This window comes from Gouania willdenowi, chromosome 3 (genome assembly GCF_900634775.1).
Source record: "Gouania willdenowi chromosome 3, fGouWil2.1, whole genome shotgun sequence".
Taxonomy (NCBI): Eukaryota; Metazoa; Chordata; class Actinopteri; order Blenniiformes; family Gobiesocidae; genus Gouania; species Gouania willdenowi.
The window spans coordinates 43,695,750-43,767,838 of record NC_041046.1 but is presented as its reverse complement, the minus strand read 5'-3'; the positions used below and the strand labels follow the sequence as shown (position 1 = coordinate 43,767,838).

Here is a 72,089-nt window from a genome sequence, read left to right as displayed (position 1 = left end):
GCCCCTGGGCCTTGAGTTTGACACATGTCACAGACCAAGACCTTTGATAGTTAGCTTCATGCTAACTCTTTGGCCTCAATGAGGCAGGTCATGTAGAAATATTACTACATCTATTATGTTCATGGAAATTAGATTTGTGCATTAAAAAGTGCTTCTGAAACTCAGGAAAACTTGTGTTGTAGTCGTTTCCTTTATTTCCCTGAGCTCTGACCACTGCTACCACTGCTCCGTTAAATCCCCGAGTCAGGGAAAAGGGCGAAAAGATCGTTAATGTGGAGGGACACCGGGAAAAAAGCCTTTGAAGTCTTCATTTACCACACACACACACACACACACACACACACACACACACTCCGCTGCACACTAGTCCTGCATGTTCTCACATTACTGCAACATTAATTCAATTTGTGAAGTTATTACACGGCACTGGTTTGGTTCTCCATCGGTGGCTCAGAGGCCTCGGGGCTTTGAGACGATGACGAGCAACTTTCTGAAGACTTTCAGCCCCCGCTTCACTCGTTTGATTCTCTGAGCCGTGTACGAGCAGCAGAAACTACATCTAAACTACCCCCCCCCCAACACCCCCCCCCTCCCCCCCCACATGTTCTCAAATTATGTGTTTACTCATCAAAGTCACTCATATCATCAAATGAAGTTCTTTAAGGCAACATTAGCCGTACACTTAGCTAGGTGTTTATATAGTTGGTTTAAACCAGGGATTCTCAACTGGTGGATCGGGACACAAAAGTGGGTCGCGGACCTGTACTGGGTGGGTCGCGGACAGCTGGTCAAAAATAAATTAATACTTAGTATCTGTCATGTTGGACTTGGCTTTTGTTTTGAAATAAACTTTTCTTTTGACAGGCATGCTGTGAAATGTATGTTACACAGGAAATTATATACTGTATATATTTATGTTTTTAAAAAGATGCATATATGCATGTGTTTTCAACAGCGATTTAATGATCGTGGTAAAATTTGGGTTCCAAGGTGAGACCAGTTGAGAACCACTGGTTTAAACCACGACTCAGCACTTCAGTGTTAGGTAGGCTTTAGTTTTTCAACAATACTCACGTAGACTGTGGGTTTCATGACTCAGCAATACATACCCAGGTTGTCAAGTTCTAACCAAGACTCAGCAACAATATCCTTATAGGCTGTAGAGTTTTATCCATGACTCAGCAACAATACTTAGTTTTTAGAGTTTTAAACACGGTAGATGGCTCACTGTAGTACTAAATTATTTATCTGTATTATATATATATATATATATATATATATATATATATATATATATATATATTTGTATTTAATTTACAGTCTCTTATTTAATCATGTACTTTTAATTTTTTGATTTTTTTCTATGTTTTAGTGTTTCTTCTTTCATTTGAAATATTCTGGAGCATCGATAAAATAAGCAATTTTCACCTGTGATAAACGTTTATCTGATTCTGATGACTCAGCAACAATGCCGGCGCGTATAAATCATGACATTTCAACAATACTCAAGTAGGTTGTAGTGAGCCAACCATAACTCCACAATAACACTAACATGTTAGTGTTCAAACCATGACTCAACAACTATATTAACAGTCTGCAGAGTTTTAACAATGACTCAGCAGAAATACTGGTACGAATAAACTTTTCATTAATTTCTGAAGTAGGCTGTGGGTTTAAAACAATGACTTAGCAGGAATACATGTATAGGATGTTGAGTTTTAATCATGACTCAGCAATAATGCTGGTGTGAATAAACCATGACTTTTCAAAAAAAAAATTTCAAGTAGGCTGTGGGTTTAAAATCATGACTCAGTAAAAAAATACATGTATAAGGATGTAGAGTTTTGACCATGACTCAGCATAGAAAACCAGCCAGGCACAAGTGTTGAAACCATGACCAAACAATATGTGCATAGGATATAGTGTGTCAACCACGAGTCAGCAACAGCGTGGATGTTGTTTTTAAAGCATGACTTGCAACATTATGTATTTATTGTTTAGACAGATTTAGACAAAATGTTAACCAAAGACAAAAACATTAGGTCATGGAAGATTCCATTACATTTTTGGAGGGTATTCAGATCAATAAACTGATTCTGGATCAAACTATACCATCACTCATTATTAGCAAAATATGAAAAACTCATATCACTTTAGGTATTTCATCAATCTTTATGAAATTTGAGTCAGTTTTGTCAAGTTGGTTCTCAATCATCTCACCAAGTTTGATGTAGATCAGATCAGGATTTTATTCAAACTTTGTGGTGTCCATATAATTGGATTTATCAACCGTTAACAATAGCTGTGGTGTTTAAACTGTATTTCTAGTGACACTGCAGAAGTTTTTGTTCTTTTACAGCTTTTAAAATTTAACATAAAATGGACATTAATGCTGTATTTTATGACATTTATACTGGACACTGTTCTTTTAAAGTGATAAAATCCTATTATTTGGAGGATAAATTAAGAAACTACTCATACAGATATAGGCAACCGGTGGCCCAGGGACCACCTGCGGCCCTCAGTCTAATCTTATGCGGCCCTCAAAGTAAACGCTGGGATAAACTTGATTCAATGCAATGTGTGCATATTGATGACAAGTGGAATTATACATTTTTAACTCTGTTACACAAGCAAAACAGAAATACACAAAAATTACTCCAAAAAGTGCAAAATGACAACATAAATATACAATATGACTACAAACAAATCTACGGTACATTTTACAGGAAAAATACACAAAAGGACAACAAAAATGAACAAAATGCAATAATGACAAGCAAGAAAACAACAAACATACACAGAAAAACACACAAGATTATTATAAAAACTCTTTGTTTTCTTTGTTTTAACGCTCAGATTTGGTCAATGTTTTTTCACACAAACTACTAGTTTCATGTAAGGCTGTCCTTACATAGTGACAGCTTTAGCAAATATGACAAAAAGTCACTTTAATAAGAGTTGCAGACTGCACCTTTAATGGTTGTTTATTTTAAACAGTAACATACAATAACCAATATAATGAAAACAATCTACGTTCAGTGTGAAAATGTTCTTATTAATAGTTATGTGTGAACTCTGTAACTCACGTTTGATTTTCTTCAGCCTTTGATTTTCTGCTGAAATGACTTTGATCTTTGATACGTTGTCCATGGAGGCTGAACCACAGCCTTTCTGCTCCACTTTGCTCTTCTTCTTTAACTGAGGAGGAATAAAGGCTAAATCAGCTCTAATTGGAGGAGATTAGGAGTGAGTCTCACAGCTGTAGAAAACATTAACCTTTAATCATAGAGTTCATCCCACTGCAGGCCACACTCAGCTTTTCAGAATAAAAGACAGAGAAATGCATTGAATTAGATTATGATTATAGAAGAGGAGAAATCTTAACAGTAGCCTAAACTGTTACCACAGAGTGAACGGTTTGACATTACATGAAGAAAACACACATTTGAAGCACTTTTTGAAGAGTTTTGTGTCTTAAATATAATCCATAAGGCAATGACATGATGTCATTGTTAACAAGGTTCTGATCAACTGGGCAAGGAAGGCATGACTGAATTGGATTGCGGGTCACACACCTCACGACTTCTGTCCAAGTTGCCGCATGAACTCAGAGCACAGTTCAAGCGCTACATAAACCCTCTTTGCACTCCGATACCAACCTTGGTGCACTTCTCCAATTGGCTTGAATATAAAAGTCGTGTTCAGGATGAGGACTATCCACCTTGCCATTCACGGCCCTCACGAGACGAACGCCAGAAGGCCTTCAAGCCCAAGTTGCAGAGGTCCAGTGTACGACCTACCACAGTTTTGCTCAGCTCTGATCCTGCTCCTAAATCACCTGAGTCTTCATTACAAGTTCGACCTCAGGTCAGCTTCAAACTTGAGAAACCTAAGAAGTATTGCCCCTTCTGCGATGACATCCAGCATTACTTCAATCAATGTTCAGAGTTTAAGAAGTTCTCCAGACAGAGAGTGTCATGGATCAAAACTGGGAAGCGCTGCTGGAGATGTGGTAGAAACCACCTCGCCGCCCAATGCTACCTCAAAGCTAAGTGTCAGCAGTGTAATCAGACTCACCTTGACATACTGCACGAAGTCAACACTCCTGCAACAAAGGCAGCACGTCCAGCCCCAGAGTCTGGACAACCAGCTACCTACTACCTCGATCCAGATCTCAGAAGTAGCTGTGTATTGCTGAAAATGGTCAAAGTTCTCCTCCATAATAGTAAACACAGACTAGAGACTTATGCCATTCTCGACGATGGCTCTGAGCGCACGATCTTGCTTCACAGTGCCGCTCAAGAGCTACATCTCAAGGGACAGAGTGAAGACTTGGCGCTCAGAACTATCCGTCAAGATGTGAAGACTATTTCAGGAAAGTCGGTGTCCTTCTCTATATCCTCATCTGCCCATCCCCAGAAGCGATTTCGCATCCATGAAGCCTTCACTGCGGTAGAGCTTGGTCTTTCCAAGCACTCTCATCCTGTCGAGGCCCTGCAGAAAACGTATCGTCATCTCAGGGGCCTCCCGCTGCATTCATTCAGCCAAGCACAGCCACTTCTCCTCATCGGTTCAGACTACCCCCATCTTCTTTCTCCAGTTGAGCCTGTGCACCTAGGTCCACCAGGGGGTCCTGCAGCTTTAAATACTCATCTTGGCTGGACTCTGCAAGGTTCTGCCAAAGTCCTGCTGCACCAGACCTCCAACCCTCAGTGTCTCCTTATCAACACTCCTACTTCCTCTGCTGACCTTCTCAGTCACGTGTCCAGGTTGTGGCAGATGGACGTTCTTCCCTATCAAAATGAGAAACTCATCACCAGGTCCAAACAGGATAATACGGCCATCAAACAGCTGGAGGAGAAGACGATCAGAGTTCAAATTGACGATGTCCAGAGATACGCTACCCCTCTGTTGTGGAAGGAAGGTCTTCCTCCTCTCAATGCCCCCAAGGAAGCCGTTCTCAGTCACCTACGAGGCACAGAGAATCGTGTCATTGACCACAGCAGTCCCGATGAAGATACTCGGCTCTCAGTAGAGAACTGTTTTTATGTGGACAATCTCCTCCAAAGCTTCTCATCAATTTCAGAAGCAAAGCAACTCCTCCTCAAACTTCAGACTTTGCTCCAATTGGGTGGCTTTGAACTGCGGCAATGGGCCACCAACGTTGCAGACATCATCAGTCACCTGCCACCTGAACTCACATCCAAGAGCATAGATCTGTGGCTGTCAGTGGAAGGTGCAGATCCACCAGAACGAACTCTCGACCGACACACTCACCTATCGCCTTCGCCACACAGAGCAACCTGAGCCCACAATGCGCAACATCTACCGAGTCCTAGCCCAACAATATGACCCCCTGGGGCTGCTCATTCCCTACACGACCAGTGTATGAAATGCACTATACAAATACATTTGCCTTGTCTTGCTTTGTGACACTAGAAGATGATTTTGCTTTACTAGTTAACTAGTGATACAAAATGTTTTCCACTCGTTAGCGTGTGTGAAATCCGCTAGAATAGAGCGCTTTCAGCAACATCATGACATCACTACAAACGTCTGAGGTTAGCAGAACGGCGTCCACCGTCTCTCCTTCTCCTCGCTGCTTTGAAAAGACTTCAAAATAAAGTTACCAGCTAAACATGTATTTCATTTATTAGAGCTTAAATTCACAAGGTTCACTTTAAACTAGAGATTTACACTTTCTAATGAGGTTGGATCTTCACATTTTATTTTGAAGAGCATTTATTTGTTTTATCATGGGTTTTGCAATCTTTACTTAAGAGAACAAGAAAAACATTCAATTTGTATAAATGTTTCTGTAAAGTGCACCTGAGCATGAATTAATCTAGGTTTTATATTTTCAGGGTAATGGTCCTTAAAGGCTTAAATAAGCTCATTTAATGTATTTTAAGGGCACTTTTTGTATTGGTTTACTTTGAGTTTATGCATAAAAGCTGCTTTTGTTGTTGCTTCGTTCCAGAGATAAACCGTCATCATTTTGGTCATTAAAAATAGCTGAAAATAAACTGTTGCTCATATTTGTGAACAAAAAAACACTGAAGATTTCAGTGTTTGTGGAGCAATAAAATGACAGAATATGTCACTACACTGTGTGTTTATATATATCATCACCTGCTGCTTGTTCTCAGCTTTTTATGTAAGTTTGGAGTAAACAATATAATGATGTGTACACACACACACACACACACAGAGCTGTGTTGTGTGATTATAGAAAATCATGTGTCGCACTTTTCTCTCGCCCTGTGGACAGATGAATGGTCTCTGTAATTTCCTGCTGAGTCATGGTTGCTCTCAGGGCTCGATATTTCCTCTGAACGATGAACAGATGTCACTTAATGACTAGATGTCGACGGACCATCTATAAGGGGGAATAAAGGGGAGAGATTTTTGGGGTCCATCCATAAAGTCAGTAAAATGATGGTCCATTGTTCTATGAATCTGTGATAACCACATTTATTTATTCATCTGAATAATATCCACTGTTATTAAAAATAATCATGAAATATGGTGAAAAGAGGTTAAAAGTGACAATAATGGATCGACATAGTATGTGACATTAGGTTTAAAAGTGCTGAACATGTCTAGAAAGACATTGAACAGTGATGTAGAAGTGTCAGAAATGGGGATAATGTAGCAAAAATACATTTAAAGGAGCAAAAATATGGCAAGAAAAAGTGATGAAAATAAGTTAAAATATGGGAACTTTGGTGTTGTTGTAGAAAAATGATTAAAAAAATAAGCCAAAATAGGCTCAAATTGTTCAAAAGATTTTAAGCCCCCCTCCCAGTGTCTCACGACCCCAAATAGGTTCCTGACCCCAAGGTTTAGAATCCCTGCCCTAAAGGACCAGATTTGGCTCCTGAATCTTGAGTTTGACGGATGTTGTAATCCAACTCTTCCCATGTTAGCTCTAAAGCTAATTAATAAATCTAACAATATGATCCACTGTATCCAGAAGGTTTATTAGTATTATTATTATAATTATCTTAAAGATATAAATCCTTGTTTTAAGCACAAATAAAATGGGTTCAAAGTCACCAAAAATGGTTGAAAAGGTGGTGAAAAGTGATTTTAAAAACCACACACCAGTCATATTGTGGAGCCTCAGGGTGTGTTTTAATATTTAATGATGTGTCACTCGGGTCAGTAGGTTGATGACTTCAGAGACACACACACGCACACGCACACGCACACACACACACACACACACACACACACACACACACACAGCTGATGCTGATAAATATCATTTGACACGTGTTGACTTTAATTAACGGACGAGGCTGAAGCACAAACACGACAGAGTCAATAATAGGAGGCCGTCCCATTAGCATTATTAGTGTGTGTGTTAATTTTAATCACCCACATTATTGAGTTATGATGACATTTGTGTGTGACACACACACACACACACACACAAGATGAGAGGATCATCAAATGTTCTACATTAAATCCAAAAACACACAAAACAACAGGAAAATGCACACAAACATAGGGAAAAACACACACACACACACACACACACAATGAATTACAAAACTACACAAAGAAGAAAAAACATAGCTTCACACACATACACAAATGTACACAAAACAGTAAATACAAAATTACACAAAATGACAGGAAAAACACAAAATTACACAAAAAAATACACAAAACTACAATAGAAATATATAAAACAATAAATACAAAAGCACACAAAATGAAAGAAAAACACTCAAAATGACAGGAAAATGCACAAACAGGCAAAAACACAATAAGTCACAAAAACACATTAAAAACAAACAAAATGAACAGAGAAAAATAAATAAAGTACACAAAACCATAAATACAAAAGCAAATAATCTAATAACTAAATAAAAACACACAAAGCCTTTGTTGTTTCCTGTTAATGCTGATTATTATTATTAGTCATTATTTTCTAGCATGAATATTGATCTGATCACATGTTTCACGTAGAGACTCACGGTGTCAGAGAAAGGACTGGAGGATGTGAAGCACCTTAAACTGTGATATTAGTGAGAGAACACGGAGAACGATGCCTCTGTTCATCTCAGCCAATCAGAGAGGAGCTCTGCAACCAGGTGGTTTCTATTGAAACGTGAGAACAAGTGATTGAAAAGCCTCTACAACGTGTTTCTCTCCAAGGTTCTGCAACATTCTGTTAAAGTCACAGTTTGTCCTTCAGCGTGTGTGTGTGTGTGTGTGTGTGCGTCTGATATTGATTCATGAGTTTATTGCTTCACATAATCACATGATCACATGATCACCTGGAGACGACATCACTCACTGGTTTTAAAGTCACAAATATCCTGCAGCAGAGGCCGGGATGTGATTATGGCTTCATAGGAAGTGAAATGTATGACCTCATCCTTTCTTATCTGTGTGTGTGTGTGTGTGTGTGTGTGTGTGTGTGTGTGCGTGTGTGTGTGTGTGTGTGTGTGTGTGTGTGTGTGTGTGTGCTCTACATCCATCACTGTGGCAGCAGCAGACAAACCAATCTCCTCCTTGTCCTCTCTCGTTCCATCACACCTTCCCAACCAGCCACTCGGGCTCCCCAGGAGCCACCGGAGATCAGGTCACGTGACGCCAAGATAGACTAACTGTGTTATTTTATACGCGTTTCCCCAGCGACCTGCAGCAGCTTTCTGCTCAGTGAGTGTTTGAAGTCAGTATTTACTCACGGTGAGACTCAGTAAGGAGCGAGTGTGACAGTGATGCTAAGAAGTGCTAAAAATCTGCCAGAAAGCTGTTAAAAAAAGTGGCACTTAAAGGATTATTACTGTGAAAATGTGATGTGCTGAATTTAAAGTTTGGGAGATAAGCCAAAAAGATGCAATAATTTATCATGAAAAACTGTTAAAAGTTACTGTAGTTATTGCTGTTAAAATTTGACTTCTCTTTTGATATTATTGAAATTAAGCAAACAAAAATTACAGCTTAAAAAATGAAAAATAAAATTTAAAAAATGCAATTTAAAAACTGCACTTTTAAGGTTTTTCACCGTAAAAATTAAAAAATCCAAAAAGACTTTTTGGATTTTGAATCAGAAATCAAACACTAAACTAAATTAACTGAACTCATCAGTTCAGTCTGGTTTAAAAAAAAAAAAACAATACATAAAAGTACACAAAACAATTACTACAAAAGCACACAAAATGACATGAAAACACACAATTACAAGAAAAATACACAAAACTCCAAAAACAACAAAATATACAAAAGAACGATTGCGTCAGCGTCATATTCTAGGACCTAAAAAACAATTTCTAACCAAATTATCTCACTTTAATTTATCAGAAAAAGCCCCAAACTGGATGAACTTTACCAACAGAACACAGTGTGTTACATCAACCTAACTAAAGTTTACTGTGGGAGTTCCACAAGGTACCATATTAGTACTGGTTCTCTTTTCATTTCACATAAAAGACCTTCCAGAAGTGAGTTAAAACCCTCATATACAAATGTATGCAGATGATACAGTAATAATAATTCACATTCTCACAGGAGGAAAAACTCAGAAAGGAGCGAGTGTGACAGTGACGCTAAAAATCTGCCAGAATGCTGTTAAAGAACGACACTTTAAAGGCGTATTACTGTGAAAATATGATGTATTTTTTACACACTTTAATAGGTTTAACAATAGAATTGAAATTTTTGGAGATAAGTCAAACAGATGCTGTAATTTAGCCTGAAAACTGTTAAAAACATGACTTCTGTCGACGCGTTTTAATTAATTCTTCTTTGAATATTGTTGAAATTTTAACAAACAAAAATCATAGCTGATGATTATCCTTTTTTACACAAAAAAAATTAAATGCCATTTTAAAACTGCACCTTTAAGGTTTATAACCATTTTTTTTAAAAATAAGTTTCACATGTATTTTTGGATTTTGACTCAGTTTTTTAATCAAAACATAAACTAAATTAAAGGTAGGGTAGGCGATTTTCAAAAGCGATTTTCAGTGTGAGCTCGTGCATGTGAGTGATCGAGAACGAGCAGGGACACAGGGAGACGTGATTGGTTAAAAATATAGTTTGTTTATTCCATTGGTTGAAGTTATGACAGATTTACAGCTGCTACAGATGATGGATTTTCTTTGTTCCTTTTTCAGAGAACATAAGACCTTCAATTGTGTCAGGACATAAAGACAATTTCAAACAAAAACTTAAAAAGTGTATCTGGAGAAAATTACCTACCCTAGCTTTAACTCAACTATTAACTAACCAAGTGGTTCTCAATGTTTTTCAGGCCGCAACCCCCACAAAATAAACATTCCAGAACAAGGTAATATTGGTAAGATAAACTAAAATAGGAGAAACTATAGATAGGATAGGATAAAAGAAGATAAAGGATATAAGATCAACTAGAGATAAGATAGGATAAAGATAAAGTAAAGGTAAAATCACACATACTAAAGTAATCTAGGATGAGATCATTAAAGGCTTTGCACTTTTTTATCCTACAAAGTCTGTGCACCACAGACAAATCTGTAGGAGGTGAAGCTGCTCCTCATGTCAAGGTTTGGCATAAAGAGAAGAAGTTTAGAGCTGAAGTCTGTGGGTGTGAAGCAGCGTGTTGTTGTTGCTGTTGCATTAGTGAGGGACTGTATGTATATATGTATATATGCAGCCATGGAGGCTGAAAGCGTGTTCCATGTGTCACCGTAATCAATTAGACGACAAACAAGAATTAAATTTACACGTTTTGATTCTGCACTGAAGATAAAACGTGATCACGTCCTAAAAAATAACAAGACATGAGTGTTAAAATCCATCTAAACCAGCGGTCATCAACCTTTTCATTGGTCCATTGTTCTATGAATCTGTGATAACATCTGAATAATATCCACAGCTATACAGGAAGTTTACTATTATTATAGTCATCTTAAAGATGGAAATCCTTGTTTTAATCAGAAATAAAATGGGTTAAAATTGTCCAAAAATGGTGGAAAAGGTGATGAAATGGGATTTTAAAACCACAGAAATTGGTTAAAAGTTGTAAATTAGAGTTGGAAACATGTCAGTATTGGTTTAAAAGTGTCAAAAATTGGGGGGCGGTGGATAATGTAATTGAAAAAGAAGGAAAAATTATTTTTAAACTGAGAAATAATGATAAATCGCGAATGTGGTTAATTGGCAAAAATAATCATGAAATCTGGTGAAAATTGGTTAAAAGTGACAATAATGTGTCAGCATATGTGACATTAGGTGAAAATGTAGCAAAAATATGGCAAGAAACAGTGATGTACTGTAAATAGGTTCATATGTGGCCAGTTTGGTGTGGTTGCAGAAAAAGGGTAAAAAATAAGCAAAAAATGGCTCAAACTGTTCAGAAAATACTAAACTAAAGGTTGAAAACAACCGCTCTAAACCTAGGCCTACGGGTACAGTACATGATGGCCCTAAAATTATTGTTTTATCACAAATAAAATTCATTAAAAGGGACCAAAACTTGTGGAAAAGGTGGGGAAATGGGATTTTTATAAAAACACAAAAATTTGTTAAAAGTTCCAAATTATAGAAAACAGACAGAAAAAAGTGGTAAAAAGGGTTCAAAGTGTGAATATTGGAACAATTACTTTAAACTGGCAAATAATGGGCATGACAAATGGTGACTGTGGTTAAACTGGCAAAAAAATAAGCATGAAATATGGAGAAAAGAGGTTAAAAGTGACATTAATGGGTAAAATGGTAAAAATAAGCAAAAATGGGCTGAAATTGTTCAAAAAATATTCTTAGTTTCAAGTCTAAAGGCATCTGGCGACCCCAAATAAGGTCCTGACCCCAAGATTGAGAACCCCTGGTCTAAGTGAGAAAAACTGCTGCTCTGAAACTCAACCTGTGACTTTGAGTGATTTAAAAATGACAGAAACAAGCTTTGGTTTTGATACATTGGTATTGAAATAATGGTTGAAATGGACTGAGGGACGTTTGTTTTTCTTGCTCTAACCAGGTTTGGGTCATGATCGCTCCATCACCTCAGAAACAGTAAATGTGAGCAAACGCTGCTCGTTAGCAGACGTTAGCAGCAGACATTCATCTACATACAAAGCAGCGTGAGAGCACTAATGTGTGTGAAAGAATGATCCCATTATCAGCTGCTAATGGATGCCTCGGACGCCCAGAGAAAGAGAGAGAGACATCAGTGTGTGTGAAGCAATGTTTTAATGTAGAAAGAAAACAAAAACATACACTTAATGCTAAATAATGCCAGGCTTACTCTCAGCCATCATTATATACGCTATTATATATGCCTTTATTTACGCCTTTATATAAGCTAAATATATTCACCATTGCATACCTCATTATAATTGTGATTATATAAGCCATTATATATTATACACCATTATATAGGCCAATATATACACCATTATACGCGCCTATATACACGCCATTATATATGCCATTATATACGCTATTATACATGCCATTATAAAAACGCCTTTATATGCACCATTATACACACCATTATATATGCTATTATAAATGCCATTATACACACCTTTATATATTTCATTTATTTATTTGACAGGGATAATGCATTTCAACATAGATACAAAATAAGTTTGCAGCTGATGTGATGTACATTGAGGGTTCTATTCTCCCGTCTGGACTAAAGTGCTTTTTTGCGTACCTGCAGTTACGCACTTCTCTCCTACGCGTATTCTCTGGTCCAGGTTCCTGACACGCTCACCGCGCCCACTGATTGACAGACTGTGTTGCTGTATAAAAGGCAGATCAATCAACAGATCAATAGCACGATTTCTGTCCAAATTTGCATGTTTTTCATGGACTGATTAGAACAAAATATGTGACACTATGTGGATATTCTCCAGAGAAAGAAAAACTAGCCCAAATATTCAGTCACACATAGTTCCCGCAGACAGTAAAACATGAGGTTCAAAGTTTCCCACAGACAGATTTATGCCTTCGATGGAGCAATTAAAGCGTGAGCGTAAAGAAAAGTGCCTGCGTGAGCCGCTTTGTGTCTGACGGAAAACTGTGGAAGCAAAACAGGGAGATAAAAGTCAGAGGAGTTATAGCATCTATCAGAACCTCCACAGAGAGGAGGAAACACCAAGGAAGCACTTAAAAGAGGAAGAGGAAGAGGAGGAAGATGGTGACTGACAGGAAACACTAACAGGATGCTAACAGGACGCTAACAGGACGCTAACAGAACGCTAACAGGACGCTAACAGGATGCCAACAGGACTCTAACAGGACGCTAACAGAATACTAACAAGGCGCTAACAGGATACTAACAGGATGTTAACAGGATGCTAACAGGACGCTAACAGGACGCTAACAGGACGCTAACAGGACGCTGACAGGACACTGACAGGACACTAACAAGATACTAACAAGATGCTAACAGGACGCTAACAGGACGCTAACAGGATGCTAACAGGATGCTAACAGGATGCTAACAGGTTGCTAACAGGATGCTAACAGGATGCTAACAGGATACTAACAGGACACTAACAGGACGCTAACAGGATGCTAACAGGATGCTAACAGGATGCTAACAGGATACTAACAGGACACTAACAGGATACTAACAGGATGCTAACAGGATGCTAACAGGACACTAACAAGATACTAACAGGATGCTAACAGGATGCTAACAAGATACTAACAGGATGCTAACAGGATGCTAACAGGATACTAACAGGATACTAACAGGACACTAACAAGACACTAACAAGATACTAACAGGATGCTAACAGGATGCTAACAGGATGCTAACAGGATACTTACAGGACGCCAACAGGACGCCAACAGGACGCCAACAGGACGCTAACAAGACGCTAACAGGACTCTAACAGGACTCTAACAGGACTCTAACAGGACTCTAACAGGACGCTAACAGGACGCTAACAGAATACTAACAAGATACAAACAGGATACTAACAGGATGCTAACAGGATACTAACAGAACACTAACAAGATACTAACAGGATGCTAACAGGATGCTAACAGGATGCTAACAGGATGCTAACAGGATGCTAACAGGATACTAACAGGATGCTAACAGGATACTAACAGGATACTAACAGGATACTAACAGGACACTAACAAGATACTAACAGGATGCTAACAGGACACTAACAAGATGCTAACAGGATACTAACAGGATACTAACAGGACACTAACAAGATACTAACGGGATACTAATAGAATACTAACAATATGCTAACAGGATACTAACAGGACGCTAACAGGATGCTAACAAGATACTAACGGGATACTAATAGAATACTAACAATATGCTAACAGGATACTAACAGGACGCTAACAGGATGCTAACAGTATAGACAGTACAAACTCCTTATGAAAAATTAAGGTGCACAACAGTTAACAACTGACATTAGAGTGATCATCATCATCATCATCATCATCATCATCATCATCATCATCATATATAAAGAATAGATATGTTCCTGTCCTTTGTTGTTGTTTGTATAAATAAATGTAAGTAAATTATTGTTTTTTGTGACTATTACATTCTTACTTACATTCATTGTGTGTCAGATGAAGTCGTCTGATTGGACGGTCTCTGTCACCAGGCTACAGCACCGTCTCATCTTCTTAAAGTCACGGTGACGCTGCCTGTGGCTCCACCTGATCAACCATCTGCTCCACCTTTACTTTGGCTCCAAAGTCAAACATGAACCTGCCATTGAGCCCAGTGCATGCTGGGTAAAGACAGCAGTGATCTGTGTGCGCTCTGATTAACACACACACGCACGCACGCACGCGCGCGCACACGCACACGCACACGCACACACACACACACACACACACACAGAAGTCACTGAGCAGTGTGTCTAAAAACACACAAAACAACACAAAAACACACCAAAAGATAACAAATATACACAAAAATACTCCATAAACACACAAAACAATGACAGAAATACACAAAACACAAATCAACAAAAAACTCAAAAAAGCAAAGAAATATATTCAACAAATATATGCAAAATGAGATAATACAGAAAAACTACACAAATCAACTAAAAACGACAACATAAACACACAAAACAGATGACAAAAATACATCAATGAAATCACATAAACAAAAAAAATGACACACGCTGTCACTGTGAACGCTGCAGTTTTAACACTTTAAGTAGCGAGGGATGGTCATCAGGAGACGGGTGTGTGCGTGTTTGTGTGTTTTGTCCATTTCAGGCTAATAAAAGTGAGGAAATGGCTGTGAGCTCCACACACCTGGTGCAGGACAGAAATAGAGTCACACTGACGACTACGCTGAGTGTGTGTGACAGCCGTGCGTGTGTGTGTGTGTGTGTGTGTGTTCCTGCTGCTGTGCTCAGACAGGTTGAGTCAGGTTTAGTTTAGTTTATCTTGATGAAAACCTGAATGAATCCTCCACTGTGGAGCTGCTGCGTCGCCCACAAAAAGAACGGACCCCTGGAACCCCTCGTTGTGTGAAAACACTGATACATTTCACAGGTAAATAATGGAACATTGTTGGTTGTGATTCTCACAAAAAAACAGAAAATGAAATAAAAAAGAGACGTAAGAACATCTCAAGTAAAAAAAAATCATCCACAGACTTTCTGAGGTGGAAAACTTGACATTTGTTTCCCTATTTTAATGTGTTTTTTTTTACTATATACACATATACTGTATATATAAATATTGTTGTGTTGTATTTCTATTTCTGCCACTTTGTGTTTCTGTTGTTGTTTGTGGATGTTTCTCTTTGTTTTCAAGTTATTTTGTGTGTTTTTCTTGTTGCCTGTGATGTCTTTCTTTCATTTTCTGTGTTTTTGTTGTTATTTTCTATATTTTTGGAGTCATTTTTGTTATTTTTTTGTTCCTTTTTTTCTTTTTTGAATACTTTTTTTGTGTTTTGATTTAATTTGTTTGTTTTTGGAGTCAATTTGTATGTTTTGGATTTCGATTTCTTTGTTTCTTTTGTTATTTTATATGTTTTTGGGTTTAAATTTTTGTAGTCCTTTTTTAATTTTTTTTTATTATTTTGTGTGTATTGATTAAACTTGTGTGTTTTTTTAGTCATTTTACATGTTTTTAAGTTTCTTTGTTTTTCTTGTTGCCTTGTATGTTTTTGAATTAATTTTTAGTTTTTTGTTTCGATTTCTGTGTATTTGTTATTTTGAATGTTTTTGGAGTCGTTTTTTGATTTTTTTGCAGTCTTTTGTAGGTTTATTTAATTATTTTGTGTGTTTTGATTAAAATTGTGTGTTTTTTGAGTAATTTTGTTGGTTTTTGATGCCTTTGTTTTTTTAATAAATGTGTGTTTTTTGCTGTTTTGTGTTTCTATAATGACATTTCTACTTTTATTTAGACTGATTTGAGTGTGTCTATCTGTTGGAGGTGGTTGTAGTTTAAACTTTGAGAAGTTCCTGTTTAAACAGACCTGGTTCCCTCTCTAAGAACTGTTGTTGAAGTCAGGAGAGTTTTTTCGAGCTAATCCGACATCATTCGCCTCCCGCTGAGGCCGCCATCGCCTCTGATTTGGATTCCTCCTCCTCTCCTGGATCTAATCGCCTCAGAAATAAACTTGCACGGCACGTCTTTGGCCTCTTAATATTTCATCACTCCACTTAGCTCGACAAGCATCTATTATTCACCGCGAGGTGGTTGCAATTAAGGACCTTGCCATTCAGCGAAACCACGAGGGACGTTAGCTTGGACGTAAATCCACGCTTTGCCTGCGGGGGGGGGAGTGATTGTGATTGGAGGAGAGGCTCCACGGGGATGCATTGATTCACCGTCGGAAAACATCAAGTGTTTGAAGGCAGAAACTACTGCTTAGATATTAAAACACCTGAGAGTTAAAAGCAGTTGTTTTCAACTTTTTCAGCCTGTGACCCCCAAAATAAAGGATCCAGAGAGCGGGGACCCCCCCCCCCACTGTAGCTGAAGGTGGTTGAACACAGACATGAACATTGAAGATGTGGAGACAGGGCCGCCTATAATGGGGAATACTGTTCAGAAAATATTCTTAGTTTCTTGAGTGCACCTGGCGACCCTCTCACGGTGTCTTGCAAACTCAGTTGGGGTCCTGGCACCAAGGTTGAGAACCCCTGGTTTAAGGCATAAGCTCAATAATAATGGGCTTTTATTTTGAAGGGTATATAGAAACAATGATGGTAGAGCAACATTTTCTTTTCATATAAATTAAACAAGTTTCTCTGAGAGCTTTAGATTGTCCTGCTGAGTTTTCCAAATCACTTAACGGAGTCCCTGACAAGCCCCCGTGTTGTAGGACATGAATCTGTGAATGTGCAATTCATTTATTGATTAATTCATTCATTGTCAATGTTCATCTACATCAAGGGTTCTCAATCTTGGGGTCAGGACCCTATTTTGGGTCGCGAGATACTGGGAGGGGGTCTCCAGATGCCTTCAACAAACTAAGAATATTTTTTTGAGCAATTAGAGCCCATTTTTGCTTATTTTTACCCTTTTTCTGCAACTACACCAAACTTGTCATTAGCTAACCTATTTTCTTGCCATATTTTTGCTCATTGCAATGCATTTCTGACACTTCTACATCACATGTCAATGCCTTTTCTGCACATTTTTTTTCAATTTCAAGACATTTTCAGCACTTATAAACCCTTTCCACCACTTTTCCACCTAATTCACTTTTAACCTCTTTTTTTTTTTTTAAACCATATTTCATGCTTATTTTTTGCCACATTCACCATTTGTCACGACCATTATTAGCCAGTTTAAACTAATTGTTCCAATATTGACACTTTGAATCCTTTTTACCACTTTTTCTGTCTATTTTTGTCCACTCTAATTTGCAACTTTTAACCAATTTCGGTGGTTTTTTAAATTCAATTTCACCTCCTTTTCCACCATTTTTGGTCACTTTTTTAAAATTTCTGATTAAAACAAGGATTTGCATCTTTAAGATGACTATATACTAAATAATAATAATAATAATAATAATAATAATAATAATAATAATACACGTCCTGGATAACTTTATGACCAAACCTTTTTTCACAATATTGTATCTCGACATTATATCTCAACTTTATTCTGAAAATGTAAACTTTAATCTTGATTTACCCAAAATTATTTTCTCCAAAAACTTCCGTAAAAATATGTATATACTGTATATAGATGCCTTTCATTCCTGTCTGTGAATGAAAGGCAGTGATTTCCTTAATATTTGAAAGTATTTGGAGGAGAAGAAGCAGTAAAACTAACTCAAGGTTAAACAAGGCAGTGGAAAAGCTTCTCCTCTAATAATATTCCCTGGTAGATGTTGACGTACAGGATTTAATCCCACACACTTTCATTTCAAGTGATTTGTAAAGATGAAGTGAACAACAGTGGAGGATCAAGTGTGTTTACAATGAACAGGAGGATTAGAGGAGGAAAAACAAGTGGACACTGGTACAGTACAAGTTCACTCATTATCTGCCTCTCTTATAGGACGAGGCTTTATCTGCTGCAGAGGAAGAGTTCAGGCTATAGCCTCCTCATCCTCACTATAAATACTCCTAACAATGTCTCCTCTGACTGGAATATTGGTCCAACATTTTTCTGATCCATCCATGCTAATGTTCATCTGACATTAAACTCCTGAGGAACGAGTTAAAGTAAAATTATCTTCATAGAAAGCACTTTAACTGTGAGCTTTACTGGTTTTTACTGAGTGAAACCAGCCAACACTCAGACTGTGTTTCTGTATGAAGTATAGAGACATCTGCTGGCCATTCTCCATGAACAAAATGACAGAAAAACACTCAAATGACTCCATAAAACACACTACCATCCACAAATATACATAAAAAAACAAAAAATAAGCACAAATAAAACAACAAATATACATAAAATGACATAAAAACACATTAAAAACACACAAATGTACACAGAAAGACAGAAAAACAGACAAAATGACTCCACAAATGCACAAAAACAACAAATGCACACAAATGACAGAAAAACACAAAAAATGAATAAATACACACAAAATGAGAGAAAAACACACAAAATGACTCAGAAAACGACAAAAAAGCAACAAATACATAGAACTTGAATTTTATTTTATATTATGACTTTATTCTTGTAATTTTACGACTTTATTTTTTTTAAACTCATGACTATTTATGTATTATTACAACTTCATATTATTACTATTCTTGTAATATTACGGCTTTATTTATGCAATTTTATGACTTTATTTATGTAATATTACAACTTTATTCTTATTACTGATTTTTTTTATTTTTTTGTAATTTTGTGACTATTCCTGTATTATTACAACTTTTTTAAATATATATTAAAACCTTAATCTTGTAATATTTTTTTTAATATGACTTTATACTCATAATATTATAACTTTCTTTTAGTGACTTTATTTTATTAGGTAATATTATGACTTTAAACCGGATATTCCTCTCACGCTAACTTGTTTTCCCGCATGCTGTCTCTTTAAGGGCCGTGTGACGTCACGGACATGCGCAGTGTGAGTTTAGGAGAACTTGTTGACAAAGTGCTGTGTTCGCTGTCTGGACATGGTGAGAACTTTCACTCTTTATTTATTTATTTCTTCTTTATTTTTCCTCCTGTTTCTCCACAAAAACCAAACATTTCACTTAAAATCAAACTAAAGAGCGAAAAACAACCGAATTTAAACACTTTTAACTCGCAGAAAAGTTTAAAATGTTGACAGGAGAGGAAGTAAATCAGAGATTTGCACTTTCATTTCTCAACGTGTGAAAAGTTCATTATTATTATTATTATTATTATTATTATTATTATTATGGAAAATTAAACACAGTGAAGTGGTTTTAAAGTTTTGGGTTGTCACATTCTTCATAATGGGTGTGTTTTTGTGTGTCCGCTGATTGTTCGTTGTGTGTGTGTGTGCGTGCGTGTGTGTGTGTGTGTGTGGGTGTGTGTGTCACTCATTTCAAAGCTATGCTGTGTTTTATGATCACATTTAGAGACATAATAAAGTTTAATAATACGTAAATGTTATGAGAATAAAATCCAACTGTGACAGGGAAAATAAAAGTTAGAATAATACAATGAAAAAGTTGTAATTTTACATTAAAAAAAGGGGATAATATTTCAAAAATAAAGTCAACATTTTTTTTAAATAGTCATAATTTTAAGTCTAATAGTTTTATGTTAGAATATTACGACTTTATTGTTGTAATATTACAACTTTGTTCTTGTAATATTATGACTTTATTAATTAAGTAAAAAAAATAAAGATACAAATTCTCATTGTGGCTATAAAACACATTTTTTTTTTAAACTTAAATAAAACCAAATATTTATCCAGGCAAGAATTTTAAAAACAAAACAATTATTCAAAACCAAAAAGCCACATGTTTAAGACGTGGTACTATTGATATTTAGATGATATTGCTTCATTAGTTACAGAATAAACTAATAAGAATAAGTTTAGGAACATTTTATTGGTGTCATAACAAAGCTCATAAATATTAAACATTTAAATCAACGTTATCCTGTAGTAGTTGGTGTTAAAGGTGTGGTCTAACCTGAGGTACGGACCAATCACGGCTCTCCTCTGCCACAGCGAGGATGAATGAAGATGCGTTTGAGGTTCCTGAGCGGGTGGAGTACCGCTACCTGGTCCAGGACGACCCTGATGAGGAGGTCCAGTACGTACGCCACCGTCAGTACATCAGCCCGTTGGTGGTTCTGTCCCGACGCTGCATCGTCCTCATCGTCTTCGCCGTGGTCGCTTTGCTCCTCTTCGCCTGCTACCTGGGGTACGTGGCCCAAACGCTGCCGCCGGGACTCGCCCAGGTGTCCACCACGTGTGGAGACTATAAAGGGAGACATGTGAGTTTAGTTCACTTCTTCTTATTGGATGAAGTCTATTTTACAGCCGGAACTTTATCATCAGGATCTTTATTGTAAATATACCTTCAGGAACTTTATTGTCAGGGACTTTACCGTTATTGTAATTCTACCGTCAGGAATTTAACCGTAATTTTACAACTAGGAACTTTACCGTAACCTTTTAGTCAGGAACTTTAGCATAATTTTACCTTCAGGAACTTTATCGTAAATAACTTTAGCGTGATTTTACCTTCAGGAACTTTATCGTAAGGAACATTCCTGTAATTTTACAGCCAGGAACTTTGCTGGTATTTTACTGTCAGGAACTTCACCATAATTTTATCGCAATGAATTTACATCATTCTCCGTCCATTCATTTCATTTAAAACATTTACAATTTAAAGCAAACATTAAACATTTTTTAGTTTGTCCGGTCTGATGCGTGTCCTGTCTTCTCCAGGTGAATGGGGCGTACTCTTTTAAAGGCATGCCCTACGCCGCCCCCCCCGTGGGGGCCCTACGCTGGGCCCCCCCGGCCGACCCCCCGTGTTCTCCAGGGCTACGTGAGGCGCTACATTTCAGCAGCGTGTGCGCTCAGCTACATCCAATGTCCAGAACAGGGACAGTGAGGGGCCAGGAGGACTGTCTCTATCTCAACGTGTGGACGCCCACCCTGATGGGTGACGCCCGCCTCCCCGTGGTGGTGTGGATCCACGGAGGTTATCTGAAGATACTCAGCGGGGGGGAGGAGGGGTATTCACCCACGGAGAAGCTAGCGGCCGACACGGGGATGGTTTACGTTAGCTTCAACTACAGACTCAACGCCTTCGGATTCATGGCTCTGGAAGTTCTGAGAGAAGGTTCTCCACGGAACACGTCAGGTGGGTTTGGAACACACACACACACGTTTTTTAATAATATGATACAATCAATGATGAGCTTATGATTATGGATGGGTACCAAATTCTGTTTTGAATAATTTATCATCGCAGAGGGCGACAGTTCCAACTCTGAGGTTTGGTAGTAGACAATGAAGCAGAGAAGAAGAGCTCTCCTAAGGGAGTTGAGTGAATCGTTACATCCCTATTTGTTAATGTTTGCTATAATAATAATTATTATCATCATAACGATAAATAAATACGGTAACTTGGAACATATTACCACATAAAAGTAGTGAAAAATGTTACCATTGAACAGATTCTGATTGACAGATACTGAGTATCGGTTTCAATGTTAAAGGTTGGTACTCATATCTACTTATGTACAACATTGATACGATACAAACTTACTCTGGGTTCAACCTTTTCAACTCATTAGGAATATAAAAAATAAGAACAAACCACAGCAATGTGGTGTGTAGTTGTGTAGATTTAAAAAAAAAAAAACATTAAAAAATCTGGAGAACAGACCCTGAAAAGGAGCAAACGGGTCAAAAAATGAGAGATTATTACATTGGATGGTTTTCCTTCATCCATTAAAACTTAGACTAGTGTGTGTGTGTGTGTGTGTGTGTGTGTGTGTGTGTGTGTGTGTGTGTTACATCATCCTCATCATCCCACTGTGACATTGATGTGAATCCATCCAATGACACGATGGCGTGATGATGTTTATCTTCCTCCCCTCGTTTCTCACTTTCTAATTTTACACTTGGAGCTCGTTTCCTCTGATTCTCAGTCAGAGTTAATTATATAATATATAATAATTAGCCTTTTGTTTAGGATGGATGGATGGATGAATGGATGGATGCAGAAACAAGGACACATCACAGCTACTGTTCCACTCTGTGTTCTACAGGGAACTACGGTTTCCTGGACCAGATCTCAGCTCTGAAGTGGGTTCAGAAGAACATCCACGTGTTTGGAGGAGATCCTGATAGAGTCACTTTGATGGGCCACAGCTCTGGTACCAAACCATACATCATCTACATCTACAGTGATGGGCTCCATCATTACACTCATCACAGACACACAAACACGTCACACATAACACACAAACACACTAAAGTTAAAAACAAAAACACTAAACCAGAGACGAGAGACTTTTATCAGAGCAGGACCACAAACACCTGAGGGTCACATGATCAACATTAACGTCAGCATTAGAATAACCACCAGTCAGGGCATTAACATGAAAGTTTTTTTTTTTTGTTTCATGGGTTTTTTTTAAAGTAATTTAGTGTGTTTTTATTTATTTTTTAGGTAGTTTTGTGTGTTTTTATTTATTTTTTAGGTAGTTTTGTGTGTTTTTATTTATTTTTTAGGTAGTTTAGTGTGTTTTTATTTATTTTTTAGGTAGTTTTGTGTGTTTTTATTTATTTTTAGGTAGTTTAGTGTGTTTTTATTTATTTTTTAGGTAGTTTTGTGTGTTTTTATTTATTTTTAGGTAGTTTTGTGTGTTTTTATTTATTTTTTAGGTAGTTTTGTATGTTTTTATTTATTTTTTAGGTAGTTTTGTATGTTTTTATTTATTTTTTAGGTAGTTTTGTATGTTTTTATTTATTTTTTAGGTAGTTTTGTATGTTTTTATTTATTTTTTAGGTAGTTTTGTATGTTTTTATTTATTTTTTAGGTAGTTTAGTGTGTTTTTATTTATTTTTTAGGTAGTTTTGTGTGTTTTTATTTATTTTTAGGTAGTTTTGTGTGTTTTTATTTATTTTTTAGGTAGTTTTGTGTGTTTTTATTTATTTTTTAGGTAGTTTTGTGTGTTTTTATTTATTTTTTAGGTAGTTTTGTGTGTTTTTATTTATTTTTTAGGTAGTTTTGTGTGTTTTTATTTATTTTTTAGGTAGTTTTGTGTGTTTTTATTTATTTTTTAGGTAGTTTTGTGTGTTTTTATTTATTTTTTAGGTAGTTTTGTGTGCTTCAGTTTATTTTTGGAGTCGTTTTGGTGGTTAGACAAAATTAGTTGAAAGGCTCCCGTTCCGTCACTGGCCATGTTTTCCATAAACCACAAAGTGCAAAGTTCAGATGATAGTGTAGCGTCTGTGGTTACCGTAGCAACGTGACATCCAAGCCTCTCTCCTCCTTCCTGTCTGAAGGTGGGACGTCCGTGTGGACCCTGATGACGTCACCGCTGGCTAAAGGTCTGTTCCATAGAGCCGTGGCCATGAGCGGCTCCTCCATCTTTAACGCTTCTCTGGAACAAGTGGAGAACACGAACCTGGAGTTTTTAAAGAAAACAGGATGTAGAGACGCAGCGTGTCTACGAGCACTGTCCACCAGCACGGTGCTGCAGGTAGAACACATCTATTCTATATACATCTATGACAAAGGACAGGAACACATCTATATGAGTTTATAACAAAGGAAAGGAACAGATCTATTCTTTATATGTCTGTAATAAAGGAAAGGAACAGATCTATTCTATATATGTCTATCTGGTCCCTGTGGTAGGAGTGTCGGTTCTGGACGGAGGACGATGACAGCGATCTACCCACCAGGGGGCGTTTCGTTCTTCCACTGGTGGCTGTAGATGGTTACGTTCTAGAAGATGTTCCATTAGAGGTGTGGAAGAAGAACGGTTCCCATAGCGACGTGCCCTTTGTGATTGGATCAACACAACAGGAAATAGACTTCAGGTGATTTTCATTACTGTAATTTTACCGTCAGGAACGTTTAAGTCATGAGCTTATCTCAGCTCTTTGTTCCTCTACAGTCCTCATATGAGCAACATTTCCACGTGGACTTGGGACGACTACCGCTGGTTTGTGAAGGGTGAATAAAATAAATACTATCATTAAATGAAGCAATACTTCACTACTTTTAAAGTATTTGTAGATTTTTGTCTCATTTAATCCAGGTTTGTGTTTGTTTTTCTTCTTCTTCTGTAGAGAAGCTCCAGACGTTCACTGCGGCGCTTCCTGAGGAAGCTCTGAATCTGTACCCGACCTCTGCTCAGTGTCCACTCACTGTCCGCTGTCCAGAACGATTGTTCACCACCATGGTGTCAGACATCAGGGTCTCCTGTCCCCTCATGGAGGTGGCTCAGCAGGCAGCAGGTACTGGAGACCCTCAGACAGACAGACAGACAGACAGACAGACAATCAATCAATCTCAATCAATCAATCTTTATTTGTATAGCGCCAAATCATAACCAATGGTATCTCAAGGCACTTTACAGTAGAGCAGTCTTAAGGACGGACTCTTCATTTTATGGATACACACATATGCATATATACGTATATACACATACATATGTATCCCACACCCAACATGAATTCATCATGGCGGCAAGGAAAACCTTCTGTTAAGCAGCAGGAACCTTGTGTGGATCCCATTCCTATGATGAACAGCCATCCACGTTATGCTGTGTTGGGTGTGTGCAGAGAAAAGGGTGGAGACAGACAGACAGCACGCACGCACGCACGCACACACACACACACCTCAATATGGAACTAAATTCATTACTCGATATCTTTTCTCAAAATGGGGAAAGATACGATATAAATCTCAACAATTTTAATTCCAATAAAGACAATTCAGGGTTAAATTTGCTGATGAAAAATGTCACACAGGCTAAAATAACATCACATTGCTTTAAGTAAACAAATAATTACTTGTGGCCCCCAAAAGTAAATGCACAAAAAATACACAACATTGTTACAAAAACCCAAATGAACATATACAAAACACACAATACACAAAAGAACAACACAAATACTTAATAAGACAACAAAATACACAAAAAAAACTAAAAAAAACATACAATCAAATAGAGAAATACACAAAATAACAAAAATACAAAAAACAACACCACAAATACGTAATAGGACAACAAAATACACAAAAGGAGAAAATACACAATGGGACAACAATATACACACCAACAAATACACAAAACAACTCAGAAAGATTACTGGAAAAATATATACAATATGTGCCACTTTAGTCTTTTTCTCCTCTAAGGGACAGCACGTGTGAGTGAGTTCTGTAGTGTGTCTTGTTTAGATGAATGTCTGGGTTAGGACGCGTTAAGTGATCGTCTAATTGTGATTTTCACGCTGTTCTGAGTAGAAGTGAAAGCAGAAACTCCTAAAAGTAGTATTTTAATACAAAATAAAATAACTTACATTGTGTTTCTCCTCCAGAGGCGTTGAGCAGTCCCGTCTATCGCTACGTGGTCACACACACGCCCTCGGCTGCAGTCAAACGTCTCAGTGACCTCCTGCCCTTCCAGAGCCGCTTCTCCTTCCACGGTCTGGACGCTGTGACCTTCTTCAGAGGGCTGAACTACTTCCTGGACACGCCCCTCTCGAAGGAGGACCGAGGGTTCCAGGACCTGCTCACCAGGAACCTCGTCAGCTTCGCTAAAACTGGTAATGACTTCAAACTAACACTGAAGCCCCGCCCAGAAAATTTAGATTTCATCTTGTACATTTAAAAATGTACCAAAATAATTCTGAAAAAATAACCAAAAATCACAAAATTTATACAGAACAAGTTCCCGTGGCACATACAGAGTAATATATATCGGTATGTGTCCCACCAACTGTCATAATTGACTCACAAAAAAATGAGAAAACGACTTTAATGAAATTTGTCAAAAAAATAAATTGTGCTAGGCATAATCATAATCTACGTTGAGTTACCTTTGAAATGATATATCACACAACTATGTTCCCATAAATTTGGAAATTACCGAAAATGGGGCGTGGGGCGTTTGTGGCCACATTGTGATAAAAGTCACCAACCAGCAGTGTTGTTGGGCGTAATGGGTTATAAAGGAACGCGTTACAGTAACTATATTATTTTTTGATAACGGAGTAAAGTAACGCACTACTATACTTATTACATGTTTATATTTAATAATAATAATGCATTGGATTTTACATAGCGCTTTTTCTTTCACTCCACACATGGTGGTGGTAAGCTACTATTGTAGCCACAGCTGCCGTGTCATAGTGAACCATTAGTCCCTCCGACCACCACCATAAATATTTATGAATATTTACTTAGAGAAAATTAAATAAACTATAATTACATCATTGGTTTGATTTAATTTTGTATTAATTTGCTGCTGTAACAAGTGAATGTCTCTGTTGTGGGATTAATAAAGTAGATACAATCAATAATCAATCATCCATAAACACAGTAATCTTACTTCTTTTACAGAAGTAATGAGTAACTAGTAATTAATAACTTTTTATCAGTAACTAAACTACCCCAACACAGTCACCAGTTAGCACGAGGCACCAGTAGATGTGTAACACCGCTGTCACTCTACAGGTCACATGGAGAAGGCGTGGCCTGAGTTCCCATCAGCCACTGCTTTACTGTCTGCCTACAACCTGAGCACGGTGTCAAATTACTCACCTCAGCGCTGTGATCTGTGGAGGAAGAACGGCCTGTTCCACTACGCCTGGATCAAGCTAGGCTAACGTTAGCATCACAGATTTCCTTTATTCCTCCAACTGCAGCTTCACAGTTTATTACAATGCCAGTAAATCCATGACTCAGCAGTTTATAAGACGTGGACTTATTTCTAGTCTCTCTCTCTATATATATATATATATATATATATATAGATCAGTTCATTCCATCCGTCCGTAGCTGTTACTGTTCTTTATTCTACCAGCAGGGGGCAGTACACACACTTATTGTGTTTTTAATCGCTCAAATTTAATGTTACTAAAAGCGACTTATACGTCCAGTGCAATACGTACGCTCAAAATTATTGTAAATAATGGTTTCTATGGTAATAATCTGATTTTTAGTTGAAATTATAAAGGTAAATTTCTCTCCTGCTGAGTTCATGTCACGTGACCTGTGGGCAAAGGTCATGTGACGTGTTTTTTTACGCGGATTTTCTAAGTTTTTTTTTTTTTTTAATCACTTGATTAATACATGAAAACACAACAAAACCACAGAAATACACACAATTACTCCAAAAGCACGCAACTATAAAAATACATAACATACATAAATAACAAAAAACACCCAAATTACAAATAAAAAATACACAAAAACAAACATAATCCAAAAGTACACAAAGCTACAAAAATACCTATTTTTGTTTTGATTGACGCACTCTGAAGTTTCTCGCTGCCTATTTTGTCACGTTTGATCACATGACGTTTGATCGTTGCACTTTTCCTGAGAACACCAGCACATGAAACTGTGATTTTAAATGTTTGTTTTGACTCTTTGATTAGTTCAAGTGTTTCATTTGTTCATTCACTCATTTTTTTATGCTCGCTTAGGCTCCGCCCACATTATAAATATCCTTATGCACAGAAAGTCTTTATGCTAATGATCTATCTGGTAAAATGAAGTAGATTAATAAATAAATAAAGGGAATTAAAAACTCATTGTTGCTTTGACAGTTTTCCTGACAGTTTTTTTTCCTTTTCTACGATTTACGAATGTTTAATTTTGTCTGTGAAATAACTTTCACAGCGTGAGTTAATGGAAGTTTTATTTTTAACATAAGCAGCAGAAAACAAAACCAACATTGATTGATTGATTTGATTATTTATTTTTGAGCAATTTACATTTTACATTCCTACAACATTCACATTCACATTATTCTGTTACAGTAGCTCAAAAAGGGAATAGGCTGAAGCCAAAAGCTTATATACGCCTATCCCGTAATCAATATAATAAATTGTGATATTGCACAATCCGCTTATATTCTAATAATAATTAAAAAGGAAGAGAAAAAAAACAAAAAACAAAACTCAATTCCAGTGGCGGGAAGTACTCAATTACATTTACTCACGTTCATGAACTTGAGTAACTTTTGAAAATAATTTTACTTCTTAGAGTATTTTATCCATACAGTACTTTCACAGTTTTACTATACTCTTGTTTAAACAAAAATGGAAAGGTTTTAGTGAGAAGATTAAATGTGGGCGGGGCCAATGTTGCACATATTGTTTGTTGTGTTTCAACCTGTTTAAAGTGTGTTTGGGATGTTTGAATAAAAAAAGATGTTTTATGCAAATGTGTGTTAATGTGTTTATTAAAAAACATTTCCCTCAACATTAAATGTTGGTTCATATCAAACTGATTTAAAATGAAACAGAAACACCTTTAGATTTTCAAGATTCAGAATCAATGTGAATGATCTGTTCTGTGTAATTAACACCAGTCACATGATCACTAGTGTAACACTAACCTTTGTGTTAACAGTGTAACACAGCCTGTGTCCTGTAGAGGGAGACATATAAAAACCCACTACAAAATTGTAGTATTTATAATACAAAAAATATGTAAATATGATGTATATATTTAATATAAAATCATATTAAAGTTTAAATTATTCACACAATGCAGGACATTTTTTTTAGCTTAGTTTGCTTTGTGGGTTCTGATTTAACAGTGTGTAATAAAGTGAGTAATAACATAAATATATATGTTATTGCTTTTCTTTTCTTACATGCTCCTGGAAAGCATAAGAAACCCATTCCCGCCAGTAAAAAACTAGTTAACGTAAAGCAAATTCAGCCATTTTCTTCTAAACACATTAAATAAGTCATAAATGTATTCCTTTAAACACATTAAAAAGCCATTCAACCATTTATAATGTAACTTTCGTTGCCTCTAGAGGGCGCAATTCATCCCTAGCCAAAAACAAACCACATATTCAGACTCGGGAATAAAACGCGTCCACTGGTGCCACATTTTCAATGAAATTAGCACTTTTTCACAACGCAATTTGGTTTTTCACCACTAGCAGGCGCAGTTCTGACTCCACCCAGGAGAGATGCACATATTTGGACTCGGGCAGAGTAGGCGTGTCCGCTGACACCTCGTTTAGCCTGATTCGAGCACTATTGGAAAACCAATGGGAGAAGCACTATCGACGCTGGAGCCGCTTTCACACTGCTCTCTCCCATAGACAGAGTACACGGAGGCAGCGCCATTCCCACGCGTGGTTCCAGCACATCTAACTGACACGCCCCCAGCGTCTCAGAGCAGAGAGAAGTGCTTGTTTTTCTATGATTGAGACATCATTTTATATACTTAGACAAATTTGAAAGATGAAAAAAAAATTGCTGTGACAAACACACACAATTCTGCTTTATACAGACTTTACATAAAAAACATTTTTTAAGGGAATTTTTAGTTCAAAAACATAAAAAAAAAAAAAATCAAAGTCATAATTATGACTTCAGTTTTTATTATTCATTTACTTTTCATAGTTTCTATAGAAATCAGTTGACCACCCAAAATAAATAAGATATAGAGCCATTTTAAAACTAAAAAAAAATTACACTTTAATTTTTTATATTTAAAAACAAAGAGTAGCTAGCCCAAAACACTAGGCTCCGTTACCTGAAGTCTTCAGCTCAGAATCTTTTTTCCAGCAGCCGTCATCAACATTTAAATGATGGTTTCAAAGGGACGTCTGATGGTAGGCTAAAACACTCTTTAATCCACATCCCTGTCCCTCCGTCCTGTCCCTGCACTCCTGCACACAGACTCATATCTAAACTCACACAGTGAAACAAACGTCAGTTAAACTTATTTATTGAACATCAGGAATGTTGAACAATTATTTATTAAAACACTGGAAGTGAAAAATCGAAGCTGGCAGGAAAACGTTTGTTGGTCCTTGAACACATCACAGGATGAATTTAGATTATTTTTATGGTCACACTTTTTCTTCAGAATCAGAAAAATCACACGTTGGACAGGATTAAAAAGGGGGGGGGGGTCCCTGGAGTTAGTTTAGATGGAGAAGAAACCATCTTTCCTTTGGTCGATGAGTTACTGCCCGTTTTTCACATTCAGCATTTTCTCCTGTGACGACAGAGGAAAAAACAAAAACAGTTAGACAGTACGCTTCAAATAATTTCACACTAAAGGACAAGAAAACAAATTTATATAAAAACAACAGAATTACACAAAATTTAACAAACAAGACTAATAAAATAGAAGTACACAACAAATGTAGAAAAACAACAAAAGAACAGAAACGTACACAAAACGACTTAAGAACCTAAACAAATATACACTAAAGGACAACAAAAACAAATTAAATAAAGACCCACTACAAAATTACACACCAACATCAGAAACACACAAAATTATCCAAATAGACAAACTACACAAGACAAATAAAAAAATTACAGAAAAATGAAACAAATAAAAAAATAAACCAAAAGTTGCACAGACGACTAGAATTACACACCAAAAAGCACAAAATTACTTTAAAAATAGACAAAGGACAACAAAATGTGTGTAAAGTTGCACAAGAAATGAGCCAAAAAATACAAAACATAAGAAAAACAAAAAAAACTAAAACAATGTAATAAAGTCAGCACAAATGCACAAAATGTAATCCTAAAAAACTCACAAAGTCTTTGTTTCCTGTATTAATGCTCTGATTGTTATTATTCCAATGCTGACATGAATGTTGGTCATGTGACCCTCAGATCAGTTATTGTTAATAAAAATAAAGTCATGTCAAGTTTGATTTAAATCTGTTCTTTTGTAAACATTAATTTTCACATAATTTGTGATAAATAGATTAATGAGACACTTCAGTCAGTGACCAATCACAGGCTGCGTGTAGAGTCACATGACTTCTACCAAATGTTGCACTAATGACCAACAACTCTTAGTGCTTCAGGATTATTTAATGATGTTTGATCATGTGACTGAAGCTGCTTTTTCTGAGTAAAAATATGATAAATATTCTGCTTTAGAAAGTGGTTCTAATGTGTTAGTGAGCCACAGGTTGAGAACCGTGCTGTCCTACTTTGATCATGGACTCCAGCTTTATGGCGTCAGCAGCAAACTTGCGGATGCCGTCAGATAGTTTCTCTACAGCCATGCGGTCCTCGTTGTGCTGCCACAGGAAGTCCTTCTGCTCCAGGTGAACCTTGGTTAGCTCACAGGCTTTAGCTGCACACAGTGAGGGGGAGGGGTCAGAGGTCATACAGACGAGTGTGTGTTTGTGTGAAATAAAGAACCTTTCTCTGAGCTCAGGGCCTGGGTGACGATGCTGTGGTCCTGGCTGAGCTCAGCCAATAGGGAGGGAGAGATGGTGAGCAGGTCACATCCAGCCAATGCCTTCACTTCCCCAGTGTTCCTGAAGGAGGCGCCCATCACCACCGTACTGTAGCCAAACTTCTTATAGTAGTTGTAGATCTTAGTCACACTCACCACACCTAAAATACACACACAAAATTATTCTACATCATTCTTTTTGATGACTAATTAAATATGGTAGCATTATTATATACATTAATCCTCATAATGATACATTTAAAGTCTCATTTCTATTTAATAATCATTTCAATGATAGAACTCAACTATTTCATAATAGCCTTATATCTATATAATCCTAATATTAATTCTAAAAATCCTTTAAATAATAATTTCATATTTCTATAATAATCATTATGCTTATGATAATAACAATCATCCTTTCTATTTTAAAAATATATCATAACTCAACAAATAAATATCTTGTAATACAATAAAAGCCTTATGATGCACTATTAATAAAATACAGTCTTATTATAATCAATTCTTACAATAATTCTGTACAAATATTCTACAATTTAAATCCTTACAATACATCTATATTATATAAATGAATACTATATAATAACCAAATTAAATGTTTAATTACACTAGGACAAATAATAAAATACATCCTTATAAGGCATTCATTTAATTGGCTATAAAGTATTTATGATTATAACATTAATTACATTCTTAGTTAATTATCATTTTAACATATCGATATAATTAAATACCTTATAACCAAATAAATGCCCATATATATTCAGTTAATAATTAAATCCTTAATACATGTATATAATTCTTTAAATAAATACCTTTTAATAACAAATTAAAAGAATGCTATATACCAACATTAAATAAGTCCTAAATTTACATAGATATAACTATTAAAAAGAATTAATACAAATATTAAAATGGATCCTTATATTTCCTAATGCTCAAAGGTTCTACTAATAATCATTTCTAATGTCAGTGATCTGCTCATCACGTGTCTCTGATCTCATGTTTTAAACCATTTTATATCTATATATATATAAAAACACAGGTGTGATAGAGTGTAAATCACTGACCCGGGTCCTCGTGGGGTTCGTAGCTCTTCTTCTCCGTGTTCTCTTTGTGCCAGTCCAGGATTCGTCCAACGAACGGAGAAATGAGCGTCACTTTGGCCTCAGCGCACGCCACGGCCTGAGCGAAGGAGAAGAGCAGCGTCATGTTGCAGTGGACGCCGTGTTTCTCCTCCAGATCCCTGAGGAAATAAAACAAATATACATAATGACAAGAATACATTAAATGACTCAAACAAAGAACAAATATACACAAAAAGAAATTTAAAATGTAAACACAAAATTAACCAAAAATTGCAGAAGAATAAAAATACAAATGTATGAATTGACAACACAAATATACTAAATGATTTAAAGAAACAAAACTACAGAAAAATACACAGGACAACAAAAATATCTATGAAATGTGAACAGAAATACACAAAATGAACCAAAAGTTGCACAAGACGAAAAAAAAAAACCACAAAAACAACAAAGTAATGTATGAATTAACAACAAAAAAATACACAAAAGGCCTTAAAGAAACATACAAAATGAATTACTGATTAAAAATAATTACATTTTAATTATTAAATTCTCATCATTAGATGATTTTTCAAATTAAAACTCAATGCACAAATCCTAAACAACTACTATACTTTCTGAAATATAAATCTAGTTCAAATAAAACACAGTATAAAAATATCTGAGTTATTCATGATCAAATAATAATTAAAGACAAAGATAATCTTTAAATTCTTCAAAGATAGTGAAAAACGTGCCATGAAGTCATTTATTCCACACATGACACCAAGACTAAAAATCATCATTTCTTTTCAGTGTTAATTAAAATAAAAATTAAAAAACAGCTTAATGAAGCTTCATAAAAACTAAAGTGTGAGTATCACATTTCATTTAAATTTGAAAGGGAAAAAAAAAAGCTTCTTTAACCATTTCCTGGTGCTGCTGCGTGGTTAAAAGTTTAAAAACAAAGGTTTATTGTTCTTTTCCTCCGTGCAGACATTAAATATTCCTTTTATTCCTCATGTGAGGCAACAACACTAAAATCTTCATTTCTAAACAAAGATAAATTACAAACAGAGTAATTATAACAAACAAAATATCAATAAAACCTGATAAATGAATAAGGATCCATATTTTCCTGCTCGTTACAAACAATAAAATGATTTCACACACATTTTAATACATAATCACATTATTATTCCTCATTGAGCTAAACAAGGAAGAACTAATGAGTATTAAGGCTTAACTTGTGGTTTTAATCACATTAATAACACTGCGTTATGAAGTTTTGAACATGCTGAATAATTGTCACGTGCACACACTGACCTGCCCGCCTGGATTCCCTCCCAGGTTGACGACAGTTTGATGAGAACTCGTTCTTTACTGATTCCAGCTTCTTCGTAGAGAGCGATCAGCTTCAACGCTTTGCTCACCATCTCATCTTTGTCAAAAGACAACCTGCAGAGACGGACACATTAAAAACAAAGGTTATTTGACACCTGGCTCCTGAAAATGTCCAGATGAAATACTAAAAAACATGCAGATATACAATGGAGAATCCTCCATGGTACTGTAGCCGTTAATTCGTGTTGAGAACACTTGTTCTTTCTGTGAACACAAAGACACTGTGTCACAGAACGTTCCACACTGACTTCTTTGTTTTCTGTTCTCCAGAGGATTCAGTGAGATCTTTAACAAGCAGGTTTTTATCTTTGGTGTGAGTTATTAAAGACAACAAAAACCTGTTTGTCAATTACTAAACTTTGTCCTTAGCGCGGTAAAAATGGCTATTTATGAGAGTAGAAAGAAGAAAAGAGATGATATGGATGTGGACGCTAAACTGTTGATGGTGAAGATGATCAGAGCCAGGCTAGTGATGGATTCTTCAGAGAAAATCAGGATCTGAAGCAGTTTGAAGCAGTGTGGGCACAGAAACTAATGAGTATTTTTGATGATGTAAACTGTTTTTACACAGAATGAAGAATGTGTTAAAAATCACACAGAGTACATTTTATAGCTAAGGACAAATACAGTCCTTTTTACTCTGGCTATTTGTAAAAAAAAAAAAAAACAGTTACATATATATTTAAATACATTATTGTTTTTTTTTTTTTTAACTATATCAAATAGGAAATTTTGTATGACCAAACACTCCCAAAAGTATTGCACCGAAAAGTCCCCAGACCTGAGCAGATGCCACGTCGATTCAGCAAAGAAAAAACAAGAGGGACCAGAAGTCAGACCATAGAGAGAGATATATATATATATATATATATATATATATATATATATATATATCACTAAATGACACAAGCAAGATGCGCCAGCGTAGCTCAATGGCGGCCATCTTACGTCAGACAACTGACGTTCTGACGCACTCTATGGTAGCTGTTGGAAGGCGAGTGATCAGCTGAAACTAAAATACCTTTAACTCAATTAAATATTGACGCATTTACAAAAAATTTGCCTTATTACAAACTTTATTATACATAGATATGATATAGGACGCTTGTACATGTTGAAATTGACGCTTTTGCTTTCGAAAAACAACTTAACTGTGCAATAGTTGTGACAAGAATCGAGATTTTTTGTTGTTGCAACTGGACACCTAAATTTCTCCTTCACATAATCAATGAAGTATTGATCCATTTTTCTATCAATCTACCTTCTGTTTTTAATTAGAGGTCGACCGGTATGGGATTTTCAAAGGCCAATGCAGATACCGATTAAAAAAAAAAGAAAAAAAGAAATTCAGCAGATATATATATATATTTTTAAAGCACATTAAATATTAAAAACAATTGAAACACTCATGATATAAATGTGGGGTCCTTCTGTCAGTCAGGCAGTGGCTGCAGCTGCCCACACGGGTGCCTGATCAAATATCTTTATCCCATTAAGGATATTGGCTTCTACCTCTCCCACGCACATATTACTTTTTTTGTTGTATATTCATACATCCGAATCGATGTTTGTTCTATTTTCCTTTAATGGCTACTAAAAAATAAATAAATTAAAATAAATAAATAAATCAGCCGATGGCCAATCTTGAAAAAAATATAAATATTGGCTGGGCCGACCTCTATTTTTAATTATTTTAAACTTTTTCAAAGACAGTATATACTGTACATGACCATAATCCACAATATAAAAATATGAACTGACCTGTTTATCAGGTAAATAAATATGGCACAGATGATGTGAATTATTGCACAAAGGACGTTTACCTGGCGTCCACCTCAGTAGAAACTCTTCCTGGGACTTTCTTCAGGATTTCCAGCCCAAAACTGACAAACAGTTTGTCCATGGTGTTAGCCACCTGCTGCTCCTCAGAGCTACACACACAGAAAACATCAGCAGGGATTTAAAACAAAGTCAGATGTTTAATTGTTTGCTAAAAGGTGAACGTACCCTCCGTTAGCGATGCCGTATTTAATGGCCTGGTCGACCAGATGTTGGTACGCTGGCATTTTAGCAGCAGCCAGGATGAGAGACGGGTTGGTGGTGGCATCCTGAGGTTTGTACTCATCAATGGCTGTGGAGGAAAAATAGATTAGTGAAATGCAACAAATGTATTTAATCTAGATCAATCTGATCCTCTTTACTTCATTATCTACTACCAAAAATCAGAGTGGGAACTGTCGCCACAACTGTTTTTATCCTCTTTCTTTAAACAAAAGAGGTTTACATCAACATCTTTAACTTTCCCTGATTATTTAGAGCAACCAAAAGCAGCACAAGTTGTTATTTTGACTGAAAAATCTACTAAATGATCTATAAATCAGGCTGAATGTTTCACTCCAATAGAAAACAACAGGATGTTTACAGGCAGTGGGGCCGTGTGACATCATCAATCACGTGATTTCAAGATGGAACAACACAGGCTCTAAAACTGTAAAGTAGTCCTATTTTTAAAAGGTAATAAAATTAATTTGGTGCATGATGTGTTTTATTAAATATAGATCTATTAATAAGTACATTTTAAATATTTTAGACCAAAATATAAAAACAGTGGATGAGCCTTTTATTTTTTTAAATAAGTAAGTTATACACACAAACTTCTCATAATACACATTCACCTTTAGTGTCACTAACTTCTTTAGTTACACAAGGTCAATGTCTCCCTCTGCTGTTTAAATGATAAACTACACATCTGTAACTGAAAAAATAAATAAAATAGAGTTCACTACATTTCCCATCTTAAAATAAAGCAGTGGTTCTCAAATTGTGGGAAATGTCTAGTGCTAGATAATCAGAGCACAGTTCTACAGCAGAGAAATGTGGATTAATAAATCGAGTTAACTGCATTAATCATATCTGGCTGGATTTCAGGAAGTTTACTGACCTGTAATTACATCAGATTAAGGAAAGACCATGAAATAGAAACCAAACAGAAATGTGGAAACAGATTTTCTGTTTCAAAATTCCTCCAATTCCGTTTAATTGTTTACAGGCTCTACATAAGTGAGTAATATATAATGATTTTCACGTGAATGTGTAAAATTTGGCACAACACTGTTGCTATGAAAGTAATTTAATAAAGAGACGACACACGCTTTCACTGCCTACAGACTGTAATATAACCTTTATTTTTAGTTACAGTTTGAACATGTTTTACACCCTTTCCAACACGTCCAGACTTGCAACCAGCAATGCCTGAATTCTTCCAACAGGAGCGTGTATAGCAATGAGATTAGCCAATGGAAAAAGTTTAGTAATGACCATGTAAATGTTGACAAACGTACTTTCCTAACATCCTATTACAAAGCACCTTAGTGAACCATTTCAGCACAAACTGGTGTCGACACTAAACCGCTCTAAACCTAAATATTGTCCTTCATTTACTCATGAATTACTCTTTTAAAAATGTCTTGAGCTGAGCCTGATGTAGCATCTGTCTTAAGCTGCGTTTCCATTACAGTTTTTTGCAAAATAAAAGCTATATTTCTCAAGTTTTGACAAAGAAAAACTGCACTTTCAACATGTTTCCATTTTCTATTGAGCTTTTGTGACACATTTCAATATTGAAACGTCTGAAAGTGTAAAAACATTTTAGGGACATGCGAGTGTTTAAAAAAAAAAAGTTTATATTTCCTGTTTTTACTGCGCTATTTAGATAGATTTTGCGCATCCCAAGAGTGATGGAAACGCAGCCTTTGTTGCATTCTATCCAAATATATGGCTGGAGAAAGAAAACGAATGAAAATGACCAAATTTTCTCCAAGAGCGAGGGATTTTTGTGGCTCTAATCCTCTTCTGTACACACTGGCTCTATACTAATGTAGCACCTTTTCTAACTCTAACCCTAGGTCTATTTATTTATTCATTTAATATCAAGACAGCTTTGCACTTGATGTTATTACTTTTGTGCATTGATGGGTGTGTTAGAAAAACTAAATAAGTCACTTAAAGCATCTCCAGGATGAGGGAAAGCTTTTACATTAAATACATTTCCAAGGTTATTTGTTACACTGGTTGATTAACCAACTGTATTTAAACATTATTTAATACTAACAATAAATTAAAAAAAAAAAAACTTTAAGACGTCTAAAGTCAAATCCCTAAGTTTCTATGCAACAAGTCAAAGATTAGACATAATAATGCACCAAACAAACATTTGTGTCTCAAACTAATAAAGTAGACGTGCTGATTAGAGTTTTCGTGAAGAAATATTTATTAAATCAATAACTAAATATTAGTGTCACGGTTGTGTTCCGCACTTTTTATGTATGTGTGTTTTCAACAGCTATTTTTGAAAAACAAAAAACTTGTTCTGAAGAATTCTTTAAAAAAAAAAAGAAAAAAAAAAGTGGGTCACGAATTAATGCCCGTGGCAAAATGTGGGTCCCAGGGTGAAACCAGTTGAGAACCCCTGATTGAGTCAATTTATCATAACAACTGAAGTATCTGATCGTGTGCATTTGATAAGTTAAACACCTGTCAGCGTTTAATAAGAGATGATGTAACTCACAATTAAATATGTAAGTTATGATACTTGTGAATATTTGACAGTGTAGACGCTGCAGGTGAGCTGTGCACGGGAGATGCGTGCACATCCCTTAAAGTGATAGTGTATCTTTGTCATTGGGAGCCTTAGCGCTCTGTGACTGTCCCTGAAGCCCCTCCCTCTCTGTATAGCCACAGTTTTCTCATAATTAATCTCTGATCAATAAATGGACACATTTATATCGTGCGGTAAATGGAGGCGATGGATACACATGTATTCTTATGTATTATTACTGATGGCTTAAACACATGGAGACTGATATCTCATTAAAAATATGGTACACATTAAACATGTAATAAGACAATGATTCTATTGTCAATTGTATGGATTTAAAATCAAATTAAAATATCATTTACCATGATATTCTGTTTAATTTCCTTTTAAAATACCGTATTAAAGCGGTATTTTAAGTATAACAGAAGTCTGAGTGTTTTAAAGCATCACTAAATGACTTCTTTAATAATGATGACGTGGTTTAATGAGAGTGAGTCAGCAGATTAAGCCAAGCCTGCTGCTTAAACCTGGTCAGGAGCAGGTTTGACCCACGGACTGTTACTATGGTAACCAAGGTGTTTCCTCGTTGATTAAACCGCCGTTCCAGTTAGAACCCGGCTTAACGGAGCCAGACTCAGGTTTAACCTGGACTTAACCCTGAGCTCGGTTTGATCAAATACCCCTCTGGTATATAACAAAAATTTAATTTTAAAATGCATTTGTATATTTTACAAGTCCTTATTATAAACAAGATTAAAAAAAAAAAAGAATAATTCAAACTAGCTAACACTTAACTGAATAATTTTGAACACAACTGTAGATCTGAGTTTACTTTACACACTTTAAAACAAATATGGGTTTTAAAAAATGCTGAATTTTAAAACATCAATGCCAGCGAGGTTCTGCGACTTCACAACGTTGTTTACAACTCTATGAGATTGGTGTGGGAATCGCTGCATCATCATTAGTGATGTTTTCCTGCAGAGTCCAACCTGTTCTGCTGAGTCATTGTGAGTGTGCAGTGCACGATCAGGAAATGCACGCTTTGCATGACTCTGACAAAGAGCTAGTGTTGTTTCAGAACGTTGTTCCTCATTGTGAGCAGCAGTCAGTGTGTGACCACTTCCTGTGTGATGGGATCAGAGCAGGAAGAAGGAAAACACCTTGTTTTACACCCACAGCTATCGCATTTCACTTATTTATTTAACTTTTAATCAACCAGGAAAATCTCGTTGACATTAAAACTCATTTTTCAACAGTGTGTTGATCAAGACAAGCAGCAACCACAGTGAATGTGATTTAATATTGACAAAGAAGTGGCTATATGCGAGGAAAAAACTAAATTATTATTATGTGACCCTTGGTCTATTTTTATGCGACCTTGAAGGTAAATAAACAAAATAAAATATATACATAAAAAAATAACACAAGTAGACAAGAAAAACTACCAAAACACATAAGATGGTAATACACAAAATTACGCCAAATAAAAACAAAATACACAAAATGACAACAAAGTACACAATGAGAGAAGAAAAACTCCAAAAATGACTCTGCATACCCACAAACAAGCAAAACGACAACAGAAATACACAAATTACTCCATAAAACAAATTTTACAGGAAAAATACCAACAGAATAACAGTTCTAACACATCTTAAGAAATATTTAAAATATTAAATATACCCGTTAAGGTTACGGTGTATATTACGTCCAAAATAATCAGCTGAAAGCACCAAAATGTACAACTTTAATCTAATTTAAAGAGGCGTGACGGTGACTAGCACATTTAGCTCCTGCTGCTAACGCAAAGTAGCTTCGGTTGCCAGTGGCAACGGTTTCCAATAGCTAAAACATATTAGCTGTTTGCTAAGTTACTGAGTTGCCATTTAAGTTGTGTAAAAGTCGTGTGAGCAGGTTATGTTTGCTTAATATTAGACTGTAATAGTGAGTTGGTGACAGGCAGCAGGTGTTATGGACACGGCGGTCATTGACATTATACTAAACCCGCTTCTTCCTGGTCAGTTAGCACAATGCTAACGTTAGCTCCAGGATTAAAACAGACACGGCTAAGACACTCACCGTTAAAATCCCCGGTGTCCGCCACCACCACGGTGTGCTTCTTCAGCTGGTTCAGGGCCGACTCCATCTTTCTCTTCTTGTCCTGTGACTCTGTGGACATGGTGTGGCAGACAGAGACGCTTTTATACACAACACACACGTGAGGGAGAGAGAGCGAGGAAAGAGCAAGACAGAGGGCACGCGCACGACAGCAGGAAGTGAATGACAGCTCAGAGCGCGCGCCCGCCCGCCCAGCAGCAGGTGTAGTGAGTAAAAGTGACCCTCAGCCAAAAGGTGATAGATGTCCATGGCAACGCGCTCAGGCGAAATAGGAGGAATATTTCTGTTTTAGAAGACTTAGGATCTCATAATTATCACTTAGAATCTTATAAATACTCAACTCAACTTTATTTGTATAGCGCAATTTACAACAAAGTCATGTCAATGTCTCATAATTATGACATAGCATCTCATAATTATTATGACATAATATCTCATAATTATTATCTCATTATTTTTCTTTTCCAAGTTTTGTTTTGTTTTTGTTTTTTTTGGGGGGGGGATTGCGGGCGGGAATGAGTTACTATTAAATATAAGATACCAACATATTGAATAGGATAAATAAAGTTTTTTTCTGATAATTTGGATGAGGTCTAAAAGTAATGTATGTATATATATATATATATATATATATATATATATATATATATATATATATATATATACATGTGACTAAACACCACTGTAGTGGTCTCAGCTTCCTGTGGGTGTCGCTGTTGGACTGTGTTTAGTCACGTGAATAAAAAATATAAGTTATGTTTAGGTGAGGAGGAGGAAGAGGAGGAAGAGGAAGAGGAAAAGGAAAGAGCAACCAGGGAAGTTTGAGTCCAACAGTGAGTGAAGAGAAAAGAAACAACTGAGAGGTACGTCTGCTTTATTTCACATTTCTTTATGAATCCTGTGTTTTGGAGCTTTAACAGTGATTAATGTGGATGTTTATCTGCTTATTAATGGACTAGCGGTGTCTAATTAGGAGGGATTAACTTCAGCTGCTGAACCATTAATCCCATGTGAGATTTAATGAGTGTTTGCGGTGATTTACTAAAAGCATTGGAATAATTAGATTAATCACACCTGTGTGTTTGGACGGTGTGCGTGTTGCTCGTTAACACTTTTTTTTTTTTTTTTTAAACACATTTTATTGACAAATTGCAAGTTCACAAATAAGTAAAACAACATGAAAGGAACAGAGAACAAACATCACTAATAGTGAATCAAATACAGGCATCACAGTATGTGTCACATGGAGGTACAGGATACACGTCTTCATATAGAAGCAGACTTCTTTCACCTTTTTTGTTTTGCAAAAACATTAAACTATTAATATAATATCTAAACTCATTTAAATAAAGAAAAAATGAACATTTTGGAAGGGTGTTTGTGAATGTCGATTTATGTATATGTAATATGAAAATTATTGATTTATTTTGTTATTAAAGATAAAACTAACATATTTTAACATAATTTGTATCATGTTTTTGATTGTGTTGTAAACAATCTTTAATTGCATTCCAGAATAATACAGTAAATTGGCAGTGGTAAAGTAAATGTAAAGTTGTTTCATGTTCGTTTTAACAAAATGTGCATTTATCGTTCTTAATAATATATTTGAAAATTAACATGTTACAGGGATAAATGTTATGTAAAATTTTGAATGTACTTCTACTGATTTTATTATATATACAAAATTGAAAGGCACATAACCAAGCTTTTTTCCACTTAATATTTTCAAAATGTGAGTTCCAAATTGCTTTACCTCTGGGTGTAATTTCTTACATGTTCATTATTACTCTTTTTATTAGTTAGTTTAACACCGCTTAACATTAAACAAGGGAGTTTTGGTTTGCATATTTTAATTTTTAGATGACCTTTAAAAAGTTAAATTCTGCCTGAAGGGATAGTCTTTAAAATGGAATTAAACTCTGTATGTTACAGGAAATGATTTAGTGATAAGAAAAAAGACATCCATTCTCTTCAAACAAATCTATAATAAAGATTATGCCAATCCATTTTTTCTTAAATAAACTTTAGTTTGTGTTGCTCAATAACACACTAGTTTGTTCATGTCAGTGTGACATGTCAGAAATGAAGCGATCCCATTGGCTGAGCGAAGCAGGAATAAAGTAAAGTGGTGGAGAAGAGAAAGAATAAAATACCAATCATTCCTCCAACTATTCCCGCCCTAAAGAAAGGCTTCTGCTCCTTTATTTTTAGTCCTGGAGGTTTTTAGTCCACCCAAAGAAAAGCCACAGAGGAATCCAATGTGTGCTCTTATTTTGAAGGAGGGAGGAGGGGAGTTGCCTGAAGTTTTGATAACACACATAACAGCTGTTGTTTATATTCGATTCAACTTTATTTATAGAGCGCAGATTACAACAGTCATCTGAAAGCGCTAAACAATATAAAATGTATATTAAGAAAGAAAAAACCCAACAAGATCCACATGAACAAGCATTTAGCTTTTTACACTTTTTGACCATTTTCTTTAATGAAAGTATTTAGAGATTCTCGAGCCACATGCGGCTCCTTAGCCCCACTGTTGGGACTCCGATTTCCTCTTTAAAAATTTGCTTAAAGGGATCCTCCACTGTTTTTACAAGTTTGACCTAAAATCTTCTAATTGTACTTATTAGTAGATCAATGTCTAACACAACACTTATTTTGCACTATATTCATTTTATTGCCTTTAAAAAAAATGGGACTACTGCTGTGTTCCTCCATCTAGAAATCACATGATTGATGATGTCACATGGCCCCACTGCCTGTAAACATCCCATTGTTTTCTATTGGAGTGAAACATTCAGCCTGATTTTTAGATCATTTAGCAGCTTTTTAGATCATTTAGTAGCTTTTTTGATCATTTAGTAGCTTTTTCAGCAAAGGTAGATATAAGTTGAACTGACATTGATTATTCTGTCTGATCTTTTTAAATTTTTTATATGTCATTTAAAGATGTATGAGAACAGCAATAATGTCACCCAATTTTCCCTCAGGGATCAATGATTGACTGAATCTGATCAGGTTTATTAAGTTAATTTAAATTAAACATATTTAATTTATCTGGATGACATCATTCCAGACTGTAATGATTAAGCAAAACGAGATTTTGTGCAGAATTGGACATTTTTCTGTCTGTTACACTTAAGAGACATTCAATCACCTGTTTTCCAGTGAAAAATATCATGAAATGTGTGATTTTTGTCCCAAAACATGCATGTGAAGCATTTCTATGTCAGGATTTTAAATAAAAATAGATAAATAGATTTTTCCATTTTGCAATGCAAATTCAGTTTTTTTCATCTGTTTTGTCTCCATTAACCTTATTTATAAAGTTAGGTATGATTTCAGGAGGTCTAATAACAGTAATGTCATCTATATCAGAGGTTTTCACCTTTGGGGTCAGGATTCCATTAGGGGTCGCAAGACACTGGAAGGGGGTCGCCAGATGCCTTCAAGAAACTAAGAATAATTTTTGAACATTTTCAGCCCATTTTTACCCTTTTTACACCAAACTTGTCATATTTTAACATATTTTCATCACTTTTTCTTACCATATTTTTGTTCCTTTTAATGTATTTTTGCTACATTACTCCCATTTCTGACATTTCTCCATCACATTTTAATGCATTTTCTACACATTTTTTCCACTTTTAAGACATGTTGAAAACTTAAAAACCCTTTTCACCACTTTTACACATAATGTCACATATATTGACCCATTATTGTCACTTTTAACCTCTTTCCACCATATTTCATGTTTATTTTTGCCAATTTAACCACATTCACGATTTGTCATGTCCATTATTTGCCAGTTTAAAATAATTGTTCCTACTTTTTAAATTATTACATTACCCCCTCCACAATTTCTGCCACTTTTAAGCCGATATTCACACTTTGAGCACTTTTTTTTTTACCACTTTTTCTGTCAGTTTTTGCCGTCCACTATAATATGCCGCTTTTAACCAATTTCTGTGATTTTAAAATCCCAATTAATCTCTTTTTCCACCATTTATTTTTTTTATTTTTTATTTATTCAGTTTATTTCCGACATGGTTACATTCACTTTTTTTTTTTTTTTTTTTCTTTTTTGTACATGCCGAAAAAGGAGACGAGAGAAGCAGTTTGCTTATCCGGGTCCCGTCCCCTGTTTTACCATCGCAAATTTACATGGGTTTACATGTCTCTCTGGTCAAAACATTCTTGATTTCTTCTGAACGTCCTTTTTTGTGTATTCTCATCTGTAGTCAGTGTTGTCCTCTATCTTTGTTCGTGTTGGCCTTGTTCCCTGCCAGACGTTGTTAGCATTCCTCCAGTTCAAGAATAGTTCCTCTTTCGAAGGTGTTTGGAAGGTTCTTCCCTTTTCATCCATAATGTCACTTGTTTTGTCTCTACATCAAGGGTAATCCAGCTGTTGTTAGTTCTATTGGCAGTGTTGTATTTTCCACTGTCTGATGATGGGATCAGATCCAACTTGTATAAACACATCACTACATCCCAGTTCACAAGCAAGGCAGTATTTTAATGTAATATATCTTAGTTCATAAGCGTGTTTCTAACTGCTGTTGTTAGTTTTATTGGCAGTGTTGTATTTTCCACTGTTAGATTTAACTTGTATAAACACATTATTATATCTTAGTTCATAAGCAAGGTAGTAATTTCATTGTATATAAAAAAAACGTGTTTCTAACTGCACATATGACAATAAACACTTTGAATTTAAATTTAATGTAATCCTTAATCACCCCACCACCTAGCAATTGAAATGAATAAATGACAGACCTTTTTTACTCTTGGTTTCCACATTTAATTCGGTCTCCGTAAAATAATCACAGTCTGAGTTTTGTTTCCAGTGTTTATATAGATCTGGGTCCATATCCATGATTACCATCAGTAATGTTGTTGTTTAGGTGGATCCTTCGTATTTTCCCAAGTTGTCCTTTTGTTCCAGCTGTTCAACCCTTGCGTTCAACAATTTTATCTCTTCAGCATTTCTTTCATTCTTTTCTTTCAGTACCTTTGTTTCGCTTTGTAGTCTTTCCAGTGAGTTTTCCAGCGTCTTTTCCAACGACTTTATCTCGGCAGATAGGTTTTGTAGACCCTCGCGTATCATCTCCTTGACCTCTTCCAAACCCGAATTGGGTTCTGAAGGGCCTCCCTGCGGTTTTTTCACCATTTTCCTTCAGTCTTGGGCCCAATTTTTCAGGCACGTCTGCTCTCTCCAAAGACCAGAGAAGAATCACTAGTGAACCATTTTTAACCCATTTTATTTCTGATTATTTATTATTATTATTCAGATGAATAAATAAATGTGGTTATCACAGATTCATAGAACAATAAACCATCATTTTACTGACTTTATGGATGGACCCCAAAAATCTCTCCCTCTATTCCCCCTTATAGATGGTCCTGTCTCCACATGACTGTTCTTCAATGTTCATGTCTGTGTTCAACCACCTTCAGCTACAGTGGGACCTTTATTTTGGAGGGTCTACACTCTCTGGAACCTTTATTTTGAAGGGTCGTGGTCTAAAAAAGGAAAAAAGGTTGAGAACAACTGTTGTAAACAGAAATGTGTAAAAACAGAAACAGAGTTGTGTAAAGTCCCTCGTCTGCTATCACTTGTGTTGTGATGTGTTGTGTATTGTTAGGGTACACACTGGTTTAAATCGTCTTTAAAAGAGATGTGAACGTCTGCCTCATAAAAGGAGATTTTTAATACTGGAGAAACGTCAAAACAAGGACAGAAGAAAACATTTCTCCTTCTAATCTGTTGTCATGGTTTCTTTTATTCCTCCGTGTTGCATCATTTGTATTTCAAAGCAGAAAAAAAAAATAAATAAAAAAATGCATGTGAGCTGTCCAAAAGCGTTGGAGCTTAGCAACAAACAAACTGTTGCTTGTGAAGCTCCGTCAAAGAGAAAAAAATCTATTATTGTGAACGTGGAGCGACGCGTTGTACCACACAGGGAGAATAGAGGTTTAACGCTTTCTGACTGCTTTTCTCAGAGAGAAACCATCCTGCTGTTCACTGAGTGCTCCAAACACTCTAAACACAGGTCGATGCTCAAAGAGCTCCTTAATCGTTGTTGGGGAACGATAGCTTAGCTCCACAGTATGGATCCATTACCACTTCTCTCTCTACCCTGTAATCTGAACCCAGTGTATCTTCATCATCCCATAGCAAACCCAGTCTGTTACATATCAACTGGTAAACTGGTATCGACCCAGTCATGGGACGGGTTGGTCTCATTTTAAAGTAAAACTGGTTCTTTTTTAGTGTTGGTAGTTTGAATAGATGGAGTTAGACAGTAACTGGATTATTCAGATTTATGCAAACATTCCCTAATATTAAAGGGAAAAATAAATTATTAGAATAATAACTTTGCACTGTCTGTAATCTATGAATGCACGGAGGAATATTTCATGTTTTTCCTCATTAGTAAGATACGTTTCTGCTTTTACTTTTGTTCCTTTACTTAAGGAGGTTTTTAAGGTGTCTGTACTTGAGTGTTTATTCATGCTTACACAAATATCTGCACTCGAGAATCTAATCCTTCACTGTTTTTACTAATGTTACCTAAAGTATTTGAATTGTCCTTATTAGTAGATCTATGTCTAACAAAATACATTATCTACCATATTTGTTTTATTAACTTTTAAAAACGGGACTACTTTACAGTTTTAGAGCCTGTGTTCCGCCATCTTGAAATCACATGATTGATGATGTCACAAGGCCCCACTGCCTGTAAACATCCTATTGTTTTCTATTGGAGTGAAACATTCAGCCTAATTTATTAGATCATTTAACAGCTTTTTAGATCATTTATTTGCTTTTTACATCATTTATTAGCTTTTTAGATAATTTATTAGCTTTTTACATCATTTAGCAGCTTTTTGGATCAATTAGCAGCTTTTTAGATAATTTATTAGCTTTTTAGATCATTTAACAGCTTTTTAGATCATTTATTTGCTTTTTACATCATTTATTAGCTTTTTAGATAATTTATTAGCTTTTTAGATCATTTAACAGCTTTTTAGATCATTTATTTGCTTTTTACATCATTTATTAGCTTTTTAGATAATTTATTAGCTTTTTAGATCATTTAACAGCTTTTTAGATCATTTATTTGCTTTTTACATCATTTATTAGCTTTTTAGATCATTTATTAGCTTTTTACATCATTTAGCAGCTTTTTGGATCAATTAGCAGCCTGTGTTCCGCCATCTTGAAATCACATGATTGATGATGTCACAAGGCCCCACTGCCTGTAAACATCCCATTGTTTTCTATTGGAGTAAAACATTCAGCCTGATTTATTAGATCATTTAACAGCTTTTTAGATCATTTATTTGCTTTTTACATCATTTATTAGCTTTTTAGATCATTTAGCAGCTTTTTCAACAACTTGTGCTGCTTTTTGTTGCTCAAAAAAACCAAATTTGTTTACTTTGAACAACTGTAACTGATGGTAACTGACCATAACTGACTGTAACCGACCATAAATAACTGTAACTGACTGTGTGAAACTTTACACTAAAACCTTCCAATATTTAAACACTGCCTCAGCTTCTGTTTGTGCAGAGGATCCTGAGGGACTGAAGGTAATGGAAAAGCTAAATCATGAATATTTGTGACATTTAATGGAATGCAGCTCACTGTATAATTAGGAGACGTTGCCTGTGGCCTCGTGTCGTCGTCGTGGAGACGATAGGACGCATGCTGCTTCCTCCTCAGTCACACTCACAGAACTGCAGGGCGGAGCCTTTGTTTAATACTGGCTTCCTTCATTAGTTTGGATCATTTCACAGCTTTAATGAATCGGCATTAATCAGCAGTGGAAGAAGGGAACGTCATAAAGAGAGAGAGAGAGAGAAGGTGAGCTGAGGATACATCAAACACTAAACACCTCTTAACTCCACAGACTGATGAATCAAAGACTTTAATGACACATAAATCCTTCACTAGTGAACTTTGGTGTTTGGTGTTATATTTAACCTGCTGACTCCCTCCCTCACAGAGTTCTGTGTGTGTGTGAATGTGGAAAAAAGGCAGAAAATACACAATTAATTCACTTCCTGAAACAATCAATAATTAGATAAATCATTTTTTTGTGTGTTCCTGTTGTCATTTTTTGTATTTCTAGGTAATTCTGTGTATTTTCAAAGTCGTTTTGTGTATTTTGTTGTCAATATTAATTGTTTTGTTGTCATTTTATGTCAGTCTGCCCCAAGGCAGCTGTGGCTACAATAGTAGCTTACCACCACTAAGTGTGGAGTGAAAGAATGTCTTAATTCTGTAAAGCGCTTGTCAATGAGAAAGCGCTTTATAAAATCCAATGCATCATTATTATCATTGTTTTTCAGTCATTTTTGTGTGTTTTTAGGGTCATTGTGTGCGTTTTTGCTGTCGTTTTGTGTTTTGCTCTCAGTTTATGTTCTTTTAATGTCATTTTGTGTATTTTTCAGTAAGTTGTTTTTATTTTCTTGTCATTTTATGTTTTTTTTTTTTTTTTGGTCTGTGTGTGTGTGCGTGTGCGTGTGTGCGCGCGCGCGTGTGTCGTCATCATTTTGTGTGCTTTTATTGTCATTTTGTGTGTTTTGTTCTCAATTTAAGTGTGTTGTGTGATTTGATGTGTTTTTCAATCATTCTGTGTATTTGTCAGTACTTTTGTGTATTTCTTTAGTTTTTTTGTGTTTTTAGCATCGTTTTGTGTGTCTTGCTGTCATTTTGTGTTTTCTTTTGGTCATTTTAGATGTTTTTTCCATTCATTCTGTGTATTTTTCATTAATTTTAGTCATTTCCTATATTTTTCTTGTCATTTGTCTAGTCATGGTTTTATTTTCATCTTTTGTCTTGATTGTTTTGTTCTTGCTTTGTGTCTTTTTGTGTGCGTGTACATGTGTGTGTCATTTCTTTGTCTTTTTACTTCTACTTTTTACTAACACAGAAGCTCAGCATACGTTGGCTCGTCTTTAACTAAACTATAATCTTCCACGTCTCTGTTCTGATTGGTCATGTGATGAATTTAATTTTTACTGTTTGTTGATTCCCAGCCTCTGAAATGATGATGTGAGGAATGAATGAGCTGCTTTTAGCCGTGTTTGACTCAAACACTGAATCCACTGAATGAAGGTAGACGTCAAAGAGCTTCTTTGTGCTCTCTAATGTTTCTGCTCTCGCCACGTTTCCTCCACCAATAAGAATCCGTTTCCTGTCCGTGGGTCACTTTGCTCCTTTAAACCTTAAAGTTGGTAGAAGTCGCCGCCGTGTGACGGTAAAGAAGCAGCTCAGAACCCCCACAGTGTGATGCAAGTCATTAATTATATTTTTTAATTATAATTATTTTAATATTGGTCAAACAAACACAGAGTAAAAGCTGAAACATCATCAATCTCTAAAGTTCTGCTGATGGAGGAGGTTAAACTAGTTTAACCTCAGTTATCATGAGTCTGATCAATAAATCCCAACCATCAACTTATAATATATATTTATTTAGGTTTTACTGATTATATCCATTGTTCTATTTTTCTTTTTAAATGCTGTGATTCTAATTTTTTTAATAGTACTTTTTATTGATTATATTTATATTCTCAGCCATTCAAACAATTACACTGCAGCACTGAAATGATATTAAAAAAACACACAGAATGAGCACAAAAACACATGAAATTACCATAAAAACACACATAATGACCACAAAACACATAAAATAACAACAGAAACACTAAAGGACCAAAATCACACAAATGAACAAGAGAAACACACAAAATGAGCACAAAAACATCATCAATCTCTAAAGTTCTGCTGATGGAGGAGATTAAACTAGTTTAACCTCAGTTATCATCAGTCTGATCAATAAATCCCAACCATCAACTTATAATATATATTTATTTAGGTTTTACTGATTATATCCATTGTTCTATTTTTTCTTATTTAAATGCTGTGATTTTATTTTTTTTTAATATTCGTTTTTATTGATTATATTTATTTATATTGACCTCTGCCAAGGAGGTTTATCTATATACAGTATTTTTTTATATATATAATTTATTTGTCTGTGAACAGTCTAGTTCTATTGTTTGCATATTTTATTGTTTTTAATGTTTGCATAGTTATTATTTCTCTGAACTCAGCTTCATTTGTTTTGTTTTTTAAATATTATTTTGTTTAAAATAAATAAACCATCAACGTATATTAATTCATCCCTATTTATGTTATTTATAGGTTTTACTCAATACATTCATTGTCTTATATTTTCCGTGTGCGCGTGCGTGTGATATTTATGTTTTAGCCTTTTTTATATCTGCATAATTTATTGTTTGAACTGTTTTTATACATTTTTTCTTCATTTTTATTAGTTTTTTTTAGTTTTAGCTTAAATAAAACAAATACTAATAATAATAATTGTTGTTTTAACATTTATTTTAGTTCTTATTCCTACTGATGGTTTATTTATATATGTTTTTTACATGTCTTACATGTTTTCTACACACTCCAGCCTTTGATTTCACAGAGAAAATATAGTGTAAATGTGATATTGTTCCAAACATGGATGTTAGAGATGTCGTGGTCATATTGGAGCCTGATTTAAAATCAATTAAAGAAATAAAAAGCTTCAGTTTGTGATTTTTTCCATCTGTTCTCCTTGATTAATGTTAAAAGTCACTGTAAAGTTTTGTGCTTGTTGTCAACTCCAAACTCTGTTTAACTTATTCTCAGGGTTTTATTTGGTCTGCAAACCACAGGCTGTAAACCACCCGTAAACACTGGGCCGCATCACGCCCACTTTAACACGGACCAATCACAAGCCTCGGCTCATGCTCACCACCATCCACCACATGTACTGTGGTCTTTATCTCACCCCACCCTCCATAGTTTACGTCTCACTCCCACTCCTGTTCTTTTTTTAATCTCTTTTATCTTTGTGAGGAGAAGAAACATACTGTACTTTAAAAACACAACAGCAGCTTTTTAACTGTCAGGCTTTTTCATGTCCTTTCTATTTTTAGAACAAAGTTTTTCTCATTGTGTGCTTTTTTGGAGCCGTTTGGTGTGTTTTCTGTGTCATTGTGTGTGTTTTAACTGTCTTTTTGTGTGCTTTTATTTATTTTGCTTATTTTTATGTGTTTTGTTGGTAATTTTATGTATTTTTGGAGTCATTGTGTGCTTTTATTGTCATTTTGTGTATTTTGTTGCCCTTTTGTGTTTTTATGATAATTCTATGTATTTTTGGAGTCAGTGTGCATTTTTGCCGTCTCATTGTGTGTCTGCTTGTCAATGTAAGTGTTTTGCTGTCATTTAATGTATTTTTTTGGTAAATATTAGTATTTGTGTTTTCTGGTGATCCTATAAATTTTTGGAGTTATTTTGTGTGATTTTAGTGTCATTGTGTGTGTTTTTTGTTGTCTTTTCACCATTTAGTGTGCTTTTATTGTATTTTTGTTTTCATTTTATGCAATTTTAGTGTCATTGTGTGCGTTTCTTCTGTCTTTTTATGTGTCTGGTTGCTAATTTAAGTGTTTTGCTATCATTTAATGTATTTTTTGATAAATATTTTAATTTTTCAAGTTGTCTTGTGTGTTTGTATTGTTATTGTGAGTATTTTTTTTGGTAATCCTGTGTATTTTGGGAGTCATTGTGTGTTTTTAGTGTTTTTGTTTTATGTTTTTGGAGTATTTCTGTATTTTTTATTAATATATTGTGTGCCTTTATTGTCATGTTGGTTTTTTTTTTGGAGCGATTTCATTTTCTTCTTTAGTTTTTTTTATTATTATTGTGTGAATAAAAATGTTCACACATGCAGTTATGTTTTTTGTCCACCGGGGGCGCTACATATCTATAATACATCTACTGAGAGCCTCAGGAAGATACATTATTACCTGTGATATTTTCACTTTTATCTCACATTTATGATGAGAATTTTTTTGAATGATTTTGCTAAAATGAAATGAAATAATATTGATATTAATATTGTCAGTGATATAGTGTTGGATCATCATTTCTACCTCTATGTAAAGTCAGATACATATACTGTCATTTAATGAGTTTATTTTTGTTCAATGCTGAGGAAAACAAGGACTGACTGACTCTAAACATTATTATAAGCATTTTGTTACACCTAAAAAGTGTTTAAAGGTGAATGAAATCCCAGCAGGTCTGTTTAAATAGATCTACTGTATATGTATATATATTTATCCTTTATTCTCTATCTATCCTTTATTTATCCCTCATCCTTTATATTTATCATTATTATTATTATTGTTGCTGGGTTGTTCTTTGTTTTGTTGTTGTTTGTTTTGTGCACCAACTACCAAGACAAATTCCTTGTACTGTCCTTAAAACTGTACATGGCCGTTAAAAACATTTCTGATTCTGATTCTGAACTAAGGGCTAATTTCATTGGATGAGAAGTTTCTGTCAGTGACCAATCACAGGCTGTTTGAGAGTCACATGTTCTCTGTTGGTATACGTTTAATATAATCTGGAACAGTTGAATGTATCATGTGATCAGTGATGTGTGACCTGATTGGAGCAGGGATTCTTTTAATGACATTAACATTAGTTCCTGGTTCTTTTTTGGTTCTCGTGCAGATTTTAATCGATTGTGTGGATCTTTACAGCGTTCGGAGTGAAAACTAATTTCCATGACTTTAGAAGGGAGAGAATGTGTGGGAATATTTTATGAAGTTCTCTCAGTCGATCACGTCCTGAATACAAAGCAAACAGTTTGTGATGAAGAATTGAACCCAGAGCTTTGATTTTTGGACTGAAGAGTCTTTTCCTCCACTGGAGAGTAGATGCAGCGTCAGTTGTTGTTATTTGACTGTCAGTTCCACATCGTCTGTCTTTCTCCTCAGCCATTCAAACCATTACACAGCAGCACTGGAATGATAATGAAATCACACAAAATGACCACAAAAACACACAAACGGACAAGAAAAATGCACAGAATGACCACAAAATGGGGAAAAACACACAAATGGACAAAGAAAATGCTCAAAATGATCATTAAATACACAAAATGGGGGAAACAACACAAATGGACAAGAAAAAAGATACAAAATGACCACAAAAACACACAAAATGAAGACAAAAAAACACAAATGGACAAGAAAAATGCACAAAATGGGGAAAAAACACACAAATGGACTAGAAAGATGCACAATATGACAAGAAACAATGAAAATGCCCAAATAGAAAAATAAGCAAACTAAACAGGCAAAACATCTAACGCACTCAAAATGACTACAAAAAATGCACAAAAGAAAGAAATAAAAAAACAAATTTAACAACACACAAAATGAATCCAAAAACAACAATATTCAAAATTTCATGAATTGACAACATAAAAACCCAAAGTGCAAAAACACACAATGAATCCATTAATTAACAAAATGATTCCAAAAACAGAAGAACAACAACAACAAAAGTATACTAAATTACAAAATGACAAAAAAGATACAAAACAACATCAAAAACAGACAAAATGACAAAGTTACATTAAACGATGTAAAAAATACAAAAGGTAACTATAAAAACACCAAATGATGAAAAAAAAATCAAATTACAAAACAAAAATACCCAAAATGGAGAGAAATACACATAGAATGACATCAAACACACCCTGTGACTCTGCTTTACTTTATGCTTTAGTTTGTTTACATCTGGTGCTGATGTCTGAGCGGCGCCTGCAGAGCAGTGATCAGTTCTTTAGACGATCAATAGTTTAATGGAGGCTGAGGACCTTAAATATCCACCCAGTGTTTATGCATCGACCTCGGATCAATATAATCTACTTCCTCTCACAGTTATTGTTGGTCCACTTACTCTGACCTCATCTCACATCCTTTAGACATCTACAACGTGTCCACAGACGACTTTACACCGTCACTGTACAACAATTATATATATAAATAACCACATAATGACTGATACAGAAAAACTACACAAAATGACTCTAAAATAACGTACGTAATTACAGAATAATATATATTCAAAAAATCACTGGAAAATGTACAAATTATCAACAGAAATACTTAAAACGGCAACAATTTCATACACAGAAATTACCGAAAAAATTATGACAAATGTTCACAAAATAAGTTTTTCAAATTGTAAACAAAAATGACCCCAAAAAAACCCCAAAAAATATAAATACAAAAAAAGACACCAAAAACATACAAAATGGGTGAAAAATATACAAGACGACAAAAAAAACACACAAACCCTGCGTGACATAAAACAGCAATGAAAAACACAAATTGACTAAGAAATGCACAAAGAAACAACAGAAACCCACAAAGAGACTCCCAAAACACACATAATGACAAAAAAGCAATATAAACAACCTAAAAAATAAAAATACATAGAAAATAGTTTAGTTAGCCTCAGTTAGCGCCATGTCGTCCTCAAAAAGAGTGGAAGTCTGTCCATTTCAGGTGCTTATTAGAAAATATGACACAGGTGTGATTTATAACAATGTGTTACACCTGTGATTAATCACCCACAGAGTCCCTCCCTGAATCACCTCCCCCTTATTATCTTATATTAACCTCTCACACCTTTGTCGTTTCCTGTGTTAAAACTCAGATTGGTCATTAATTTAATGCTGACATGGATGTTGATCATGTGATGTGTGACGTAGATCTTTGAAGGGGTTTGTTTTTGTTGTCTTTGGAGTCGTTTAGTGTGTTTTTATTGCAGTTTGGGGTGATTTTGTTGTCATTTGGTGTATTTTTGGAGTTTTTTTTGGTTTTAGTCTTTTTCTCTGATTTTGTTTATTGTTATTTTCTATTTATTTTGTATATTTTTCTTCCATTTTGTGTTTTTTTTTTTTTTTTGTTTGTTTTGTGTGTTTTTGGATTCATTCTGTGTGTTTTTGTTGTAATTTTCTGCTTTATTGAAGTGATTTTCTGTGTTATTGTCACTCTTTTCTGTGTTTTTGGGGTAATTTTGTGTTTTCATAATGTTTAGTCTTTGTCTGTGATTTAGTGTATTTTCATTGTCGTTTTCTGTATTATTGGAGTCCTATTGTGTGTTTTTGGATTCATTTGGTGTTTTCTGCATTATTGGATGCATTCTGAGTTCTTTTGCTATAGATTTTTTGTTTTTCTTCCATTTTGTGGGTTTTTTTTGGGTAATTTTTCTAAATGATTAGATTGTTTTGTGCATTTTTGTTGCCGTTTTCTGTGCTCACAACTTTGTCACAACTCTGATAAAATTTGCATGAATTTTATGAGTTATTTGTGTTAATGGTCAGATTTATTTAATGGAAATAGTTTTAAATAAGAGCAGTAGAGTAGATTTGAACAGGAGTTTCTGCAGTGAAGGATGTGACTCCTGGTTTTATTTGGTTTGTTGACAGTTAGAAAATAGGACGGGATGATGTAACGACCTCACACACACACAAATACTGTTATAGACGATAATCATTTACTGAGCACTAAGTTCACCGTATAGATATCTACATTTCATTGCTTCATATTAAGTCACATTTTGCACAAGAATTGACATTTCCGTCTCTCTGTCCACCCACAAATTGTGTTTAAATGTGTGATATTGCTCAAAAATACTCTAATTTAATGCTTTAGTTTGTAAAATACAATCACGTAAAATCATGGCCCTAGAAATGTTGGTAGGAGTGAGTGTAAGAAGAGAATAAACATGTTTAATCTACGCACACTGATGACTGTGTGGAAAACAAGAAGAACAGCAGATGAAGTCAGGAAAAGATGGACGTATAGTGGACATGAATGTTGATCATGTGGCCCTCAGATCAGATTTAATCACATGCTGTAATAAAATGTGTCCATTTCTGCTGTAAATAAATTCATGTCAGGATCTTTTTAATGTTTATCCTGAAAAGCCTGAATTAATAATGTTCATTCACACCTATAGATCTATTTCTATTAGTTGTAAATGTGAGAGATGGAGGAGTGTGAACGAAACGCTACAGAGCTGAGAAATAACCAGGAACTTAAGCATTACAGTAGAAATGATTGGCTTGAAATGACAGATTCTCGACAAATTCACCTTTAAATCAACGTTTTTAAACTCAAAACACTCAAAAATAAACATCTACTGTCATTTATTGTGACTTTTATCACAAATTTCTCTAAAAAATCAGCAATATATATATATTTTTAAAAAAACATAAAAAAATGTTTTAAGACATATTCATATAAATCACAACATTCATGCAAATTGCAACAGATTTGTCACATGATTGTGAGCACACAAAATGACAACAAAAATGCTCAAAAGAACCTAGAAAATACAGAAAGCTTTACAAAAAACACACAAAATGTAAAAAAAAATACACAAAATACATAGAAAGTGACTTAAAAAAACACAAAAAGACTCAAAACCTTATAAAGACATAAAATTATTTCTTTAATGCAGAAAACAGCAATGATAAAACTGCAAAAAATGCACAAAACAATCTAAAAGAAAATACAAAAATGGAAGAAAAAACACAAAATGACTCCAATAATGCAGAAAGCAAAAAAAAACACACCAAACGTGACAATGCTGACAATTTAAATCCCAATGTGAGAAAAAATGCAAATTTAGGGATTTTTTTGCTTCCATCACCACAAAAAAAATAACGTATGATCCAGAAAGGAATGAATTTTAATACATATTCAGTCATTTTTATTGCAGTTTAACACTTAACTTTGCATTTGACTTTTAATGAATCAGGAACTGAGAAACACACACACACACACACACACACACAGTCAGAGCTGCTGCTCGTCACTGTCAACACGTCAAACTCTGGTTTCCTCCTCACCGCGGGAAACAAACACCGGCAGTCAGGAATCATCTTTATTCCACCTGAACATTCAAAGCTTTGTTTCCATGGCAACTAATCCTGGGGCTGTGGCAGTGAAGAAGAAGAAGAAGAAGAAGTGAAGTTCTCAGTGAGAACGAGTCACTGCGGACCGAGTGCACGCTGAATATTAATTATTTCACTGATTCAGAGAAATAAAAAGTTCCATCTGTGCAGGAAAAACCTGACATATACCTCACTGCTGGCCGCGGGAACGTCCGACATAGAGCTGCAACTAACCATTATTTTCATAATCGATTAATTGGTCAATAAATTAATCAATTCATCTGATTTTTTTTTAAAAACACATTTTTAATTTCAGCCTCTTTTTTTGGTCCCATAGTAAATGTGGTGTCAGGCAATGCTAAGCTAGGCTACATTAGCTACAGGTGTCCATACTGTATATCAGCAGTGGGACACAGTTTGTTGTTGGTGTTAATTTTATTCTTCACTTTCTTTACAGTCTCTAAATATTTTCATCAGTTTTATAAAATGTAAAATGTGTCGTTGAGGGCAGAGAGTGACCTGGAGGTGACGATCATTGGAGTGAAGCTTCGTCTTCAACCGTGGACACAGACCTCATGTTGAGGATCCTCTCAGTCTATGCTATATATATATATATATATAAAATGTGAGGCTTATTCTGTAAACTATATATGACCACCATTGTTTACAGTGAAGTTTATCTATAATGATCATTTAAAACCTGCTTAAGAAGATTAAACTGAAATAAAAAAAAAGCCTGTGCAACCACATAAACACCAATGCGCACACATAAACACTAGGGATGTCCCGATACTGCTTTTCCGCTTCCGATACGATACCGATATTGCCACCTTTAGTATTGGTCGATACAGATATCGATACAATGTGATATCAGCACGAATCAAACATACTTTTATTACTTATTTTGTAGTGTAGAATGTTAGAAAAGGTTTGATCATGTGATGTTACTCAAACAGAGAACAATAGTCAACAATATAAGTTTTTTACTGTCAGTATATGGTGGGAACAGCTGAGGGCGGGGCCAAAAACAACAAAACTTATTGGAGCACTTATATCGGAGATTTTAGATGCAGTCTGATAAAATCTGATATTTGTTTTCTGGCTGATATCAGACTGATATCAATATCAGATTGAAACACTACTGTGTGCACACAAACACTGGTGCACGCAAATAAACTTCAGTGCGCACGCACAAACACAATTTTGTTGTCTTTTTGTGTATTTTTGTTAATATTTAGTGTATTTTTTAATATAACCATTTGTAATTTTTGTGTATTTTTGTTGTTTCTAGAATCACTTTTGTATATTTTTTCTTACTGCGTGCATATTTGTTGTCATTTTGTGTATTTCTTTTTGTGCCTTTGTATGTTTTTGGTCATATTTTGTATCTTTTTCAGTTATATTTGTGTATTTTCATCTTCCTTTTCTGTGCGTGTGCGTGTGTGTGTGTGTGTGTGTGTCAGTGACCTTGTGTTAATTTGCTCTCACTCAATGATGGAGGTTCACTAGCATCATTAGACGGTGATGTGGGGTCACCATGGTAACGTTTGATTATTTCATGTCTCCTGGTAGCACTTAATGCTCACACACACACACACACACACACACACAAATTGTTCTTCACTGGTTCTAAACTAAAGTGTTGTGAACGTGGATCATAGGTAGTTTCTCAGGAGACGTTTTGTCTGTTTTTCTGATCATTTTCTCCACTTTTAAAGTCATTTTGGTCGTAAATATGAACTTATTGGTTTGTTGCACCGGGCAATGAAAATGTACTTCCGCATTTGACGGTGTGAGGCACCACACTTCCGGTCCAATGACGAGACAGTGTGAGAGGCGGAGTCCCTGACAGCTCTCGCTGCACTGTGCCTCATATGTGGGTATTGTTGACAGTACAGTATGTGACGGCTCTTCTACGCCAGCAGCACTCAATGTTTATGGAGCAGTTTAACAACTTAGCTGTTAGCGCGACACGCCTCCAAACAAAATCTAAATATGATGCATTTTTTTTCTGCATTAGTTGAAACGCTTTCAGTCAGCACAGAACGGATGGAATAAATAGCTTATTAAAAACATCTGCTGTGTGGACGGAGTGTGTGTGTGTGTGTGTGTGTGTGTGTGTGTGTGTGTGTGTGTGTGTGTGTGTGTGTGTGTGTGTGTGTGTGTGTGTGTGTGTGTGTGTGTGTGTGTGTGTGTGTGTGTGTGTGTGTGTGTGTGTGTGTGTGTGTGTGTGTGTGTGTGTGTGTCCATGTGTTTATTAATACATTTGTTAAAGTGTGAATAAATGAAGGAATTACTTTATGTGGCTGAGCAGGGCTTTTATTTTTGCGAGTCTCTCTTGGTTTCTTTTGTTCCCTCGACCACTGGAGAAACTAATTAGTGACAGACATTTAGAATCTATGCTTTTCTATGTTTCTTTGGATTTATTCTAAACTCCAGCAGACGTGAGACTAAATTATCCCTCAGGGATGAACAGAGAATAGAGAAAATGTAGAATTCCTTTTCAAAAATGAAAGCTCAGCACGTTGTTTTTTAGGCCGTGACTAGGGATGTAGAATGGTTGTGAGCCAATGATGGCATATGAACTGATTACTTAGCCCCGCCCCTTTAGCCTTTGAACCTGCTCAACCAAGGGTACTAAGGGAATATGAAACGTCCTCTGAATCCATCTTTTTAGCAGCGTTAAAATGTTATTTTGCTTCTTTTTAAACCTTTCAGTGATTTTTCTCCAATGAAGACACAAATCTTGGACTTTTTCTGTCATTATTGAGACTTAAACCAGTGGTTTTCAACCTTTTCAGCCCACAACCTCCCAAATAAAGGTGCCAGTGACCGGGGAGCCCCAATATATCTGAAGGTGGATGAACACAGACATGGGTTGGAATAAAAAGTAAGAACAATTAGTTTAAACTGGCAAATAATGGTGAATATGTTTAAATTGGTTTATAAGTGCTGAACATGTCTTGAAAGTGGAAAAATGTGTAGAAAATGTGATGTAGAAGTGCCAGAAATGGGAGTAATATAGCAAAAATGCATTAAAAGGAGCAAAAATATGGCAAGAAAAAGTGATGAAAATAGATTAAAATATGGTGAGTTTGGGTCAAAATAAGCAAAAATGTGCTCAAATTGTTCAGAAAATATTCTGTTTCTTGAAGGCATCTTGTGACCCCCTCCCTCTGGGCTTCTCTGCTGAGGATTTTGCCCCTGTGTCGTGGACCAGGATGATTAGAAAACTATTTGCACCTTGTGCATCTGGTGGCGCTGGTTCTGGTTGGTTCCCGCAGTGGGATTGTCATGCTGTGTTTGAATTTTTGTTGTTTAAATCATTTTCTGTATTTTATTAATAATATTATTATTAATAATAATAAGACACTTATTTTTCAGACACTCAGAAACTCTACAGGTAGGATTAAAATATTAACAGCAAATACAGTGATGAAAAAAGAGAAAAATAAATGAGAAAAAAGAAAAGAAACAGGGACGAATGAGTGAATATTTAAATGTTAAAATCTGAGTAAAACAGGTGAGTTTTTAGAAGTGATTAGAAAGATGGAGGTCGGTGCAGTTACAGATGTTTCTAATGAAGGAGTTCCAGAGGGTTGAGTGTTTGTTCCTGGGGACAGAGAGGAGGTTCTCATCTGAGGTGTGATATTAAAACCCAGAAACATCCGGAAACATTTCAGAAACATACCAGAGACAGAGTAAATGTGGCCCGTAGTGAATGAGCAGACTGTAATATCACCAAGTTTATCATTTTACCAGTTGTTAGAGCTACTATCTTTATTCATAGCTATTGTTTTATTGGCTTTATTTACTGGCGATTAGTTCTTACTGCATTCCACCACCTTGCAGCAGTGCTCGGAAATTCCAAATAATTTGTTCTCATAGGAGTTATTATTTTTCTTCCGCAACTCCTTTGTCGTGGAACTCCTCCTATGGGCTATTAATGCAGCACTAATGACACATATGTCATCTCATCAGGACAATGTCAAGGATGTGCAGGAGTCGACCTTTTTTGGAGCCAAAATGTCAAGGTCAAGTGTCAAAACCTAAAAATTTCCATATCTCTACCAATATTTATTGTAAAAGTTTGATGCTTACATTTATAAAAAGATCAACTCAAGTGGAGTATTTTATTCCATTGAACCAAAGCTGTCGACTTACCAGTAAAAAGATCAGTAGGGGTCAAAGTTTGACATCACAAAAAAAAAAAAAAATTCTATAACTTGGCCACTGGTACCATTGAACAACATTTCCTTTCAATGTGTGGTTTTGACATTTGCTCAAGGCCTCAGAAAAGTGAACAAAATGAGACCTCCACGCTCTCAGGACGACGAAGCTCAGCCATAACAAAAAATTATTAATAATAATAATTTGAGTACTATTAAATTGAGATGCTTTTTACTTGTACTTGAGTATTTTATGTATGACTTACTTCAGTAAGTACATCAAGTAACAGTAGTTCTACTAGAGCCCTATAAAGTCCACGTTAACGGATTCGCAGCATCGACCAATGAAAACACAATCTACTGTAGAACGCGGAAATGGACAGAAGATCTGTGGATAAAGTTGTTCTGAAATTAAGTTGATCAAAACTTAATCAATAAACCTGATCAGATTCAGTAAATCATTGATCCCTGAGGGGAAATTGGGTGACATTAATTCTGCTTTCATACATGACATATAGATAATTAATTTTTAATCATTTTTTACATACATTTTTGTTCATTTATAGTTTTTTATTAGTATTTTTTTTGTTTTCTCAGTACAAGTACAATCTACCTTTTAATTGTATCTTATTTTATTTTTGAAATACATTTTTGTTTAATTATTATTTTTTTTATTAATTAGTATTTATTTTGTTTCCTCACAGGAGTTAAAAACTAATATTTTCTGAAAAAAATGGTTATTTCTAAAAAAAAAAAAAGGAATTTTAAGAAATTAATGTGGAAAACACGGAATATAAAAAAAAAAAACTGGAATTTTTTCTACTTGAGTCGATATATCAGTATTCTTTACACTTCTGAGAAAAATACACAAAATGCTAGTTATCATCAACACACTGCACAGATTTCAGGAAGCAAAGAACCCATCAGGGCCGGCCTTCCAGCCAGGCGACTCTGGCGGCCGCCAAGGGCGCCATCTGCTGGAGGGGTGCCAAATTGCACCCCTGCCATTTTTTTTTTTTTTTAATAATTTATAAAGGTATAACAAATGTGAAACACATCCTTGACAATCACTGTACATGTTTTCTCTTAATTTAATATTGATATTAAAAATCTGTAACTATACCTGCTGATCTTCTGCCCATATTTATATACTTTTTGTTTTTATTCTTGTTCTATTCTATATAATTCTGTTGTGCTGTTTACACATTGTGTTCTTTGGTTTTAAGATTTGTGTTACTGACTAGTAAAACCAAACAGGAAAGTAGAAATGTCCTTATACTGAAACTTTTATATTTGCTTTTGGATTTTGCACCATTGTTGTTATTGTTCCCTCAAGACATTTGCACTGTACCTGTAGGTGTTACTGTATATTGTTTTATAGTTCATTATTCTAAATTTTAAAATAGGTTGTATTGTTTTTCAATGGTTTGTTGTGTCGCAGAATTGCATTGTTTTGTTTTGATATTTAAAATAAATAATAATGCGTACAGACTGTATAGACTAGAGGGTGGGGGGTGTGGGGGGTGTCAAAGTCCACTCCTGCCTAGCGCACCAAATGAACCCATGCATCTTTAATCAACCATTAGTGACAAACCGAGTTTTGTTTGGACCTCTTCTTATCATATATTTACAGTATTTTACAGTATTTTTATTCACAGAATGAGTTGTTGATAAAACGTCATAAAATGGTGACATTTGTGTTCCTTCCTCCCTCTGATGTGTGTGTGATGTGTCATTTCTCGTCCTTTCATGTCTACAAAGCATTTGACTGACACTGGTGTTAAGAACCTTCGCTCTGGGACGGATTAATAACAGATTCAGGCGCAGACACACGTGCAGAGGTCGGATTACGCTGCACAGCTCAGTGTGAATTAATTCATAAAGCAGTATTTATATCCACGTTTAACCCTTTCCTTAGACGTGTGGGCGTCGGCCTCATCAACACGCAGCATGGGAAAATGAATCCTGGGCTAAATGGACCGCCACATAAACAGGACTGATGAGAATGGCTCAGTGTGTAAATAACTTTTTAACTAATTGGTTTTGCTAATCACCGCCGCTCGCTCGTCATCTGAATATAAACTAACAGAGAAATGTCAGCGATCAGTGCTGCTGCTTTAACACGTCGCTCCTAAACACATCACAGCTGCCTGTCGACGTCTGAGGGCCTCGTTCACTACGTAGATTTATGATCAGGGACCGTCAGTGACATCATCACAGCACCGGGACACGTTCAGTTCACTCTGAAACTAAACATTGTGTTGGATTCTAAACCCAGAGGTTTGGGCTGGAAATTAAAAAAAAGCCTGTAGCAGTTAAGACACACCCACTCTATACAATAAAATCAGTAGCCAAGATTAGTGACAAATTGCCAGCTCTGATATTTTTATACTGCTTTTTATTTGAACTAGATTTATATTTGAGAAAGTGAAAGTATAGAATACAGTTGTTTAAAATTGTGTGTTGTGCTTTTATTATAAAATATAATTTGATAATGATGCAATTCAAATCAACCTAATTTGTATAGCGCTAATTGCAACAATAGTCATCTTGTAGCACTCAAAGAATGTATATAAGAATTGAATATATAGATAGTAGATAAGAATATATGATCATATTAATAACTAGTCAAGACCTGTATTCGCAAGGCTAATACATATTTGGCAATTGAAAATTAAAGAAATTGGCAAAAATGACAACCTGTATCTAAGTTTATTGACAAGTTTGTTCTTTTTACTAATTACATTGAAAGTAATAATGCAGGAAGAACAGAAGACTGACCTTGACCTTAAATATGACCTTGAGCGAAGGTTAAGGTCACACATTGAAAGGAAATGTCGTTCAATGGTACCAGTCTGAGCACTGGATCTCAATTTGTGGCCAAGTTATAGGGAAAAAAGTATATATGTATATTTTTTGTCATCCTGAGAGCGTCGAGGTCTCAGTTTGTTCACTTTTCTGAGGGGTTCTTGACCTTAAATATGACCTTCAGTGAAGGTCAAGGTCACACATTGAAAGGAAATGTTGCTCAATGGTACCAGTGGCCAAGTTATAGGGAAAAATGTTTTTTTTGGTATCTTTTTTTGTGATGAAATAAAATACTTGACACCTGATGCAACCTTGACCTTGACATTTTGGATCCAAGAAACGTTGACTGCACATCCTTGACATTGCCGCTATTAGATGACATACGTGTCATTAGTGCTGCATTAATAGCCTAGGAGGAGTTCCAGGACAAACGAGTTGCGGAAGAAAAAGAATTAAGAACTCCTACGATAATAATGCATTGGATTTTATATAACACTTTGTCATAGACACTCAAAGCGCTTTCCATTGATTTGCATTTTTCTTTCACTCCCCAGACGGTGGTGTGTGGAGTGAAATAACAATTTCATAAATTAATATTTGTTTAAATGATTTTTTAAGTAATTTTTCAATTACTTGACATTTCACGACCCTTCCCACTGCAGTGGCTATAAAGACAGCCACGACCACTTGACGTCATCATTTATATTGTATTTTAATGTCATGTAGTCATCTGGACGTCCAAAATTGACATAAAAAAAATAGACAGAGCTTGGATTCAATCCCCCGACCCTATGTTCCTAAGCGCGCTTCCTTACCCACAAAGCTGATGTCTATAATACATCCACCTGTATCACAGTATGAAACAATATAAAGGTAATGTCTAGCCTTAAGTGGATTTATTTAAATGGACATTTCCTCCTTTATATTATCCACAGGTTTGTATCCAGTGAACTTAACTACAGACGTCAGTAGATGTTTTAATGCAGATCAACCTCTCAGTGTCTGCAAAAATGATAATGTAAAGCAGCACGACATTAGTAACGATGTGAGGACGTCTGTGGTGTGTGATGTCACTAATGTCACAGAGATGAGTGTTAATGTTCATTAAAGTGTTCCTTGAGAAGTGGTGCTCAGGTGGGCGGAGCCAGGTAGAAGCCCAGGGTTTCTTAAACAAAACCTGACAGCGAACAGGTTCAGTACACGGAGCATGTTACCATGGTAACAAACTCAGAGGAAAACATACCTCACCTTCAGGAATGGGATACTCAGTTTCCCTCATTTGAGCCCGACCCTCTTCATGGAATACCCCCCTCTGGTGGTGTCTTTTTCATGTGTTGTTTTGTGTTATTGTGTCTTGTGTCCTGTCCTGTGTTGTCTCTGTTGTTTTTCATTGTCATCTCTTATGTTGTCTTGTCCTTTGTTACTTTCTCTTGTTTGCGTTGTTATCTTTTTACGTCTTGTCTTTGTTGTAACTGTTCCTTCATTAATTATTGTGTTGTTTTTTGATCTACGTGACGATGGAGCTTTAAATCTGTGCTGTCAAAAATACTAAAATAACTAAAATAAACTCTGCGATGCTAACGGTTCGTATTAGAGTCTTATTTTTTGCTAGATTGTAATATTTCACAGTAATAATTGACATTAGACATCTGTTGGTGTTTCAGTGATAGACCTGCATCAGGTTGTACACGGTAAATAAAAGCTGGAAAATCTCGTTATTTCAAATCAGATTAACTAAAGACTGTAAACCTGGGACATCAGATAATCTCAATCCACCTAAAAAAAACAAAAATCCTTTCATTAGCGTCTCTGAAAACCAGGAAATCCACACACGTCGTGTCCCATTTTCAGGCTTTATCACTTAAACCCACAGCAGAAAAAAAAAATGAGTGTCTGAGATCTTTTTTTTTTAATAAGCCACTACAGCACGTTGACAATCTGCTAATAAAATTAGACACGCTTCCCCCGCTTCATAAAATGTCAAATCATTAGCAGTGATTTTCTTTCTCTGTGAGTTAGAAAAACTGAGACAGCTGCAGGTGTTAGAGACGTAAATCAGACCAAAGGTTACGGCCATGGTCATGATACAGAAACGACTTAGTGAGAGAAGGGACTCCGGTCCAGGACTCCGGTCCAGGACTCCGGTCCAGGACTCCGGTCCAGAATCCAGGAAAATGGAAACAGAGCTGACAGTGAACCAGGGCAGGGTCAGGTTTATACAAACAAACAAAAAACGAAAGCTGTAGAAAAGATGAAAACAGGGTTTATTTTTCCAAATGCTGTTTCAGGGTTTGCCTTTTTCTGCATCATGTCTGTGTCACATCAGATTTTTTTTTTTTGTTTTATCATCTTTCTGTCTTTAAAAGACTTTACTGTATATTAAATATGGAAGAGGATTAGGGCCACTGAGGGAAAAAATCACAATCATAGAACACTATTTTAAATCATATGGTTATCTCTTTTTTTGTCTGGATTATTTTTTGTTTTTTTGTCTGGAATTTTTGTTTTGCTTATTTTGGTGGAGTGTGCGCTGCTGTGAGCTGGTGGTAGCTTCAGTATCAACTCTCATAGCGCCATTTTCTCGTAAACTCCTTTCCTCTCCCTCTGAGTGCTGCCCATCACGGGTGATCTCTCATCCAAGGGTGCTCTGCTGCCACCTACATGTCACCAGTGGTCACTACATCATTGTACAAGTTAGAGACCTTTGTCACACTGTCTCCTAGCAACCCCATCTGAAAAACACAATTCATGTCTTTCGACGTGAATGGCACTCCACGTTACTAAACCAAATATTGTCTATAGATGTGAATAGCATTCAATGAGTTAAGTGAAAACACGTCTATGGAACTCCACATCCCACAATGCAATTTTTTGTGGCAAATTATCTTTGATTTATTGAACTCTGAGGTCAATACACTGTCTTTGTCTGATAAAAAATGTCCGACTTTTAAGCCCAAATAACTCACACTTACACTGAGGCACCAACTGATTGAAAACATTCCTCTGTGTGTGTGTGTGTGTGTGTGAATGAGGAGAGTGTTACTGTATAACTAGTCAAGCCTCAGCATCAGGGGTCTCTATACTTTATGGGGGGGACAGTGATTGATTTGGGAGCTAAGGAGCCATGTGGGGCTCAGGAGCCGAACGTCTGGCTTTGCAAAGCGTTGACATTCACAGAAGTGAAACTACGGCCGGATTCTGACCTTTGGACGACTAAATCTAATCATCTCTTTTTCACTGAGAAGGTTGAGGAGGAAATGTGGAGGAAATTTCCTCTCTGTGTTGCTGAGATATTGGTTTAATGAGAAGTAGAAGTGAAAGGTGGCATAATTTCAAGAAGCTGCTGCCTGCACGGGCACAATGTGCACGACAACACTCACAACCTCCTACACACATCATTAGAGACAAAACCCACGGCTCTGTTATTGTTGGACAACAAACGTGTGATTGTATCTGATCTGAGGGTCACATGATCAGAAATAGTGTGAGCATTAGAATAACAACCAGTCTGAGCGTTAACACAGGAAACTACAAATAGTTTGTTTTTTACTGCAGTTTTTTCTGTGCTTTTGATGTTGTTTGTATTTTTGTCATTTTGTACACTTTTACTTTATTTTGGTAGTCATCTTTTGGGTTCTTCTAGTAATTGTCATTATCTTTGTTGTCATTTTGTGTTTTTTACTCTGAGGGCCGCACAAAATTAGTCTGAGGACCACGTGTGGCCCCCGGACCAACAGTTACCTATGCCTGCATCAGACGATGAGTTTTTCTGAGCTTCATTTTTTATTTATCTGTAATTCATATTTAATATTTTTCTCCTCAGAGCCCATCAGTAATATCAGTTACAGCCTATATGTCAAATATACACAAATTAACGATAATTATACACAAAATGACTCCAAAACACACAAAACAACAACAAATACACACGGAAACACCTCAGAAATACACAAAATGATGACAAATACACACAAATTTACGAAAACACACAAAACAACAAATACACACTAAGTCCCAGATAAATACACACAACGTTGAGAAATACACACAAAAAACAACAAATACATATAAGCACTGAGAAATATACACAAAATGATGACAAATACAAACTAAACTTTAACAAAAAGACACAAAAGGAGTCCTAAACACACAAAACACCTGACAAATTTACAAAATAATGACGAATGCACACAAAAGTACAACAAAATGACACAAAATGACTCCTTAACACAAAAAACAACAAATGTACATCAAAAACCCTGAACATTTTACAAAATGATGGCAAATACACACAACACATGCAAAACAACAGATGATAAACACAAAATGGAACAAAATGTTGTTCTTGTCTATACTGTAAAGTTCAAGTTTGAATGACAATAAAGGAAGTCTAAGTCTAAAATCACAAATAAATACACAATGATGACAAACACACACAAAACAACAACAAAATGACTCTAAAACATACACAAGAACACAAAATAAACACAAAATCCCAGTTAAATACACAAAATGGTGACAAATGCACACAAAACAATAAATACATGTAAGCATCAAAAAACATACACAAAATGACAATGACAAATACACACAAAAACACCTGAGAAATATACAAAATGATGACAAATACACACAAAACATGTAAAATAACCAAAAAACAAGCACAAAGTATCAGATAAGTACAAAAAATGATGACAAATACATACCAAAGAGCATAAATACAGTAAACATTAAAAAAAACACCCACAAAAAGACTAAAATAGACAGAAAATGAATGAATTCACCCAGAGTGACTTCCTGTGTGAGTCTCAGTGTGAACCAATAGACACAGACGTATCTGACCACAATCTCAGTCATCAGTGACACACTGAGCTTATTATTGTTGTTATAGCAGGAGCTCAGTTAAAGTGAATAAATGTGATCTTTTCCTGCTGCTGATAACAGCTTCATACATAATTATATTCTCCTGTCTGTGAGCAGGAGGCAGCACTGCTATAAACTCTTTATCAATAATTCAAAGATCCATTTCCTCCGCCCACTGCGCACGTCGCTGCTTTACCTTCAAATGCACTCACAAAGCGTCACAGGAAGAAGTTTATGACACTTTTTCATTCTTTAGTCAACAAAGAAAAGAAAAGAAAGTAAGGGCTGTAACCTTCCACTGTTCCTGTTTTGGTTTTTCAAGGCTGACACAAATAAAACATTCATCTGTAACAGAAGGAGCATTATTCATCATAAAAACACACAACATTCATGTCAGCATGTTTTTGTGAAGGAAAAAACACAAATTCAAAACAAATTTTTGCCAGAATTCTGTGGGTTTATTTCTGAGAATTTTTTAAGTTTTTGAAAATATTGAGATTTTAATATTACTGTAACTAATGTAGTATTGTGACCTCCATCGCATTTCATCTACAACTTCTATAATAATTTTAAAAAAGTCCTGTTTTTGCTGTATTTTTTTTTTTACTTCAGTCAAAATCTTCCTGTGGGCCGGACGATTGGCTGTGGCGGGCCGAACTTGGGCCTCGGGCCTTGAGTTTGACACATGTGAATTGGAGCATTAGCACAGGAAACAACAAAGAAGAGTTTGTTTTTTTTTTTCTGCAGTTTTTTTCTGCTTTTTTTTTTTTGTACAATTTTGTGTATATTCTGTGTATTTTAGTCGTTTTGTCTACTTTTTTTTTTGGCAATTATTATTATCTTTGTTGTTGTGTTGTGTATTTTTACAGTCATTTTAATTTTTCTTTACTTTGCGGGCCGAACAATATTAGTCCAAGGGCCATATGTGGCCCCCGGACCCCAGTTGGCTATGGCTGCATCAGACGATGGGTTTCTCTGAGCTTTATTTCTTTTTATCTGTCATTCTTTTGTGTATTTTTCTGTCACAATATCTGTATTTTAGTCATTTTGTTTGTATTTATAAATATTCATGTAGACAATAACATGGACAATACTGCCAAAGAACTGTATGCTTTAATGGATACTTTTGGTCTTATACAACATGTGACTGGTCCGACACACACTCAAGGTCACACTTTGGATCTGGTTATCTCTAAAGGTGTTGATATCTCTGCTGTTGATGTAAGAGACTTAGCTCTATCTGATCATTTCTGTGTCTTTTTTGACCTAGAGACTGTAACATCTGTTCCCCCTAGTTATGTGTGTTTAAAGAAAAGGTACATAAATGAGAACACAAGTGCACAGTTTATGGAAGCCATAGCAATGACACCAACATTGAGTGCTGAGACAGTTGATGATCTTCTAGATGAGTATAATAGAAAAGTCTGTAATGTCATAGATGTGGTGGCGCCAATCAAAACTAAGAGAAAACCAAACACACAGAAAACACCTTGGAGGAGGACTGAGATAATGCAGAATTTGAAATCTGACTGTAGAAGAGCTGAGCGTAAATGGAGATCAACAAAACTCCAAATTCATCTAGAACTGTACAAAATAAGTCTGCGTAAATTCAATGATGGCTTGTTCAAAGCAAGGCAGCAATACTTTTCTGAAATTATTGCCAAAAATGTCAACAACTCTCGCACGTTGTTTTCTGTAATTGAAAAGCTCACAACCCCCCCAGATCAGATAGCCCCTGAATTACTGTCAGCTGGAAAATGCAATGAATTTGCTGTATATTTCAATGAAAAAATACAATCAATAAGGTCAAATATCAGAACAAACCAGCAAAATCACAAAAAGCTTGAACAGCTTCAACCACTGAGGGATGAGTCAACTACAATGTTAGAGTTTATTACAGTGAACCCAAAAACAATAGAGGAAACTGTTCAGCAGCTGAATCCATCAACGTGTTGCCTTGACACAATACCCTCAAACTTCTTTAAAACTGTTGTAAAGTCAATTGTCACTGATTTGTGTCAGATAATTAACTGCTCATTCCAATCAGGCACCGTACCAAAATCCCTGAAAGTAGCTGCTGTGAAACCTCTGTTAAAGAAGAGAACACTGGATGCCTCTATACTGGCTAACTATAGACCAATCAGCAACCTTCCATTCATGGCCAAGATCATTGAGAAGGTGGTCTTCAACCAACTGAGTCAATTCTTAACATTCAACAAAATATTTGATAAATTTCAGTCAGGTTTTCGTTCTCATCACAGCACAGAAACTGATCTGATCAAAGTGATCAATGACATAAGGTTGAACACTGATTCAGGAAAAGTATCTGTTCTCATTCTGTTGGATCTAAGTGCTGCATTTGACTCTGTAGATCATACAATTTT

General features: G+C 35.6%; 2 protein-coding genes across 4 annotated transcripts; one reads left to right on the top strand and one right to left on the bottom strand.

Annotated features, from left to right (window-relative positions):
• The first annotated feature begins 19,492 nt into the window (after positions 1 to 19,492).
• Positions 19,493 to 28,803, top strand: LOC114458478 (para-nitrobenzyl esterase). 3 transcript variants are annotated; one of them, XM_028440859.1, is made up of 10 exons: positions 19,493 to 19,562; positions 20,594 to 20,862; positions 21,323 to 21,743; positions 22,657 to 22,764; positions 23,900 to 24,096; positions 24,255 to 24,439; positions 24,517 to 24,575; positions 24,692 to 24,859; positions 25,949 to 26,176; positions 27,087 to 27,722. In XM_028440859.1, the coding sequence occupies exons 1-10, from the start codon at positions 19,502 to 19,504 to the stop codon at positions 27,236 to 27,238; spliced, it is 1,848 nt and encodes a 615-aa protein (XP_028296660.1). In that variant the 5' UTR covers positions 19,493 to 19,501; the 3' UTR covers positions 27,239 to 27,722. The 3 variants fall into 3 exon arrangements, with proteins under 3 accessions (XP_028296660.1, XP_028296656.1, XP_028296667.1); XM_028440855.1 differs by having other exon boundaries at positions 19,500 to 19,562; positions 20,561 to 20,862; positions 27,087 to 28,803; XM_028440866.1 differs by having other exon boundaries at positions 19,515 to 19,562; positions 20,529 to 20,862; positions 27,087 to 28,803.
• A 1,512-nt stretch (positions 28,804 to 30,315) lies between these two features.
• taldo1 (transaldolase 1) lies at positions 30,316 to 41,177 on the bottom strand. The gene is made up of 8 exons (XM_028440879.1): positions 40,989 to 41,177; positions 36,317 to 36,440; positions 36,133 to 36,240; positions 34,232 to 34,363; positions 32,909 to 33,084; positions 31,781 to 31,978; positions 31,567 to 31,712; positions 30,316 to 30,605 (listed from the first exon to the last, which is right to left on the bottom strand). Exons 1-8 carry the CDS (start codon positions 41,086 to 41,088, stop codon positions 30,573 to 30,575), a joined length of 1,017 nt encoding a protein of 338 aa, XP_028296680.1. The 5' UTR covers positions 41,089 to 41,177; the 3' UTR covers positions 30,316 to 30,572.
• Between the last annotated feature and the right edge of the window lie 30,912 nt (positions 41,178 to 72,089).

Bases quoted from the DNA above. Each gene is read 5' to 3' on its own strand.
- LOC114458478 (XM_028440855.1), top strand. From the start codon at position 19,502: ATGCGCAGTGTGAGTTTAGGAGAACTTGTTGACAAAGTGCTGTGTTCG. The intron at 22,765-23,899 runs GTACCAAACCAT...TCCTGTCTGAAG, and splicing joins TTTGATGGGCCACAGCTCTG to GTGGGACGTCCGTGTGGACC. The intron at 24,440-24,516 runs GTGATTTTCATT...GTTCCTCTACAG, and splicing joins CAACAGGAAATAGACTTCAG to TCCTCATATGAGCAACATTT.
- taldo1 (XM_028440879.1), bottom strand. From the start codon at position 41,088: ATGTCCACAGAGTCACAGGACAAGAAGAGAAAGATGGAGTCGGCCCTG. The intron at 36,241-36,316 runs GTACGTTCACCT...CTGTGTGTGTAG, and splicing joins TACGGCATCGCTAACGGAGG to CTCTGAGGAGCAGCAGGTGG. The intron at 33,085-34,231 runs GTCAGTGTGTGC...TTATTTCCTCAG, and splicing joins GAGGGAATCCAGGCGGGCAG to GGATCTGGAGGAGAAACACG.